General features: G+C 39.5%; 9 protein-coding genes and 5 pseudogenes across 9 annotated transcripts; 12 read left to right on the plus strand and 2 right to left on the minus strand.

Annotated features, from left to right (window-relative positions):
* The first annotated feature begins 1074 nt into the window (after positions 1-1074).
* Positions 1075-2428, plus strand: LOC117625249 (annotated as a pseudogene).
* Positions 2429-10863: 8435 nt separating this feature from the next.
* LOC117626148 (stemmadenine O-acetyltransferase-like) lies at positions 10864-12189 on the plus strand. Its single transcript, XM_034357795.1, has one exon. The coding sequence runs from the start codon at positions 10882-10884 to the stop codon at positions 12187-12189; it is 1308 nt and encodes a 435-aa protein (XP_034213686.1). The 5' UTR covers positions 10864-10881.
* A 1019-nt stretch (positions 12190-13208) lies between these two features.
* Positions 13209-14540, plus strand: LOC117626334 (BAHD acyltransferase At5g47980-like). Its single transcript, XM_034358002.1, has one exon. It carries the CDS (start codon positions 13224-13226, stop codon positions 14538-14540), a length of 1317 nt encoding a protein of 438 aa, XP_034213893.1. The 5' UTR covers positions 13209-13223.
* Positions 14541-15162: 622 nt separating this feature from the next.
* On the plus strand, positions 15163-16150 carry LOC117625250 (annotated as a pseudogene).
* Positions 16151-16694: 544 nt separating this feature from the next.
* On the plus strand, positions 16695-18231 carry LOC117626243 (annotated as a pseudogene).
* Positions 18232-20134: 1903 nt separating this feature from the next.
* Positions 20135-22846, plus strand: LOC117624956 (BAHD acyltransferase At5g47980-like). Its single transcript, XM_034356496.1, has one exon. The coding sequence runs from the start codon at positions 21238-21240 to the stop codon at positions 22657-22659; it is 1422 nt and encodes a 473-aa protein (XP_034212387.1). The 5' UTR covers positions 20135-21237; the 3' UTR covers positions 22660-22846.
* Positions 22847-23760: 914 nt separating this feature from the next.
* On the plus strand, positions 23761-25170 carry LOC117626022 (BAHD acyltransferase BIA1-like). Its single transcript, XM_034357649.1, has one exon. The coding sequence runs from the start codon at positions 23773-23775 to the stop codon at positions 25093-25095; it is 1323 nt and encodes a 440-aa protein (XP_034213540.1). The 5' UTR covers positions 23761-23772; the 3' UTR covers positions 25096-25170.
* A 1421-nt stretch (positions 25171-26591) lies between these two features.
* LOC117626084 (BAHD acyltransferase At5g47980-like) lies at positions 26592-28061 on the plus strand. Its single transcript, XM_034357734.1, has one exon. The coding sequence runs from the start codon at positions 26730-26732 to the stop codon at positions 28059-28061; it is 1332 nt and encodes a 443-aa protein (XP_034213625.1). The 5' UTR covers positions 26592-26729.
* A 517-nt stretch (positions 28062-28578) lies between these two features.
* LOC117626164 (stemmadenine O-acetyltransferase-like) lies at positions 28579-30102 on the plus strand. Its single transcript, XM_034357814.1, has one exon. The coding sequence runs from the start codon at positions 28579-28581 to the stop codon at positions 29941-29943; it is 1365 nt and encodes a 454-aa protein (XP_034213705.1). The 3' UTR covers positions 29944-30102.
* A 1671-nt stretch (positions 30103-31773) lies between these two features.
* LOC117626305 (BAHD acyltransferase At5g47980-like) lies at positions 31774-33206 on the plus strand. Its single transcript, XM_034357974.1, has one exon. The coding sequence runs from the start codon at positions 31863-31865 to the stop codon at positions 33201-33203; it is 1341 nt and encodes a 446-aa protein (XP_034213865.1). The 5' UTR covers positions 31774-31862; the 3' UTR covers positions 33204-33206.
* Positions 33207-34674: 1468 nt separating this feature from the next.
* Positions 34675-38605, minus strand: LOC117625251 (annotated as a pseudogene).
* A 3874-nt stretch (positions 38606-42479) lies between these two features.
* On the plus strand, positions 42480-43960 carry LOC117626336 (stemmadenine O-acetyltransferase-like). Its single transcript, XM_034358005.1, has one exon. It carries the CDS (start codon positions 42480-42482, stop codon positions 43830-43832), a length of 1353 nt encoding a protein of 450 aa, XP_034213896.1. The 3' UTR covers positions 43833-43960.
* A 21496-nt stretch (positions 43961-65456) lies between these two features.
* Positions 65457-66971, plus strand: LOC117626045 (stemmadenine O-acetyltransferase-like). Its single transcript, XM_034357681.1, has one exon. It carries the CDS (start codon positions 65495-65497, stop codon positions 66845-66847), a length of 1353 nt encoding a protein of 450 aa, XP_034213572.1. The 5' UTR covers positions 65457-65494; the 3' UTR covers positions 66848-66971.
* Positions 66972-67467: 496 nt separating this feature from the next.
* LOC117625252 lies at positions 67468-68679 on the minus strand (annotated as a pseudogene).
* Between the last annotated feature and the right edge of the window lie 2415 nt (positions 68680-71094).

Consider the following 71094-nt stretch of genomic DNA (forward strand, 5'->3'; position numbering starts at 1 on the left):
TTTTGTATTTGTAGATATAAATGCATTTGAGGGTAAGGCTTATTACGTCTCCCCTCACTATGTAATCTTTTTATGTTCATTAATGAAATTCACTCGTTTCGTCATGTTTATTATATAAGTTTTGTCCGGTCGACTTTCGAATCCTGAAATGGCCACTGGTTTAGAAGCCAAAAATTTGATTGTGTTGATAGATTCTAGAGATGGAGATGGCATAGAAGCGTCCTTAACTTTCAAAGAAGAAGACATGGCCATAATGGAAAGCAATAATGAGCTGTTTGCATATGCTTCTCTTGATCCGCCTTTGAAAAAGACCCCCTCTTGTGCTTCGCAGATGAATATTCATGTTTTAGTTAGGGACTTATTTTACAAGCTAGGCTTAGAAACCTTTTAGTATATGCATTTAAAAGATCGATAATGCCTGCACCCAAACTAGCGTCCCGGGACGGAGCCTAATAACAGGATTTTCAAGGATACTCGATCTTCCCCTTCTGTGGTCCTCAAAAATATTATTTCTACTATCCAATGCAAGATGTGTTCGCTCTCCTATAAACCTGTGTAAGCTAACTTGACTGTTGCTCACAACTGGAACATACCTCTTACTGGTGATAGTTAGGTGTTGCCCCTTGGTTGGGTGGTTGTTCCTTACTTTCTGGGTTTTTTGCTCAGTTGGTTGTTTGTTTGTTCCCATGTGTCTCCTCGTGGTTGTTTGTACTAGGCTTTTGCCTCTTTTTTGGTTATATATTATCCACCTACCAAAAAAAAAAAAACCTAGCGTCCCTGTAGACATGATGAATGTTCCACATTCAGCCAGTCATTTTCCAAAGAGTACAATTAGACAATTATGATAACGGTCAGATTTTTCTAATATTATTGTTATTAGATAATAATGTCCAGCAAGAAAAGCACATGCTTTGAAGTTGTGCCAATTAGAGTATATATCTAAAACATCAAGGGCCCATTATCAAACAAAATCTAAAAGAGATCCGTAGCGAGCATTAGATAAAAATGCGAAAAAATACAGTTGTATCCAACTTTCATACAGAGGAGCTGCCGTTGACTCTGCATCTTTATATGGAAGGTCTTGTTACGAAAATCTAAGTGTGGAGCAAAAGATGGCTTCAGAGATCAAGGTTGAAATCATCCACAAGGAAACAATTAAGCCATCCTCTCCAACTCCTCACCATCTTGCAAAATCCAAGCTCTCTATTTTTGATCAGATAACTCCTGAAATTTATGTCCCACTACTTCTCTTCTATCCCAGCAACAATAGTGATGATGAGGCTGATCACCATTCTTTGTTTTCTGAAAGATCACACCTTCTAAAAACATCATTATCTGAAGCCCTCAGTCTCACTTCTATGCCTTTGCAGGGGAATTTGAATATAATGTCTCAATCAGCTGCAATGACCATGGGGCTGGATTTATTGAATCCCAAGTCTGCTGTCCCATATCGAAGGTTTTGGACAAACCCGATTTCGGGATCCTGAAACAGTTGATTCCAACTGCAACAGAATCCAAACAAGCTGAGGCTGGCCATCTTCTTCTAGTCCAAGTCAACTTGTTTGAATGTGGCGGAATGACAATTGGGGTCAGCATTTCACATAAGGTCGCCGATGCCTCTACACTGAGCACATTCATCAAAAGCTGGGCTGCAATTGCCCTTGGCTCAGCCGGTACTACTGATCATGTTCTGCTTCCTACAGAGTTCGGTGTTGCATCTAGTCTCTTCCTACCACAAGATTTTTTCAACTCACGCCAACCAACTGTGGAATTCGCTATAGAAAATTGTGTAACAAAGAGATTTGTGTTGGATGCCTCAAAGATTGCTGCTCTCAAGTCCAAAGCTACCAGTGACACCGTGCCAAATCCCACACGAGTTGAAGCAGTGTCGGCACTCATTTGGAAAAGCGCAATGCAAGCATCAAGATCAAACTTGGGTTATATAAAACCATCGGTGTGGTCTCAAGTGGTGAACATGAGGACAAGATCAGGACTGTCCTTGACAGAAAACATGTTGGGGAATTTTGTGTGGTACTTCGCTGCAACGACCATAGAGAGTGAATTAGACTTTAAAAGCTTGGTTGCTAAGTTCAGGAAAGGCATTGAGGAATATAAAGAAAAGTATCCAAATGGAGTTACTGGGGATGATGCATTTCAATTCATCAAAGAGTCTGGGAACCTCTTGCTGAAGGATCATGTAGAAACCTACAGTTGCAGCAGTTGGTGCAGGTTTCCCTTCTACGAAGCCAATTTTGGTTGGGGAAAGCCGTCATGGGTGAGTATCCAAGGTTTCAAATTCAAGAACACAATTATGTTAATGGACATGAGTGATGGCGTAGGCATAGAAGTGTACTTGACTTTTAAAGAAGAAGACATGGCGCTAATTGAAAGCAATGAGGACCTGCTTGCCTATGCTTCTCTGGTTTAATTAGTCTCTCCTCTTGTGCTTCTTAGATGAATGCTATGGCGGATCTCTGACGATAATCACTTATAATAGTTTGTATGCTTGTATTGTTTGTGCTTTCATTGCATTTTCCCCTTTCAATTATGTACTACAAAAAAATATGAATATTGAGATTTGTTTCACCCCCTTGAGCGTGAATTAATCATAACATACCGAACTCGTTAACCAAATCCTAAAAAGCTCATTTGTAACTAATAAATTATTATTAGCTAGGTATGCTTTAATCTCTGGTTGGCATTACACTTTGATTGAATTCAATAGGTTAAAGAAAATAAGAAAAGAATTGCAAGAGGTTAGCCAGATCCAATCACATACTTCTTTAATGCTCTAACCACATACAATAAGCTTTGAGAAAAATTAGACAATAGTACTAGATCTGGACAATACAATAAATGAATGAAGTTGACTTCCAGAAATCAACATTATAATAGGGAGGGTCTTTTTTATGAAACTCAAGTTTGGACTGTTGAGGAAGAGATGGTTTCAGAAATCAAGGTTGAAGTGATTCACGAAAAAACAAAAACAAAAAAACAATCCAACCATCCTCTCATACTCCTCGCCACCTTAGAAATGCCAACATCTATGTTTTTTCACTAGTAAAAAAAGCGGCAACAGTCATCATTACTTGACAATTTGTAGCCTTGACAAAAGGCATTAATCACATTTTTTGACTTTTTTGGTGACTTAAAAGGCATTTAGTCACATTTTTTACTTTTTTTGGTGACTAAAGCCTTTAGTTACCCCCACAACAGTCCCCAAATGTCACTAAATAATTGTAACTGTTGCCACTTTTTTTTTGTAGTGTTTTATATGTTTCAACCTGAAATTTATGTCCCACTAATTATCTTATATCCCAGTACTAGTGATGAGGTCAATATTGATCACCCATTTTCTGTTTGCTGAAAAATTCCTAGCTTCTAAATAAATCATTATCTGAAGCCCTCACTCATTTCTACCTCTTTGCATTGGAATTCGTATATAATGTTTCGATCACCTGCAATGATGATGGGGCTGCGTTTCTTGAAGCCCAAGTCAACTGTCCCATATCAAAGATTTTGGACAAACCAGATGTTGGGTTGCTAGAACAATTGCTTCCAACTGATATAGGATCCACACTATCATCAGAAGCTGGGCTGCAATTGTACTTGGCTCAGCAAGTACTAGTGATCATGTAGAAATTGGTGGTGCATCTTCTCTTTTCCCACCCCAAGATTTGTGTATGACGCCTCAAAGATTACTGCTCTCAAGTAGAAAGCTGCCAGTGCCACGATGCCAAACCAACTCGCGTTGAAGCAGAGTCAGCACTCAATTGGAAATATTTTATTTTTATATCCTATGTTTATTAGAGTATATTTCCGCATGTCTTGTAACGCCCCGACCCCATATTTCCCCGAATTTAACCCTTATTTAATTATTTAATTATTTAAGGGTATTTTAGTCACATTTTTAACCGAAGAGAGTTTGGGACCGTGACTGGTATTTTTGGATAGGTCGTACTGAGACGAGTTCATAGACACGTAGTGGGCTCGAATCGGAATTGTAACGAGAGAGATATGGTCAAAAGAAACCCAGTGGCACAACCGTAAATATTTCGAAATGGGATTTTTTATAAAAAATCTGGTTTTTCTCTCTCTCTCTCTCTCTCTCTCTCCCGCGATCTCTCTCTCTCTCCCGTCGGCTCTCTCTCTCTCTCTCTCTCCTCGCATCTCCGGCCACCGGCCGCGGCTGCGGTCGGGACCGGTGCCAAAAGGACCGGCTCGGCCTCGGCGTCACGACCCAGCCCTCCCCCGAGACCGGCCGCCGCTCCAGCCGCCGGAAAATGGTGATTTTCGCCCGAAACTTCGCCGGCTCCGATCTCCCTCCTCCGGCCGCCATTTCTGGCGATCAAGGTATGGAAATTCATCCTCTCTGCCTGTTCTAGCTGATGGTTGGGTAGGATTAGATCGATTCTTAGCGTAACCAATTCGATTTTCGAATTGAAAAATGGCCGAACTTCGGCCGCCGTGATCGGCCATTTCCGGCCACTTTTTGGGGGTTGTCCAAGAACAAAAGTGACTCCAAATGGGGTGTTTTACCTAGGGAAGGAGTTTGGAGTCTCGGTTCCAAGATTTTTCGACGGACCGTAATCGCTTTGGACACCCGGTCTGCCCGCGCGTGTGGCGGCGCGTGGGCGAGGGGGGCGGCATGTCTCTGGTCAGTTTTGAGGTCCTCGTGCCGTCACGAGCGCGTAGGATTTCGCGGATCTCAATTCGGACGTCGTTTGACTATCGAACGAATATCGCCTATTGGGCGTTATCCGGGTTCGATAGGTTGAGACCGTTGGATGGTCCCGAAATTAATATATGTTAAACTAGGTATTTCTAGGATCGTGGAGGAATTCACGGATCGTGAATCGAAGCCCCGGATGTTCCGATTTAATAATTTAAAGTTTATATTTTATATTAACCGTTAGATCGTGCGATCGTGAGCGATCCGACCGTCCGATCTGAACCAAACTTGTAGGACAAGTGTCCTATACCTTATAGAACCCATAGGAACTTTCGGATCGGAGTTTGGAGGTTGTGGTCCCCGTGGGCCCGTTTGACCAGGGTTAGGGTAGTTTGACCCTTGGTTGACCGTGAGTCTCCCGGAGTAATCTCACCTTCCCAGGGGGATTATCTGGTGCTAGACTATTGTTGAGATTTACACAATATTAGAATTATTATATAGTTTTATATGGTTGTACAAGGGTACAACAGAGTCTAGAATGTCAGTTAGAGTGCTATACGCACTACCTTAGGTACCTCCCCGGATTTTGGATTCACTACAAGCACCACCAAGTGAAATTCAGGTCTCACGTGGCGTAGGTTATCCGGCGTTGAGACAGACCCCATACGTGGCGTTGGTTGTACCGGCGTATGGGGGGGATATTGTGATATTGTGTTGAGGTCGCACGTGGCGTAGGTTATCCGGCGTGTCGACAGGCCCCATACGTGGCGTTGGTTGTACCGGCGTATGGGGAGATATTGTGTTATGATGTTGAGGTCCCGCGTGGCGTAGGTTATCCGGCGTTGGGACAGACCCCATACGTGGCGTTGGTTGTACCGGCGTATGGGGAGTTATGTGATATGACGTGTAGGTCTCTCGTGGCGTAGGTTATCCGGCGTTGAGACAGACCCCATACGTGGCGTTGGTTGTACCGGCGTATGGGGAGATATGTGATAGTATGGCATGGTCGCACGTGGCGTAGGTTATCCGGCGTGTTGACATACCCCATACGTGGCGTTGGTTGTACCGGCGTATGGGGAGATTATGTGAAATACAGAGAAACGAGATGAGGTATCGCTTGAGAGTGGAATTAGGTTTTACAGAAGAACTACGTGTGGCTTGATCCCTCGAGGAGGGTACGTAGGCAGCCTAAGGTTATTAGGTGCAGCCGCAGACTAATTATTAGTCATAATTTGTATTTGAATTGTTTGGTAGTTGGTTGAGAATTATTGGAAGGCCGAAGGCCATCTATATAAATTGCATGAAATTATATTGTGCATGCTGCCAGTTGGTGATATAAATTGTGTTTTTATGCAGGTTGAAATTTTGGGAAATGTCCAATTTATAGGGGAGACTCTGCCGAAATTTCGGCAGAAAGTCTCGGTCTTTAGTAAGTGGGCCCGGCATCGGGGCTATGTCGGGATTTCCAAAGGAGTCGTCTCGGGTTTTGGGAAAATTCGGGGCGGGTCCTTTCATGTCTCATGTGTATTGGATGGTGCACCAGACAGCTGGTGTACCCAAAACATACAAAAATTACTCCACCTCTAGTATATATAGCTAGTAAAGTGGTGTGTTTAATAAGCCACCAAATTGTGGCTGAAAACCTAGCCCATAACATGGGCTCACATGACTCACTTAAAGCCCACCATATTATGGGTACCAATTTGGCCAAAAAATCAACAGCAAGGCATTGAGGAATACAAGGAAAGTCTGAATGGTGTTACTGGTGAGGATGTACTTCAAACCGCTAAAGAGTCTAGTAACATCATGGAAAGGGATGAACCGAATGTGGATTTGGGAAGCCACATCATGGGTGATTACTCGTAGACTCCTAGTGCAGTGAAGAATACAGTTCTGTTCATGGATTTGAGAGATGGGGATGGCATAGAATCGTCCGTGACTTTTTTTAATTTTTTTGAAGGCAGCGTCCATGACTTTGAAAGAAGAAGACATATGGCAATAATTAAAAGCAATGAGGAGCTTCTTGCAATGCTTCTCCGAATTACTGTCATTTAATTAGAAGTAATATATATAGGGTAAGGATCGGGGACACACATTTTTTACATGCATTATCATACACATTTTAGGCTGTTAGATTAAAGCACATTCAATGGTTCAGATTGCATCCCTTATAATAATTAATTGTGATTAATGTCTTTACTCTCATATGTGTCCCAAACGTGCTAATTTTTTTGATTAAAAGCGACAGTAATTTTATTGATAACACAATAAAAAGTACAGAGTAGCCACAAAGTCAAATATGAGCACAACATCTCCAGTGACAAAATACAGAAACAAATTGGTTTGATCTTGAGAGAATTAAGTATGCCAAAAAACCTAAAACCTTCAATTCGACAGGCAAATTTAAGACAAATTGGATTGCAACTAGTAAGCTATAAGACTAAAGTGGAACTTTGCCCAAACTATAGGGGCCAAACACATAATACGACCTAGTATGATAGGACTGGAACTAAAAAAGAGTGAGATAACACTACATTTGTGAATTTTTTGTTGTCTAATTGATTAGGCCAAAGATCTGTACGCCTAGCCCAGAACTGGAGGCCTAGGAAAGACAAAGCAATCTCAGTATCCAAACAATTTGGGCTTTTCATTCAATTGGAATTGAGAGCCCAAAATCAAAAAAACCCCATGTCAAATTTTGGGCAGCAACCATAATCTTTCTCAATATTGGGCCAATTTCCAACACACCCAGCCCATTTCTTTTTCAGAAAAGGGCCATGAGACAAACCATTTAGGGCTTTTTATCCACTAAGAAAAGAGACTAGCCCAGCTTTTTTACCAATTAATCTCTACCTCAGAAGATTGACAAAATCAGAAGATCTTTTCTAAACAACCCCACGTGACTACCTGGCTTTGAAAAGTCAAAATTTACAACTATCACAAAGGAGCTGACAGAGAGTTAATGAAGGCAGGTCTTACAGGAGGGCTTCTCCATTTTTGCAGCCAAAGGAAGAAGATCAAAATTCCTTTTTATATATATAAAGAAACTATGCACCAAAGTAGGTGGCCTTTCCAAGAGATAAGCAAACTACAATTTCAAAAGATAAATAAGGAGCAAGGGAGTTGTTCAAACAGGAAAAGCAAACTGACCGTCATGGTAGATTGTGTTCTTTCTCTCTACAAAGAACAACGGGTAACAAAGAAGAGTTGGTTTTCTTTCAAAAAAAGAGAGCAGGGAAGTGATTACCTTAGAACTGACTGATGATGGTTTATTTGCCATAATAGATAACTTCCCCTTTTTTCTTTGACATTTAAAAATAAAATAAAAAGATCTTGTTTTTTAGAAAATCTGCCACCCATTTTAAAGATTAAAAATCCCACTCCAGCATTTCCTATAAATATGAGAGAAGGTGAACAGATCGAAAGACAGCCAAAAAATCAATCAAAAACAAAAAACTCAGAATGATCACTTGATCCCAAAAACCTTTAAAACATTGAAACAACCAACAACTCATTGAGCCACAAGAAACAAGTCAGCTACAGTCTAGAATCTCTAACTTCAGTTCAGTTTCAAAGAAATAGTCATTCAAAGCGAGATTTCTCTCGTTACAAATTTGGTTCAGCATAAGCCAAATCAAGCAAAGTTCGGCTTTTACAAATATGAAAACCTCAACAAATTTATGGAGAGCCCTGATCAAGCAGAACAGGTACTACAGTACAGTTCCAGCTCAATAATCATCAAATCCAGCCACTTCTGCCCCTTCCAGACTAAAGAGGTTCCAATTCCGCCCGTTCAAAAAGCCTTCTAGGGTTTGAAATAGATTAAAGCTTTGCCAAACTCTAACGTTGGTATCGATTTACAGCAGAAACTTGACAGTCGAAGGTGTTGATAGTCCAGTTCAGCACAGACATACCCAGTCCAGCCCGAATCACAAGCATTTATCCAGGCAGAAATTAAAGTCCAAAAGCTATTTTTGTCTTTTTAGAGTTGGTCTTCCTTTTTGAGTTTTGTAAAGGGCAGTTCTACCTAAAAAAGTTCACTTTCTTATCATTTATTATGGCCAGAACTACCAGTTTTGTACTGTGAAAAATTGTGAAGTTCTCACCAGTCTGAGGCAAGAAAAGAACTTACTTGAGAGATATTCTACATCCAAATTCACAATCATTTGTTTAGAAATCAGTAACTTGGGACGCAAGTTATCTATTTTTAAGAAGTCTGCTAGGATTTTTCATTGCTAGCAGTGACACGCTCGCACACTAAAGAAAGTTGACTTGTTGACCAATTAATGGTTTTCAAGACAATGGGAAACTTTACCCTACCATCACAGGAACAAATCTAAAACGGATGAACACTAATTATTGTTATTATATTAGTATTATGTAGTTGCTTTTCACAAGAGGAAATTAGGTAATTTTACAATTTCAACTTAAAATGATAATTGTCGGTGGCAATATAATAATTGTCACCCAAGGAGATTAGAATATATATTTTTAAGATCAAAAGTCTCTTTATATAATTCAAAAAATACAGATGGATCCAACTTTCAAAAAATGAGGTACAATGTACCGGGCCGGGCTTGGCCCGATTATGCTTCAAGCACGGCATGAGCCCAAGCACGGCCCACTTAACATTTTTTTCTTTCTCAAAAGTCAAAATACAATAATTTGACATCTAATGTCATTGTTTATATGTTTTTTTTAAAAAAATCATAAATATATATTTGATGTCTTTCATTTTAGGAAAATTACTTGGGTCCTTAAGTAATTAAACATATCAACTACAAATTAATTAAACAACATTGGACTTGATATCTAATCAATACATATGACATATACGCTTCTCTTATAATCAAAGCAAGACATTTTTTCACATATAAAATAATAAGTTGTTTAAAGATGAAAAGTTGAAGTAGACTTTGTGGAGTTGGACACTTTTTGCCCTCCCCCATTTCATATTGTTTGGATATTTGATTGATTAATGTTTTCAAATAGTTCATCATTTCTTGCCTCTAATTATATTTTTAATATTTATAATTTGAATTATCTAGTGGAAAAAAAATCAAGTGAAAAAAATTCAAATTAAATAGATTGGTTCTTGGGCCCGAGTATGACACGAGCACAAGCACGGGCACGGCACGAGCACGAGCCCGGCCCTGCCCGTTTCAATATGGACATGGACTTTGGGCAAGGCTGGGATCAATGATTTTACTAAATGTACCGGCATTACACGGCCCGATAAATTAAATGGACCGAACCGGCCTGACACGAAAACATTAAAAGCACAAGTTTAAATGAAATGGGCCGGCCTAGACGGCCCGTTTGACACCTCTATCTGTGGCCATATCTTGATAGTAGATTCTGCCAAGTGTGGAAAATAATGTCATGAATATTAGACCGCAGCATGGCCTGCCTACCTACTTTTGTGGAATTTTGTAGTTTATTATCCAATTGTACTGGGATACAATTAAGACAACTGGACAGTTACAATTAAGACAACTGGACAGTTGAGTTAAGTTCTGGGGCAATAAGGCGGCTGTGCTATATAGGTAGCAGCCCCTAGCAGTTGCTTGGCTATTATGGCTAATCACTACCGAAAATCCATATACTAGCAGTTTTCTTTTAATCTCTTGAGAGGGCCGCATTCTACATTGAAGAATTAAAAGGCCAGCATTCTACATTGAAGAACTACCTACTTTTGTGGAATATTGTAGTTGATTATCCTATTGTACTGGGATACAATTAAGTCAACTGGACCGTTGACTTAATTTCTGGAGCAATTAGGCGGCTGTGCTATATAGGTAGCAGTCTCTAGTGGTGTGTTTGGTTGAAGTAATTATAATTTCTACGGAAATTGTAAATGACGGAATTTTCAATTACATCATTTAAAAATTCCGTTAGTTGCAAATTTTAACATTTGGATGTCATATATGCAGAATTTAAAAAATGACAGAAATTACAATTTCACCTATTTGTAGTATGAAAGGATTGGAACTAAAAAAGAGTGAGATAACACTACATTTGTGAATTTTTTATTGTCTAATTATTGTTATTATATTAGATTCTATAGTTGCTTTTTCCAAGAAGAAATTAGGTAATTTTACAATTTCAACTTAAAATGATAATTGTGTATTTAGTCGACTTCCATTGCATGATGAATCTGAGTCTTTTTAAATGGAGGGGAAACTCAAGTTTAGACCGTGGAGCAAAAGATGGTTTCAGAGATCAAGGTTGAAGTCATTCACAAGGAAACAATTGAACCATCCTCTCCAACTCCTCACCACCTTAAAAAAATCAACCTCTCTGTTTTTGATCAGTTTCAATCAGAAATTTATACCCCACTACTTCTCTTCTACCCCAGTACTAGTGATGAGGGCAACATTGATCACAAATCTTTGTTTGCTGAAAAATCCAAGCTTCTAAAGAGATCATTATCTGAAGCCCTCACTCACTTTTACCCCTTTGCAGGGGAATTCGTATATAATGCCTCGATCACCTGCAATGACCACGGGGCTTTATTTCTGGACGCCCAAGTCAACTGTCCCATATCGAAGATTTTGGAGAAACCCGATTTTCAGGTCCTAAATCAATTTCTTCCAACTGCTATAGAATCCAAACAAGCCGAAGCAGGCTATATTCTACTAGTTCAGGCCAGCTTGTTTGAATGTGGTGGATTGGCAATTGGAGTCAGCATTCTACATAAGGTCGCCGATGCCTCTACCCTCAGCGCATTCATCAAAAGATGGGCTGCAATTGCACTTGGCTCGGCAAGTACTACTGATCATGTAGAATTTGGTGTTGCAGCTTCTCTTTTCCCTCCCATGGATTTCTTCAGCTCACCCCAGTTTTCAATAATACTTTCTAACAAAAACTGTATAACAAAGAGATTTGTATTTGATGCCTCAAAGATTGCTGCTCTCAAGTCCAAAGCTGCCACCACAGTGCCAAACCCCACACGGGTTGAAGTAGTGTCTGCGCTCATTTGGAAATGCATAATACAAGCATCCAGATCAAAATTGGGTGTTATAAAGCCATCTATGTGGTGTCCGGTTGTGAATATGCGCAAGAGATCGCTGCAGGGCTTGGCAGAAAACATATTGGGGAATTTTGTGTGGGGGTTTGCAGCAATGGCAATGGAAAGTGAGGTAAAATTTGAAAGCTTGGTTGTTAAACTCAGGAAAGGCATTGAGCAATACAAGGAAAAGTATCCGAATGGTGTTACTGGTGAGGATATATTTCAAGCCATTAAAGGGTCTGGCAACCTCGCGGAAAGGGATGATTTAGAAACCAATACTTGCAGCAGCTGGTGCAGGCTTCCCTTGTACGAAACCGAATTTGGATGGGGAAAGCCGTCGTGGGTGAGTACTCGTAGTACGTTCAAGAATACAATTATGTTGATGGATTTGAGCGATGGGGAAGGCATAGAAGCGTCGGTGACGTTGAAAGAAGAAGACATGACCATAATTGAAAGCAATGAGGAGCTGCTTGCATACGCTTCTCTAAATCCAACTGTCATTTAATTATTAGTAGCAAAAGATATTCCTGCAATATAATTTAGTTTCCTTGGGTTGTTGTGTTGTAGCCTTTCATTTCTTGTAAGCAATCAAATTAAAAATAAACTTGAGCTTTCTCACTTAAACACTTGCAGTTACATATATTACTCATAGTGCTTCGGATATAAAATTTGAGTATTGAAATGAATGTGAACAAGTAATTTGTAAAGAGTATTTGTGTTCTGCTCCCCTTTCCCCTTTAGAGCTTGGTGATATAGTTGCAAAGTGTTAATGCATAGAAGTTTGGTATTGCAGGATTTCCCATTTGGTACACAGAGCAAAACACTCTTTCTGATGACTTGGTGGGATAAGTCCACCTTTTGATCCGGGCTTACACAGTTTGAATCTCCCTCCTCCATATATTGGCAGTCTACCAAATGAAAAAAAAAAAAAAAAAAAAAATCCTATTTCCACAAACGAGTTTGCCTCCTTCATATTGTCGCTGGTAGTCTCAAGTTTGTTAAAAAAAATCATGGTCTCCCATTATTACAAGATTATGCTTGAGTTTATAATGTTTACATGCATAAGTGCTACTCTAGCTAGTATATAGTATCGATTCATTGGATATAGAGAAATAGATTAATTATGATGATTACGCGAACTTTTGGACACCAACTCATGTGGCATTGTTTCATTTGTTTTCATTCTAGGCCCACTTTGGACTTTATTTGATGATTTGTGTTGATAAAAATAAATTGATATAGCTTGTTTTTCTTGCCAGAAGAATTTAAAAAATAAAAATAGAAATGGGAAAATGATAGTTTATCTTTATCTGTTGTCTTCATGCATATGTCAAGGCCGGCCCTTGAAGGCCAAAACACTTAATGTGCCTTTAGATAATCCAAAAAAAACTTACAGATTGATCCTATGTTTAAATGAGACAGATACAAAACGATGAAGCTTACTTTTTGGAGATGAGCTGCCATTGGGGTGTTCTGCTGACTCTGCCTCTTTATATGGAGGGTCTTAAGTTCTTATGAAACTCAAGCCCGGAACAAGAGATGGCTTCAGAGATCAAGGTTGAAGTAATTCACAAGCACACAGTTAAGCCATCATCTCCAACTCCTCCCCACCTTAGAAGTTTGGGCCTCTCTGGTTTTGATCAGTTTCAACCTGATATTCATATCCCACTAATTCTCTTCTATCCCAGCAGTAGTGATGAGATTGATAATTTTGATCATTCTGAAAAATCCAAGCTTCTAAAGAAATCATTATCTGAAGCCCTCACTCGATTCTACCCCTTTGCAGGAAAATTCGAATATAATGTTTCCATCAGCTGCAATGATCATGGAGCTGCCTTTCTTGAAACGCAAGTCAACTGTCCCATATCAAAGATTTTGGACAAACCTGAATTTTCGAACCTAAATCAATTGCTTCCAACTGCTATAGGAGCCAAACAAGCAGAAGCAGGCTATCTTCTACTAGCTCAGGCCAACTTCTTTGAATGTGGTGGATTGGCAATTGGGGTCAGCATTTCACATAAGGTCGCTGATGCCTCAACATTCAGCACATTCATCAAAAGCTGGGCTCAAATTGCCCTTGGCTCAACCAGCACTACCGATCATGTCGTGCTTCCTGCAGAATTTGGTGTTACAGCTTCTCTATTCCCACCCCAAGATTTCTTCAACTCACCCCAACCCGCCGTGCATTTTCCTAAAGAGAAATGTATAACACGGAGGTTTGTGTTTGATGCCTCAAATATTGCTGCTCTCAAGGCCAAAGCGGCCAGTGCCACAGTGCCAAATCCTACACGAGTTGAAGCAGTGTCAGCACTCATTTGGAAATGCGCAATGGAAGCGTCAAGATCGAATTTGGGTTTTAAAAAGCCATCAGTGTGTTGTCAAGCAATGGACATGAGGAAAAGATCATCAGGGCATGCCTTCGCAGAAAATATATTTGGGAATTTTGTGTGGTGCTTCACAGCAATGGCCTTAGAGAGTGAATTTGACTTCAAAAGTTTGGTTGCTAAACTCAGAAAAAGCCTTGAGGAATATAGAGAAAAGTACCCCAATGGGGTTAGTGGTGATGTTGTATTGCAAACCATCAAAGAGTCTGGTAACCTGGCAAGGGATGATGTCGAAACCTATATGTGTACCAGTTGGTGTCGGTTTCCCTTCTACGAAACCAATTTTGGTTGGGGAAAGCCATCATGGGTGAGCATCCGTAGCATTGAAATCAAGAACATGGTCGCATTGATGGATATGAGTGACGGCGTGGGCATAGAAGCGTCATTGACTTTGAAGAAAGACGACATGGCCATGATTGAAAGTAGTAAGGAGTTGCTTGCATATGCAACCCTGAACCCGACTGTGATTTAGTTAGTCTTTCTTACTTGAATATCTCAACGGTCTATGTTTAATCGTATATGATTAATAAACAAATCATTGTTAATCGTACACATTCCACACTTTGTATCCCACCAATTCTTAAACCGGCCAGTGTCCATCTATAATACGTGAATTTTGTGTGTATTATTGAAATTATTTTGAAAAACACGTGTATTTTTTAATATTTTTTTCCTGATTTTCTCGTATCGATAAGATTAGTTTAGATTATTATCCACGTATAAAAAGGATCCTAGTATATATATAGTATCGCCGCTCGGCTATACTATTTATTAAAAAAAAAAACAAGTAACATCGTGCGTCTATACTATTTAAAAAATAACTAAAATAAAATAAAAAGTATAGTATAGCCGCGTGGCTATACTATTTATAAATAATAAAAAGCCCCAGTCTAGCGCTTGGAGCCCACGTGTGAAAACGAGTATAGCCGTTTGGCTGTACTATTTTCTTTTTAAAAAAAAAAGTAGTACAGCCGCGCGGCTATACTTTTAAAAAAATCCCAATATTTGTAATAAAAAAAGGAACGCCGCAGCTAGGCGTCCACGTGTCAAAATGAGTATAGCCGTGCGGCTATACTATTGACCCCTTTCATGCTATGAAGTGCTCTGTTTCACCTGTTGTGCGTGTTGCTGTTCAATGCAAGGTCGCTTCTGACCTTTCCAAACTTTTTGAAGATCTCAAACGTCTGGCCAAGTCTGATCCTATGGTTGTCTGTTCCATTGAGGAATCTGGAGAGCACATTATTGGTGCTGGTGAACACCATCTTGAGATTTGTTTGAAGGATCTACAGGATGATTTCATGGGAGGAGCTCAGATTATAAAATCTGACCCTGTTGTGTCTTTCCGTGAGACTGTCCTGGAGAAGTCTAGTCGTACTGTGATGAGCAAGTCACCCAACAAGCATAACCGTCTGTATATGGAAGCTCGACCCTTGGAGGAAGGTCTTCCTGGCTATTGATGATGGTCGTATTGGCCCAAGAGATGATCCCAAAATTCGTTCCAAAATCTTGGCTGAGGAGTTCGGTTGGGACAAGGATCTTGCTAAGAAAATCTGGTGTTTTGGCCCTGAGACCACCTGTCCTAATATGGTGGTGGATATGTGTAAGGGGTGTTTTAACGAAATTAAGGACTCTGTTGTTGCTGGTTTCCAGTGGGCTTCAAAGGAAGGTGTATCGGCGGAAGAAAACATGAGGGGTATTTGCTTTGAAGTTTGTGATGTAGTTCTTCATGCTGATGCAATCCACAGAGGAGGTGTTGGTGGCATCTACTGTGTTCTTAACCAGAAACGTGGGCATGTGTTTGAGGAAATGCAGAGGCCTGGTACCCCATTCTACAACATCAAGGCCTACCTCCCTGTCATTGAGTCTTTCGGGTTCTCCGTTCAGTTGAGGGCTGCGACTTCAGGCCAGGCTTTCGGGTTCTCCGTGTGTTTGATCAAGAGGAAAGGCGTGAAGGATCAAATGACCCCGCCATCCGAGTTTGAGGAGATTGCGCTACAATATTTTCGGTCTTTAGCTATTTTAATTTGTTTGGTTTTCGGTTATGACATATATCGTACTTTCTCTTGGGGAATCTTACTTTGAAAATAGTTGGTGCAAATCTCAACAAATCTTACTTTGACTCACATTCCTTTCCTTTCCCTCTTTAACCAGCTTTTTACCTCTCATTTTACTCCTCACCATAAAGACTCAAAAATTTAAGCTTGTAAATTACAATTATTCTTTTATAAATTTCTTTAGTCCGTTTTCTGAAGGAGCACAATGTAATATAAACTTAAGTTGGGTTTATAATTCGGACTAGTCTCTTATACTATGCTAGACTAACAATTAACTCTCACTTGTAATTTAAAGTATCGCTTGTATTAAAAGAAAATACTGGAGTAATCAATTTAACTAACTAATTTAAACTTTAGTTGTACTTCTATTTCTCTTCGAAGTATCCCAGGAGAAAGCAAATTGGACTGCCTCCCTCCTCCCATTAATATTTGTTTTAAACAAATACATAAAAAAAGTGGAGGCGGGTCTCCATGGGCTCTCTGTCAGGCCCGCCAAATAGCGGGCTACAGGCCTTAATATTATTCAACAGAGTTTGCAACTTCCAAGGTACGAAACCATTCAAATTCCCAAACCAAAACTCCAAGTTTCCGCACTTCCAAACTGTAGAGATGGAACGCAAAGATAATCAATCTCCCCAAGGTTTCAGTGACCTCCTTACTTCCGGTATGTTTTCGTCTTCATTTTTGGGCTATTAGATGAGTATAATTAAAATTGAAAATGGTGCAGGTGAGACAGCTCGGATTCTGGTTGAATTCCTGGAGGTGGCAATCACTTCAATCGTTCTCCTCAAAGGAATTTACCCTCCAGGTTTGTTCTAAACCCACTTCTCGTTTTGGTTGCTGAGAAAAAAAACTTGTGGTTTTGACTTCTGTTTTTCTTCATTATCTGGGGAACCCAGAAAGCAAAACCCAGTTCTCAACTGCTTTCACTGATGGTTGGTTTTGGGCAAAGGTGCTTTTGAAAGAAGGAAATATATGAATTTGGTGGTTCATAGCGCTCGTCACCCTCAACTCAGAGATTATATCCATTCTGCTGTCTCGGGACTTCATCCTTTCATCCAAAAGGTTGATCCTTTACTCATTTATTTCCTTTTACTTTTTTCTTTCTTGTTCCTTCAAAAATTTCTCATATATCTCATGTGTTCGAAAATTCAGCCTCGGCGGGTCTGGGCGGCTAGACCTAGCGCCTAGGCGGGTTGGAATTTTTTTTTTTCATTTTTCGTTTTGATTTTTTGAAGAAAGATGCAGTCTTTCTTATTCGTTTAATGTATTTATTCCGGTGATGTTCCATTTTCACTAAAACAGAAGTACATTTTACAAACTAGGGTCTGGTGGAGAGAGTAGCAGTTATTTTCTTTAACAGTGATAACATCCCTGTGGAAAGATTTATGTTTAAGCTCACTGTGAATCAGTCTTATGGCTCAAGGGTGGAAGAAGCTGACCTGGAGTTCTCACTAAGGTCGTTTTTTTATCAAGCTTCCTTTCTCAGAATCCCTTACACGGGTTCTTCCCTAGGGTAAGTTTTATGTTGATTATTTTCCTTCAGTGTTGTAGTTTTCTCTTAGAATACTATTTGATATAATTATTTTTCAATGGTGTAGTTCCGTTTGGTTTTCGCTTTAAAATAGCTACTTTCTATCAAATGCTTTGGTTTATTTGGTTGAGTATTGACCATATGCTTGGGTGGTGGTTGAGCGCATGAACGTGGTTTGGATTTTCATGTCTGTTTTCCTTCAGATATTGCTGCTAGGTGGGTAAGCTTTTCCTTTATAAAAGATTGCAGGTGGGAGATAACCGTGTACTTTCGGTCCCTGCCTCAGGCAAGTACAAGTAAGGATGCAGAGTTATGGATTCCAACAGACACACAGCAATGGCAACAGCCTCCATTAATAACTCCTCTTAAATCGATGAGTAGCGAACCTCTATCTGTGCAGTTATATTTGGAACATCCAGGTTTATCTGAACCAAAGGCTTAAAGGGAATTAAGCACATGAATATCTGCCTTCATTTTACATGACAAATCATGATCACACTGTCCAACAAACGTACTGCTCATGAAGTAAATTCTGCTCGCTTTCTGTATTTTTTTTTTTTTGGGGGTGATAATGTTTGCCTTTGATCTAATTTGTTCTCTCGAGTGAAACTTGTTGGAGGAACAACAATCAATATTATTCTAATAATTTAATTAAACAACAAATAGAATAATGAAATTACATATGGCAGTAAATTAAAAACTGACTGTTCTTGCAGATAGAGGCTTGCAAAATTGCAATGTCGTCCTTAAAACTGAATTTCACCCCTACTCAGTGCTTGTAATTTTGCAGGTGTTTGCTCCACCAGGATATAACTATCTAAATCAAAGTCATAGCAGTAGGGCTTTGATTGACTTTGATTTCTGGCGAAATTTATGTGTTTATCTCTGAGGCTATACATGAATAATGATATGAATGTTCTCTGCGAATTTGATGTAATTGTACAGACCCAAAGCTTATGTTTAAATAGAGTGGTTGATACATGTTCTAACGGGTATTAGAAAAAGACAAACCCAATAAGACAAAAACATTATATGATATTTGAATTTTAAAAATAATTCAAATAAATAATTAATTAATTAACTAATCGGTTTTCATTTAAATCACAGACCCAAAGAGCCCAAAGGTCCAAGGCCCTTTTTTTGATTAATTAAATTAAAAAAAGGGATCCACTTGTCAAAAAACGTATAGCCGCACGGCTATACTATTTTGAAAATAAATAAATATAAGAAACCCGCGTATAGCGGCCCAGCTATACTATTTTTTAAAAAAATAAATAAAAATACTTGCCGATAGCCGCTCGGCTATACTATTTATAAATTTTAAAAAAAGCCTAGCGCCTGGGTGCCGACGTGTGAGAACTAGTATAGCCGGCTATACTATTTTTTAAAACTTAGTGAACCCGCGCGGATATACTATTTTTCTTAAAAAACACTATAGTAAAGTCGGACGGCTATACTATTTATAAATAATAAAAAAGGCCCCGCATAGCTCCTAGGCGCTCACGTGTGAAAACAAGTATAGCCGCCAAATCTTTTAAGTCCAACATAGAGACAAAATCCATGTTACAATTGTCTTCCCAATCCACAGTACAACCCGACCTTTTGATAATTACATTTTTGTGTGTAAATTTTATTATTCTATTGAGGCTTTTGCTATTTTCTCAGCCTGCTTGTTTTGTTTTTTTTGTCTTCGTTTCTATTCTTTTTGCTTGGTTCCCACAGTTGGTCCACATACCTAACTCCTAGTTCCTTGTTTTGACATCTATTTTGCAAGTTTTTAACTTGCAGATGCCTAGGTAAGTGCTCCAGGATTCGTTTTCTAGTGTTCTCTTTGGTTTGTCCGTCTGTCCCTTTTTGTTTGTTTTCTTTAACCTTTTACCTCTTCTTGTTTAGATATCTAGTTGGTTATCACTAGGTTTTTCTTTTCATCGTTTTTTTAGTTTCTTCAACCACTTTTTCTTTTTCTAATTTTGTTGCAGTTTTTTTCTTCCTGTTTTTTCTGATTTTCTTTTTCTCTTGTAGGTTGGTGATTTCGGTTATTGGCATTGCTATTTAAGTGAGCCGATTGAAGAGGTGTCCAAGAGTCCTCTGTTTTTTTTTTTTTCTTTTGTTTCCATGTGTTTGGTTCATACCTCAAATCTTTTTTTAGGATTACGCTATTGCCTTCACCTCTCATATTTGGATTTCTGATGGTTTTGCTATCTTTTGTCTCTGAGGTTGCTTCTGTAAATAGAAGCATCTGCTCCCAAAAAAAAAAAAACAAAAAACAAAAGAAACAAATTCTCTATTTTTTGTGGGTTTTATGAGATTGTGTGGTGTGTGTAAGGAATCAGTCAAAGCCCTAAAACGATACTATGTGACCATTGACTACATAAAGTGTCTTTTTTTTAGGGGTAATTACATTTTTGGTAGCTGGTGTTAAGGTAGAATTTAAATTTGACCACCAAAATGTTAATTTTTCCAATTTCTTCATCACAATTCGCGTTGTCAACAAATCAAGTCCAATGGATTCCAACTGATACCCACCCAATGCACACATAGATTACCGGACCACCCACAGATTCCCAACCCGACACCCATGCCCAAACCATACCAACGCAGGAAGAAATTCTCTGCGTAAGCCATAACATAAACCTCCCATTCTTTCCCAAAGGTGGCGAAGACGCGGGAGAACAATGTTACGACGTCTTCAGTATGCACTATGCGAACCCCAACATAGATGGGTTCCACTCGCCCGAGATTGATGAGATCGAGCGAGTGTGTGGAACAGCCTGCAACAATGGAAGCTATGTCTTCCTCAACACAACCTTTAAGACCCCTTTCTAAGTTAATTAAAGGTCGATTCTTTTTCTTTAAGTTGTTAGTAAATTGAAAGAATGAAAGAACGGGGTTAAATTGAGGGGCAAAATTTGATGAGAGAAATGGAAAGGGGATTAGGGTTGGGACCAGGAGGAGGCAGCATTCATTTCACTAAAGATGATGAGGTGAGAGTGGAGTAATGGCTATGGAGGAAGAGTGAGGGATGTTGGGCTTCTGACACATAAGTATTTTCCAAATTGTTTGCAAGTTTGCAAAAAAATAAAAATAAAAAATCAAGATTCTCAACTATTCACTAGTATAAGGAACTTGTTTAATGCAAATGACCTGCTAATATAGTGGTTTGGAGCAAATGCTTTCTCAGGAAAGGTTTTGGGTTTAAGTCTTAACATTCATGTAGTGTGTGAATTTAGTATGCTATCGTCTTCTCAATAAAAACGGTATATACCACATGTTTTAGCAAATTAACAAATTATTACATGCCGGCAACTCACCCAACAGGAACTAAAGAGATTTAAATACTGAAATCACGTGGATGAATGCAATGAAAAAAATAATGTATAGTGGTACGTGCAATCGGCTCAACCAATGTACAAAAACTGGTCTAATAAACAACTGGATAGCAGACTAGCATTGCTGTTCATTAGACCAGGTCTTCTGTGTTACCAAGTCAATGTCAATGGATTCCACAACTCTATCCTTCTCTTTTTGTGTTCTTTATATATAGAGGGTCTTTGTTACGAAACTCAGGCTTGGAGCAAAAGATGGCTTCAGAGATCAAGGTTAAAGTCATTCACAAGGAAACAATTAAACCATCCTCTCCAACTCCTCACCACCTTAAAAACACCAGCCTCTCTGTTTTTGATCAGATCACATCTGAAGTTTATGTCCCACTACTTCTCTTCTATCCCATCAGTAGTGATGAGGTCAATAATATTGATAAACGTTCTTTGTTTGCTGAAAAATCCAACCATCTAAAAATATCATTATCTGAAATCCTAACTCACTTCTACCCCTGGGCTGGAGAATTCGTATATAATTCTTCAATCAGCTGCAATGACCAGGGAGCTGCATTTGTTGAAGCCAGAGTCAACTGTCCCATATCACAGATTTTGGGCCAACCAGATCTTGTGATACAGAAACAATTGGTTCCAAATGATATAGAATGCAGGACAAAATCAGGCAAAGGCTATCTTCTACTAGTTCAAGCCAACTTCTTTGAATGTGGTGGAGTGGCAATTGGAGTCAGCATTTCACATAAGATCGGTGATGCTTATACACTAAGCAAATTCATTAATAGTTGGGCTGCAATTGCCCTTGACTCCACTACTACTACTGATGTACTGCCTCCTGCACAATTTGGTGCTGCAGCATCTCTTTTGCCACCTCTGGATTTCCTCAATTCACCTCAACCTCCTGTGGAATTTGTCCACGAAAATTGTGTAACAAGGACATTAGTGTTTGAAGCCTCAAATATTGCTGCTCTCAAGTCCAAAGCTGCCAGTGCCACCGTGCCAAACCCAACGCGCGTTGAAGTAGTGTCAGCGCTCATTTGGAAATGCGTAATGGAAGCATCACGATCAAACTTGGGTTTTGTAAGGCCATCCTCGTGGTGTCAATTTGTGAACATGCGGAAAGTTTTGGTTCAGCACTCGGCAGACGACTTGTTGGGAAATTTCTTCGGGCACTTTGTAGCAAAGACAGAGGAAAGTGAAGTAGATCATGATGTTCAAAGCTTGGTTGCTAAAATGAGGAAGAGCTTTGAGGAATTGAAGGTAAATTTTGCTAATGGAATTAGTGGGGAGGATGTGTTGCAGCTCTGCAAAGAGTTAGGGGAGCTCATTGGAAAGGTGGATGTAGACAACTATTGTTCCACCAGTTGGTGCAGGTTTCCCTTCTACAAAGCCAATTTTGGATGGGGAAAGCCATCATGGATGAGTATGCCAGCTGGTGCTGTAGAAATCAAGAACATAATCTCATTGATGGATGTAAGAGATGGGAATGGTATACAAGCACGCTTGAGTTTGAACGCGGAAGACATGGCCGTAGTTGAAAGTAACCGGGAGCTGCTTACATATGCTTCTTTGAACTATGAGGTTCGTCACAATAACTCATACCTAAACTTTGAAGACCCAACAATTTGGTACCCAAACTTATGGAACCCTACAAATGAGACCCTCCATTAATCAAACCATCAATTGGTCTATTAAATTCTGATGTAGCAAACGTGCGTCCCATTTTTTATCCATAATTTATGAATTTTCTTTTTCATTTTTCGTTTTTCTTAGTCCAATTCTCTGATCTATCTATGATTTCCCCTATGTGTGTTTTTTATGTTTATTAATCAAATTCGAATTCGCTTGTACCGTTGACTTTGGCAGGTAAGTTTTGTTGGTGTGAGTCAACGTTCCTATTAGGAACAGAATTTGTTCTTATTAGGAATAGAATTTATATTTTATTGTAATTATCTAATTTGAGTAGAATTGGAAGATTTTGTACACATTCAGAGCAGCTTGCAGATATGTTGACCCATGTCGTGTCAAAGCGCCAATTTGAAGGCTTACTTGACAAGTTGGGCATTACCGATATCTATGCACCAATTTGAGGGGGAGTGTTGGCGTGAGTCAACGTTCCTATTAGGAATAGAATTTATATTTTATTGTAATTATCTAATTTGAGTAGAATTATGAGATTTTGTACATATTTTCTATTTGTAACCACTCTGAATGTAGTATATATATTTCTCCTTGGGAGAAGAATAAACATATCAATTTTAAACCCTAAACAATTAGTACCACTCTTGTGCTTCTAGAATTAAAATGGATGCGATGTTGTTACCTTTGATGAACTCACTCTTTTCTTTTAATTATTGGTCTCAAAATTAGTGTAGAATATTATTTTTGGACAATATGGGGTCAAGTTAACCGTCCACTTGATGATGACTTGCATCAATTGGACAAAATCGAACCTAACCATGGTAGACTTTGGCACTTTGCATAGAATTTATAGTGTGTGGAAGAATAAAGGAATAATTTTTCTCTTTCTTATTAATAATGTCATAAGTGCTCTTAATGTAAATACAAGAGCCTTTCACTATCTAAGAGGCCCACCAAAATAGATTAAGAACTTCTTACAATCAGACGGCCATTAGTAATTAAATTGTTATGGAGTATGTACCATTTGGATAATATAATAAGCTGAATAAAACAAACAAGTTGAATTTCGTCCGGAGGAGCTGTAGTTGTGATGTCTTTATATGGACGGTCTGTGTTGTGAAATTTTCAAGTGTGGAGAAAAATATGACTTCAGAGATCAAGGTTGAAGTCACTCAGGAGGAAATAATTAGACCATCCTCTCCAACTCCTCACCACCTCAGAAGTTCTAACCTTTCTGTTTTTGATCAGCTTACTCCTCAAGTTTATGTCTCCGCACTTCTCTTCTACCCCAGCAATAACGACGATAGCCATTCTTTGGCTGCTGAAAGGTCCAAAATTCTGAAAAGGTCATTATCCGTAGTCCTCACTCGCTTCTATCCCTTTGCAGGAACAATCCAATCTAAGGATGTTTCAATCTGTTGCAACGACCGTGGGGCTAAATTTTTTGAAGCCAGAGTCAACTGTCCCATGTTACAGGTTTTCGATAAACCAGATCTTGGGATGCTAAAACAATTGCATCCAAATGCAATAGAATCCGTGGCAGGCACAGGCCATCTTCTTCTAGTCCAAGCCAACTTTTTTGAATGTGGAGGGATGGCAATTGTAGTCAACATTTCACATAAGCTCATTGATGCTTATACACTTTGCAAATTCATTAACAGCTGGTCTGCAATTTCCCTCTCCTCGGTCAGTACTGATCATGTAGTGCCTCCTGTAGAATTTGGTGCTGCAGCATCTCTTTTCCCACCTCTTGAGTTCCTCAGTTCAACCCGAGCTTCTGTCGGCTTTGTCAAGTACAATTGCATAACGAAGAGATTTTTGTTTGATGCCTCCAAGATTGCTACTCTCAAGCTTAAAGCTGCCAGTGCCACGGTGCCAAATCCAACGCGTGTTGAAGTAGTGTCAGCGCTGATCTGGAAATGTGCCATGGAAGCATCAAGATCAAACTCGGGTGTCATAAGGCCATCCTTTTGGTGTCAATTTGTGAACATGAGGAAGATATTGCCGCAGTCGCCTGCAGAAAACTTATTGGGAAATCTTGTGGGGTACTCTGTAGCAAAGACAGAGGAAAGCGAAGTAGAACATGATCTTGGAAGCTTGGTTTTTAAATTGAGGAGGGGCGTTGAAGAACTTAAGGAAAAATATGGTAACGGAATTAGTAGTGAGGATGTGTTCCAACAGTTCAATGAGTTAGGGAAGCTCATCGGAAAGGTTGACATAGACAACTATTGTTTAACCAGTTGGTGCAGGTTTCCCTTTTATGAAGCTGATTTCGGATGGGGAAAACCATCATGGTTGAGTAATATCCCTAGCACGGCCGAACTCAAGAACATGATTTCATTGGTGGATGTAAGTGACGGCATTGGCATAGAAGCTCGCTTGACTTTGAAAGAAGAAGACATGGCCATGATTGAAAGCAACGAGGAGCTGCTTGCGTATGCTTCTCTGAATCCGTGTGTCGTGTAATTAATTAGTACAGAAAGATCTACCTCTTCTGGTTTAATTTAGAATTAATATGAATGCTATGTTGGAGTTTTTTCATGATCTCTCTAGCTGGTTACTTTCAGTTATTGGTCCAATCAGTTTCAACATGACATTTATATCCCACTAATTCTCTTCTATCCCAGCATGGAACCTCTTCCAATAAAAATTAGGTGAGCCTAGAATTATTGTTGATTAAATATGTGTCCTTATATATGGAGGATCTTTCAGTTATTGTTTCCTTGCTATGTTGGAGTTGCAAGGAAACAATTAAACCATCCTCTCCAACTCCTCACCACCTTAGAATTTCCAACCTCTCTGTTTTTGATCAAGTCACATCCGAAGTTTATGTCCAACTACTTCTCTTCGAGCCCAGCATGGAACCTCTTCCAATAAAAGCGAAATCTTACTAGACGAAGAGCTAGTCGGCCATGTATAACTAATTAGTACCAAAATTAATATGAATTTTATGTTGTTGCCTTTGATGATCTCACTCATTTCTTTGATTATTGGTCTAAAAATTAGTTGTAGAATATTATTCTTGTTCTTGGACGATATGGGGTCAAGTAAACCTTCCACTTGATTATGACTTGTATCCGACAGGATAAAATCCAACCGGACCATCGTAGACTTTGGAACTTTGCATAGAATTTAAAGAGAGTGGAAGAATAAAGGACTAATTTTCTCATTATTATTAATAATTTAATCAGTGCTCTTAATATTAAGAGATATTTAGTGATATACCCATTTCTAGCACTAATATTATAAATAAACCCTACACAATTGAATTCCTATAAACAAACCCAAAAAAAACCCAAAAAATGATAGCTAGCCTTATTGAATTTAATATTGATTATTAAATTACTTTGATGCCCTATTGAGTGCTTTGGGTATTTTTATGAGATTTTGGGGTTGGGCTTGTTTTAAGAAATTGATGGCAGTTTTGTAATTTATAAGAAGTTAAAAGCTTTTTTGTTATATTGTAAATGGGCTTTGGGTGTGTTTCTAAAGTCCATTTTATATAGGGTATTTTTATAATTTGGGCCCCCATATTGGGTATAATAGTGAATCTCCCTAATATTAATTCGAGAGCCCTTCACCATCTAAGAGCTGCCAGCTGAAGCTAAACTGTTGTGAGAAATCTAGCAATAATAACTATGATCATGACCAACTAACAGTCTTAGCCTAAGTCTTGTGATAGCCGTTGATTAGGAAGATTATAATTGTGATGATCAGAACATAACCTGCTTACAGAATTTTTGTTTATACAAATATGAACAATTCACAAATGTTTACATGATCTGCAACCAAACAAATGATCTAGAGGGCCTCAGCAGGAGCAAAGTTAGATGTCTACCAAAACAGAGGAAGAAATTGTTGAGACCATCCCCCCAACTTGATGAGTTGAGAAGTTAAAAGCTCTCTTTTTTCAATCAGACGGCCATTATATTTCTTTAATCCCCTTCTAGTAATTAAATTGTTATGATGTGTATACTATTTGGATAGTATAATAAGCTGAATAAAACAAAGAAGATGAATTTCGTCTCGGAGGAGCTGCAGCTGTGATGTCTCTATAAGGACGGTCTATGTTATGAAACTTTGAAAGTGCGGAGAAAAATATGACTTCAGAAATCAAGGTTGAAGTCAGTCGGGAGGAAACAATTAGACCATCCTCTCCAACTCCTCACCACCTCAGAAGTTCTAACCTTTCTGTTTTTGATCAGCTTACTCCTCAAGTTTATGTCCCACTACTTCTCTTTTATCCCAGCAATAATAGTGATCACCATTCTTCGGCTTCGGCTGCTGAAAGATCCAAGCTTCTAAAAAGGTCATTATCCGAAACCCTCAGTCACTTCTATCCCTTTGCAGGAACAATCCAATCTAATGATGTTTCAATCTGTTGCAATGACCGTGGGGCTACATTTGTTGAAGCCAGAGTCAACTGTCTGATATCAAAGATATTGGAGAAGCCAGATCTTGGGATACAAAAACAGTTGCATCCAAATGAATTAGAATTCATGGCACAATCAGGCACAGGCCATCTTCTACTAGTCCAAGCCAACTTCTTTGAATGTGGTGGGGTGGCAATTGGACTCAACATTTCACATAAGATCATTGATGCTTATACGCTCTGCAAATTCATTAATAGCTGGGCTGCAATTGCCCTTGGCTCAGCCAATACTGACCATGTTGTGCCTCCTGTAGAATTTGGTGCTGCAGCATCTCTTTTCCCACCTCTGGATTTCCTCAATTCACCCCAACCTTCCATTGACTTTGTCAAGGAAAATTGCATAACAAGGAGATATGTGTTTGATGCCTCCAAGATAGCTGCTCTTAAGTCAAAAGCTGCCAGTGCTGCTGTGCCAAACCCAACTCGTGTTGAAGTAGTGTCAGCGCTCATTTGGAAATGCTTAATGGAAGCATCAAGATCAAACTCAGATTTTGTAAGGCCATCTGTGTGGTGTCAATTTGTGAACATGAGGAAGATATTACCGCAGGCCCCGGCGGAAAACTTATTGGGAAATCTTCTGGGGTACTCTGTAGCAAAGACAGAGGAGAGGGAAGTAGAACATGATGTTAAAAGCTTGGTTTCTAAATTGAGGAAGGGCTTGGAAGAATTTAAGGTAAAATATGGTAATGGAATTAGTAGGGAGGATGTGTTCCAACAGTGCATTGAGTTATCGAAGCTCGTTGGAAAGGTTGATATAGACACCTATTGTTCCACCAGTTGGTGCAGATTTCCCTTCTATGAAGCCGATTTTGGATGGGGAAAGCCATCATGGATGAGTATCCCTAGTACTGTAGAAATGAAGAACATGATTTCATTGGTGGATGTAAGTGATGGGATTGGCATAGAAGTGCGCTTGACTTTGAAAGACGAAGATATGGCCATAATCGAAAGCAACCAGGAGATGCGTGCATATGCTTCTCTGAATCCGAGTGTCGTGTAATTAATTAGCATGCAAAAATTAATCTGCGTCTTCTGCATCTCAAATACCATTTCTAAAGTGACGAACTTGTTTAATAAAGGAAATATCGTCATGATCCTCGAAGCTTGCACATGCTTCTCTGTATCTGAGTCAGAGTGTCATCTGTTATTAATTAGTACCAAAAAGTCCTCCTCTTTCTTTTAGAATTCACACCTATGCTATGTTGGAAAATTGATGATCTCTCTTGTTACTTTGAATGGTTGGTCTGATGTCGTTCTTGATGCGGAACGATGGACAATGTATTGCTTTCAACTAAACAGATTTAATTTTCAATTACTACCTCATTATTCTATGTAAATTGTACTAGTTAGCACAGAATATTATTTTTGGACGATATGGGGTCAAGCTAACAATAGTAGACTTTGGTACTTTGCATAGAGTTGCTGTTAAACAAATATGTATACCAGGGAGGGTCTATATATGATTAACCCACATGTGTTTACATGAACCAGGAAGGCATTAGCTGGAGCAAAGTAAGATGGCCACAGAAACCAAGGTACAAATTATCGAGAGGCAAACAATTAAACCATCCTCCGCAACTCCTCCTCACTTGAGAAATTTTAAGCTCTCTTTTTTCGATCAGACAGCAATTGCAATTTACATCCCAATCCTACTCTACTATCCCAATACTAGTTCTACTAGTAAGGTCAGAACTGGTCACCATGACCATGCCGTGGCCATCAATGAAAGATGTCAGCATCTAATTGAATCATTAAGCAAAACTCTCACTCACTTCTACCCTTTAGCAGGAAGGATTATTGAAGGTAAAGCCATGGTCGAATGCAATGATGCAGGAGCTGAGTTTGTCAAAGCGCGAATCAACTGTTCCTTATCGGAGATTTTGGAACACCCCTATGCTCAGATGTTGAAAGAATTCCTTCCAATTGAATATGAATCCAAAGAGGCAAGCACAGGCCGGTTGCTTCTAGTACAAATCAACTGTTTTGAGTGTGGTGGAATGGCAATTGGGTTGACCATTTCACATAGGATTGCTGATGCATCCACACTATCCACTTTCATCAAGTGTTGGGCCACAATAGCCTTTGGATCCAGAGACAGTGATCAGGTACTACTAGTGCTTCCAAAATTTGGTGCTGCATCTATGTTTCCACCAATAGATTTCTCTAACTCCACACAACCACCAGCCAGGGAAGTTATCAAAGTAGAAAACTGCATAACAAAGAGGTTGGTGTTTGATGCATCAAAGATCGCTGCTCTCCAATCTGAATCAACCAGTTCAGTCGTGCCCAAACCTACACGTGTAGAAGCGGTTTCAGCACTCATTTGGAAATGTGCAATGGAAGCGTCATCAAGATCAAAGTTGGGGACTCAAAGACGATCTGTGTTCTGTCAAGATGTGAACTTGCGCAAAAGGGTTGTGCCACCCTTGCCAGAAAACTTGGTTGGGAATGTTGTGGGCTCTTTTACATCAACGGCTGAAGAGGGTACCATAGATCTAAAAGACTTGGTTGCTAAATTGAGGGAAGGGATTGAAGAACTGAAAGAAAAGTATGCTAAAAAACTTGTCTTTGATTCTAATGAGGCATGGCAAGGGATCAAAGATAAGCACACTAAGCTGAAAAATGATGATGAAATGGAGATTTATAGCTGCACAAGTTGGTGTAGGTTTCCTTTCTATGAAGCCGATTTCGGATGGGGAAAGCCATCATGGGTGAGTGTAATTAGCATTGCAATTAAGAATACAATTGTTTTGATGGATAAAGGAGATTGCAATGGAATTGAGGCTTGGTTGACTATGAGCCAAGAAAGCATGGCCTTATTTGAAATTAATTTGGAACTGCTCGGATATGCTTCTGTAAATCCAAGTGTGATCACCACTTAATTGTGTCCTTGAATAAATTGAAAATAAAAAAGGGAAGGAATAACATTGATAGCTTATCTACTGTCTTCAAGCATACGATCTTGTCTATGTACTGTGAAAGTGCAATTGGCCAAATACATCCAGTCCCCATTTGAATCATGTTCTATATACTCAATCATTGGTACGATGCTTTCCCACACTGTTCATCAGTTGAATGAGAGTTTATGAACAAGTTTCCAATTTTTCATTTATAAATAAATTGACACCATTTTTCTTTCCTTATCATGTACCCAACCATTCCATTTGTCTTCATATTAAAGGTCAAGTTTTGTTGATATATATATATATGTATATATAAATTTTAATTATTTATACAAGTGATATTGAGAAAGGGGTAATCGTATTTAGGACATCGGATACACAGATAAATACTCTTAACCACTTAAGTTATATGTTCTAATATTTATATTTATATAGAACTTATACTATGGTTAACTCATGATATATAATATGATTTATAGCTAAAGACAATAGCTTAACGATACTCCCAAGAAACGACTTGATAGTATAATGGTAAACATTCAAATAACCAATAAACTCCGGCCCATTTGGTTGCCGCAATCTTGGATAATGATTTTAACACGTCATTTTAACCTTCTCCCAATGTTGGAAGATATTTCAAGTTTGAATTTCTCATCTTTATTGATCCAAAAAAAACATCCCAGAGTCCCATTTGAAAATCGTCGATACTAAGCTAGGTGCGTGAAATTGTGCTTCAGTTAAATAAATATGAACGAATGACATAATTGATATGAAACGAATGACATAATTGATATTTCATAGACTGAGAATATATTAATTAATAAGTAAATACACGTACACTTTTACTTATAAATTGGTAACATGACATGGCAGTATGTAAGCTCCTGTACCGAGAATCCAATTATCCTTTGGAATTGTGCGTCGGTTAAATTTTATAATTTGCAAGGTTTTTTCTTTTCTTTTTTTTTACAAACTAATGTCCTTTAGTTAGTTTATACATTTTTAATTTTCGACGCCATTGCTTGCTTCATCATGTCCCAAGTTCCCACCCACTCCATTTGTCTTCGTATTAAAAGTCAAGGTAGTTGCTTAAGGATACAATGTTTATTAAATTTTTCTAAATAGAATGCTTAAGGGATAATCTTTTTTATTCATAAAGCTAATAGCAATTATAGGACCTTGTGCATATATCATTATTGGAAGCACGACTTCGCCTAAGCTTCACATATTTTATTTATATGATGAATACCATTCATAACTCCTAAAGATACATACAAATTATAGTGCTTCAAATTCAATAGCTCTTAGATGCTGCCGGCCTTAGCCGGCTATTCGTTGAATTTTTCTTCTTTCATTTTAATAATTGTCGTTTGTGAGATTTAAACTTTTTTTAAATTGTTATAGAATTTAGAAAGATGTAATCTCAAACTAAATTTCTTTTTATTTTATATTGATCTCAATTATGTGGCGGGCTTTTTCTACAGGTACTTTTTGTTCCCTTTGGAAAAGCATTTTGATTTGTTTTTTTTTTTAATAATTCTTTTCACCCCGCACTACCTCTGGCCGGCATCTTTTGTTAACTTTTGAAGTTTTTCAACCCAGTTGCCTAATTTGAGGTGACTTTCACAGCTCTTTTTAAAACCCAAATTTTACTTTACGACTTTTTCATTGCATGGCCTAGTTGACAATTGCATAAGTCACACATATGTTTGAATTATATTACATAAACACAAATACAGACAGACACCTGTCTAGATCATATTACTTAACATTCACACATTTGTCAGGCCAAATTGTTCTTATGAGCAAGCAACATTCATGCAACCCAATTGTTCAATTGTTCTGTGTGTTGTCAGTCTTGTGAATTGTGATTCACCAACGAGAAGTTGAAGCGGATCATGGAGTTTGAAATAATCAAGAGAGAAACCATAAAACCATCCTCTCCAACTCCCCATTATCTTAGAAACTTCAAGCTTTCACTTTTGGATCAACTTGGTCCTGTCGCTTATGAACCCCTGGTCCTCTTCTACCCCAAAAATGGCATTGCAACCCCCGAAAAATCCGTCTGGATCATCAAGAAATCACTGTCCGAAACCTTAACTCGCTTCTACCCGCTTGCCGGAAGAATCAAAGGTAACATCTCCATTGATTGCAATGACCATGGGGTTGACTATGTGGAAGCTCGAGTCAATGGCCTTCTGTCTACCTTTCTCTCAAAACCTGATGCTCAGACACTGAGAAAGCTCCTTCCTGTAGACGCAGAGTCCCCTGAAGCAGGCAGGGGACCTCTGCTTCTTGTTCAGGCCAATGTCTTTGATTGTGGTGGATTGGCAATTGGGGTTTGTATGTCACATAAGTTGGCCGATGCAGCCTCATTGAGCACATTCATTATGGCCTGGTCAGCCACTGCCCTTGGATTTAGTCAAGCTCTACTTCCAGATTTCTCTGCATCGTTCCGATTTCCACCAACTGATCACGCCTCCTCATTCCAGCAGTCTTCAGTGGATGTGAAGGGAGTGAATTGTGTGACAAAGAGGTTTGTTTTTTATGCATCCAAGATTGCAGGTCTCAGGACTAAAGCGGCCAGTGCAATCGTGGATCAGCCTACGCGTGCCGAAGCTGTGACAGCCCTAATCTGGAGATGTGCAGTGGCTGCTGCATCAAGATCATCAAGCTCACTGCAGTCTCCTAATTTGTCTGTCTTGTCCCAATCTGTGGACATCCGCAAAAAGGTCGTGCCGCCGTTGTCAGATGACTCAATTGGGAACCTTGTGGGATACTTTGCTGCACATACAGATGAGACTGAGGTGGAGCTGCAAGGCTTGGTTGCTAAACTGAGGAAAGGAATAAAAGAATTGAACAACAGTTATGCCAAAAGACTTCCAAAAGATCAGGCATTGCAGGTGGTTTGCAAGTCTTTCAAAGACGCAGATGAGTTGATCAAAAGAGATGACACTAATAACTTTTATGTGGGCACAGATTTGTGTAATTATAAGTTATTGTATGGGGTAAGTTTTGGGTGGGGAAAGCCAATCTGGCTTAGTAATGTCCCTGCTGCTTCAAACAATAATGTTGCCTCTTTGGTGAGCACAAGAGAGGATGGTGGCATAGAGGCTTGGGTGACTTTGAGTGAGGAAGACATGGCTGCTTTTGAACAGGATCAGGAACTTCTTGCTTTTGCTTTCATGAATCCAAGTGTCTTAGAAGTAGAACCCATTACAAGGAAGTCTGCTCTGTAAATTTTTCACATGCTGTTGTTTGCTTGTTGAATTATCCAATATTAGAGCTTAGCATTTGGGTCTCTCTGCTGATCTGGGGTTGAATTTTTTGTTCTGTAAGCTTAAGATCAATAATTGTAAAGCTGTTATGAGTTCAGTCAGGATCGAATTTTAGTGGAATTTGACTTCACTGCACAAGATTCCACCCTAAACACTTTATAAGCCCTTGATAAGTTTCTCAACTTTCTAATGTGGCACATTTCACCTTCAATTTTCCAAGCTTTCGGTTCTTTCTCAACCTGTTCGCTTGCGGGGCATGTTAGACAGAATCAATCTCTACATTCAATTTCCAACTCTTGATATTATCTGATTGTGTTTTTCGGATTCTAGCTAAGATTGTTTAGGCGTGTTTTAAATTGTTGATAACTCTGATAGGGATTTACCCTACTGTAGTCCGTTTGTAACGGCTGTGTATCAGTTTGTATTATAAATACAAGGGCTCCATCATGCTGATGTATATCAAGCCAAAACATTCTTGTGTGGTTATTAAGTTGTACAGGTACAACACAAAAATAAAACAAAAAAACGAAACCAGGTGTGTAAAAGGAAATCGAATCCTGTCCCCGACTCCGGCCGACGGCAACCTGCTCTCATATGTTTTGCGTGATCTGTAGGGAATAATAATCATTATGTAACGTTTGTATGCTGCCATTCAATTGAATATGTAACCAACGCAGCTTGATTTCAGCAGCAACGTCGACAAATTGAATGACCCGCGTGTTAAGATTCCGGAAGGGTTGGGATATTGTCGAACTGGATGTGCGTTTCTCCCAATGGCAGTGGTTGTAATTTTCTTAACTATCTCTGGGTGAGTGAAAGCTGATCATAATCCTAGTCATTGGGTGGCGATTCATCAATTCAAGTACTTGGGTAATACCCAACATTTTCATCAAGAATTGGGCCGGTATTGCGAAGCCTTTTAATGCCAACTATTTTTTGAAAAGCTTTATTAGTTTCTTTTGGGTCTCGTTTCTTCTATATATCTTTTTTTTTTTTTTTTTGAAAGACCTTTCTTTTTAAGAGGGGCGATAGCATACTAAACTCACACACACTACACGAATGCTAGAACTCGAACCCAGGACCTTACCTGAGGGAGTAAATACTCTAAACTACTACACTAGTGGGTCCTTTGCTCTATATATCTATCTATATATGCAAAAGGCAGAGAATGGTGAAACATTCAAAATACCAGAAAATGCCCTTGGTTAATGCAAACATTAAGAATTGAAATTATTAATTAAATAAGGATAATATGATAAATTCACACTTTTATATTTTAAAAAAATTAAAATTAAAAGAAAAATAAGATAATTGATCTAATTTTTATGGAACACAACCATCCATTATCTTTTTTAATTCTATAACAAATTAAAATTATTTTTTTTTTAAAAAGCACCTGACAAGTGAGAAGCACGTACGAAAATGCTAGTAATTACAAACGGCTTATTTTGGGTATGAATTTTGTAACAAACAGGCCCGGTTGACGAAGTAAGCTTGAATCAGCAGCAGCACCAAACCCGTCCATGCTCACCCGTCGTTGAAGGAAGGGGTCACTTTCAAATTTAGTCATGACTTCCTCCGACAGCGTAACACGGGCCTATATTCCACCAGCCTCTTTGGTGTCCAGGAAAAGCATTAGGTCATTTATGGGCAGTGGTGCTAAGCCCACCCATGTAGGTCTCCCCCAACCAAAATCAATATCATAGACAGGAAATTGGCACAAACTAGTGTAGGAAGAAGTAACCACCTCCCCTGTGCTAGAACTTTGAGCAAGCCGGTCCATGACCCTCAAGTGCTCACCACCGTGTTGTAGTGTTTTCACGTCCTTGTCAACCTTGCTTAGTGCTTCTCGTACCCGCCTTACCATGCCATAACAAGATTCTTGATCCTCATCATCCCCACTAGAACTTTTACCTAATAAGGGAGCAGTCAAGGCAATACGACAAATATTTCCAAAAGAGTATTGAGGCAACGGCGGTTCAATCCGTGGACGCAAGTTCACAGTATAGATCACTCTGTGCATCTTATTATCATCATCATGATCAGCCTTGGTAGCTCCCACAAATCGCCTCCACATGAAAGCTAACAAGGTCTCAACACGTGATGGGTGTTTCTCACTCTTTTGCAAGTCTCTATATTTTGCTCTGAGGTCCTCTATCGTAGAGGCATCGAAAACAAACCTCTTTGTTACTTTATTCTTTGTGATACCGGCAATCGAATCATAGCCGGTGATCTCCTTGGGTGGGAAGAGTGTGGCCTAAACAAATTGGGGACGCTCTATTTTGGCTTCGTCGGTCTCTCCACGGGCAATAGCAGCCCAAGTTTTGGTGAACACGAGCATATGGACAGTCCATCTGCAAGCTTGTGAGAAATGCATAGACCAATGGCAAAGCCTCTGCAAGCAAACATATAGAGCTGGACACCGAGGGAAAATTCGTTTGCAATATGCTCGTCCAGTGCAAATGGGATAAATTTATTGAGTTCATCAAGGACAAGATGGTTGAGAACATCATGAAGTCGGTAGTTGTTTACTTGAGCTTCAAGGTAGGGGATGCCCTCATCGTTGCATTCTACAAAATGGTCGTGGATTTTCACCCGCCCGGCTGGTGGGTAGAAAAGCCTTAAGACCTCGGCTAAGGACTTCTTAAGGTGTTTTGATGTTTCAGTAATGGCGGGTTGGGTCTCTCTGTTGAATTCATAGAAAAGGACAATAGACGTATAGAATGGGGGAGATATTTGATCAAGAAAAGACAATTTGTAATGGCGAAGCTGGTTTGGGGTTGGAGAAGAGGGTTTGATATGATCTCCTTGGAGATGACTTCAACATTCATTTTCTCTAAATATTTGTTGATGGTTTGGTTTTCACTCCTGTGTGGTGTTGGGTATATATATTCACACAAACAATAGGCTGATACATAAGTGTTTAGACAGTTCAAATTATTGGGCAGTAATTAAGAATTAAATATCTACACTTGCGTTGCGTGGGGGGATTTTAAATAATCCTTATATACATTGTGATTAAAATATTCTCATCTTTATATATTAATTTTTTGATTTTTCAAAACTTGCAAATTTATAATTCAAAACATGTGTCTTGCAGAATATGAATAATCTCAGGTCATCGTTTCCCAGCTAAGCCTGCAATGTCTCAGTGCATGCAACCTCACTCCACATTCATTTAAATAAAAACATTACGTTGCACAACATTCATATAGTTGAGTATTGATTATAAAATCACTTTTCTAAGCAGGTGTTTCTTCAAGAAGCATAATCTGAGGGAGGCACTGGCAGCACCACTCTCCCTCGCTAGCTGCAGAGATTGTATAGCCATTTTTTTAGGGAGATTCACTATTATATCCAATATAGGAGCCCAAATTATAAATTAAAAAAAAAAACCCTATATGAGATGGACTTTAGAAACACACCCAAAATCCATTTACAACATAACAAAAAAGCTTTTAACTTCTTTTAAATTACAAAACTGTCATTGATTTCTTAAAACAAACCCAACCCTAAAATCTCATAAAAAAGCTCAAAACATCAAAGTAATTTAAGAATCAAAATTCAATTCAATAAGTCAGCTGTCATTTTTTGGGGTTTTTTTTTGGGTTTGTTTATAGAAATTAAATAGTATATAATTTATTTATAGTTTTAGTGCTAAAAATGAGTATATGACTAAATATCTCCTCTTTTTTTTTTCTCGAGAAGCAATCTAAATAAACCCGAAACCGACCCAAGTTTCATTGGTTTGATTTGGGTTGGTCTCTTAACTATACTTGGTGGGATATGGCTGTGAAAATTTGCAGCCTGATTAAACCTGGATGGTTTGATGGTTTAAGCTCGAATTTGATCAATATCAAAATCCTAAAGTGATCAAAGACTTTTTGGGATTTTTTTTGTTATCAATGAAATTCATTTATACCATCGAATTTTCTATATTCTTAGTAGGTTTGTACGTAAGATAAATTTAGCGCACATGAGACATACTCAAAATATATCTACACATGGGACATATATATATGTGCGCACAATGGGGTTGCATGCCTAATAATAGAATACAACTTCGAGAATTTTAAATAGAGCCCATGCGTTGCGTGGGGATAATTTCCTCAATAAACTTCACTTTTTGCCAATTTTAAAATTTTATTTATAAAAATATATATTATGTGCTAGTTGTAGTACTTTTGTATGTTTTCATTGAACCTGACCTTGAAAAATGTAATTTTTAATTAACTAATGAATTCAAGAAAACTAATGGATCGATTGAAATCTCTCACATTATTCGCAATTTGAAAAGTTTTCTGGTCGTTTTTCAATCTCAATTTCGTAGCACCACTATCTGGAGCTGTGAAATTTTAAGCTCTCTGTTTTGGATCAGATGGCTTCTGTAGTTCACACCCGATTCCCCCATGACCACCAACCCTTCACTCCAGACCCAATCCCCCCACCTCTCACCCCTTCCCATTCTAACCCGATTCCCCCATGACTACCACACCTCAACCAACCCAGAACCCACCCCCATCCCCCATCCCCCGTCACAGACCCACCACCCATGAACCCAAGGGCGGAACCATAAATTTTTCAACAGGTGGACTAGCAAAAGTTATTAGTTTAGAATTTAATGATTATTTTTTTTGGTAATTACAATTTCTAGAGTCTTTCAAGAAATAAAAGTAAACATTAAATCATATAAACCAAGCTAGTTCATAGCTCCATAGACTAATTTTCAATAAGTTTTAACATAAACCAAATAGGGTTTAACACCACAGTGGATTGAACATCTAAGGCTTTTTACCTAGATTGACCTTAGGTTCCTTTATGCATTCATATCATACATGAAAAGTTGTTTTATGTAAAAATATTGACGAAGTATGAAAAATGGGTTTTCGGAATAATCATTTTCTCAAGATAATTTTTGGCGGCTTTTATTCCTTATACATCAAATAAGAAAACTTGATTTTATGGGATTTTAGTATGAAGTATATATTGACTTAATGAGCCATCATTTTTAGCCTAAATCGTATTTTGCTCTAAAACCGATTTTTCATATTTTGATTTGGTGGGAATTTGATTTTCTAGTAATTTTATTTGAATCTAAATGGGGGTACTTCCTTATTTACACTGTAAACTTAAGTAAATTGAGTAATATAAAAATAAATAAAAGTAAAATAAGATAATCTGTACAACGCCACTGACTAGGCTAGTATTGAAAATAAGTTAACTATATAGGTTTTATATTATTTTTTTTCTTAAAAAACCACACTGGGCTACAACCCATTGTAGCCCTTAGTGTGGTTCCGCCCTTGCATGAACCCATAACCCCCGCAACCACCCGTTTTCTTCTCCCCCATTCCCATGACCATCGCCTCAAGCCACCCTTCCTCGCATCCCTAGTCCCCATAGAAAGCATCCACACAACCCCAACCTTTCAAATCAATATCCTAACTCCAAATTCACAACCACCAAATTATTCCAAATTAAAACAAATTAAAAAAACAAACCTAATTGGTTTCTGAAAACCACAAATTTGACCACAACAATCTTGTGCGTGGTCTCTCTCTCTCTCTCTCTCTCTCCTATTTGAGATCCCTCCATCCCCCATCACAGACCCACCTATCACATCCCCGGATCGGCTCCTCTGTAGCACAATATTGTCCGCTTTGGGCCTCCTCTCTACCCTCACGGTTTTGTTTCTAGGAACTACTGAGCAACTTCCTAGTGGGTCATCCATCCTGGGATTACTCTAGCCCCAACTCGCTTAACTTCGGAGTTCCCATGACTTCGAAGCCAGTGAGCTCCCAAAAGGCCTCGTGCTAGATGGAGGTGGGCATGTACATATAAGGCACATCACCCCCTCTCCGTTCGTCAATGTGGGATGTTACACTACCACCCTTCGAACCCAGAACCCATAACCGCAGCAACCACCCATTTTCTTCACCATTATTCCCCCATGACCACCACCGCAAGCCACCCTCCCTTTTCTCCATCTCTTCCTCTCTCTTCTCTCCCCCCCTTTCTTTCTCCCTTTCCCATTTGAGCTCTCCCCCAACACCCCCCCCCCCGGGGGCCTTTGTAATCTGTATCTTTAACTACAAAAAAAGGAAAAAAGATTAAGTGGGTGGGCCTCTCTGTTTATTAAAATAGTTTATATGTATATATATATATTATTTCAAGATTTAAAGTGACCAATTTGCCCTTATATTTAGCGGCAAATTGGATGAAATGTTGAGATTTAGATGGTAGGGGGGGAATTGACAATAAAATTTAGTTCAATTCTTTAATTTTCTAAAAAAAAAGTCATGAGGTAAATTGATAATTAGGTACAAATTCAAGGGGTATTTCGGCAGTTTAGAGTACAGTTTTCAAATTGTGTTTATATTTTTTTACAAGAAATATATACCCTGTTGAGCACGATTTTGAAACTATGCTTGCTCACATCTGTCAAATCACTCTATCTAACAATTCAGTCACTTGTCAAAATAAGAGCACAAATGCTTGGCATTCGTGCTCTATACACCAACTACTTTAAAGTGGCTGCACCATGGCCTTCTTCATAGGGCACAATTATCCATGCTATTTGACATAAAAGAGCACAAATGGAATTTGTTATTTTAGCCTAGGCCAAGGAAATCGCCTTAGGCCTTCTTCATAGGGCACAATTATCGAAAGATATATATATATATATGTTAGTTTTTTTTTATTTTTATCAAACAACACAATATCCATAAAATTCACTAAAAATAACACTCAAGTCCACACATAAATGCCGAAAATCATAGCATTTTATCTTTCATGATGGGGAGTGGGATGCATGAATTGAGTTATTCTTGAATAAGTATTTTATGTTTTGAGATTGATTATTAAGCTTGAATGACATTTAGTACTTATATTTTTGATAGAATATTCTGGCTTAATAAGAATTAGTAGTACAATTTATCTGTATTGTATTATTTAGAATTTTTTTTAATTAAAATAAATTAATGTTTGAAAGGCTTACACCTCAATGCTTCAAGACTTACGCCTCGCATAGAGGACTAAAAACGCCTCGCCTCTACGCTTGACCTTTTAAAACATTGGTCCTTACTAAAGGGTAAAAGTGAGTGAGAGAGAGCTTTGGCTACTGTCTGAATGAGATGATGACATCTTTCATTCATGGCCATGGCTTGGTCATGATGGCTAGTATTGACCTTACTAAGGATGTGTGTTAGTTGTAACTGATAATGATTGCAGTCAATGTTTAACATCTCCTGGAAGTTTGAATAATACTGGTTATGGTGAGCCACCTTACCTGTATGTAAGGTGGTATTTTGATTCTCATTTTATAAAGTCACACCTGTCATGCTTGCCTAATTATATTTTGGTCTCAGTAGAACAAAAATCATGAATGGAAGAAAAAGATTACTTGACCATTGCTCCTTAACAAAACACTAGGTAATGGCTGGAGTTGGGAAAGATTATAATCAATTTACTTCTCAAGTGTTATCCAAGTGCTTTTTGAAAGATCATAATCAAGTTGAAACTAAGTTTTCGATGAAGCTATTTCAAGCACATTCTTGTCATTTTGAGCTGTAACATGTACTGTTATTAGATCTATATGGTTGAGTTGTATTATAATCAGTGTCCAATCTTTTGGTTGTAGCCATGAACTATGGTCGTGAAGGAAAAAATATTACAATACCCACTATGACTTAATTTTCGGTATTTGATCTGATATAAAAGAAGCAACATTTAGTATTTGATGAGTCAATATCAAAATGCAAAATAATGACATCTTTAACTTAGGATAAAGGTTAAAATTAGGATAAACGTTGTATTCAATCACTATGCATAAAAGTTAAAATAATGATATTGAAGTAAGTGCTGATAACATAAGAAATCGTGTTAAAACTTGGAAAAGGTTTTATGGTATAGTCAGTGATATATTAAGTCAGAGAGGATTCAATTGGGATGCAACAAAGAAGATGATCAGTGTAGATGAAGACAATGTTTGGGATGAGTACGAGAAGGTAATTTATAATGCAATTATATCTTTTTGTATGACTATAATTGTGGTAAATAAATGGTTAACTTTGATTTTCTGCTTGATAGTCTCATAAAGATGCTAGAACTTTTCGATTTAAAGTGATTGCAAACTGGGATGATATAGTGGATTTATGTGGTAGAGATAGAGCTACTGGAGAGGGATGATTAGCTTCATTTTTTTAATTATGTGATTTATGCTTTTTTAAATTAGACAAGCTACCGTTGCAATTCTTTACATTAGTAACAATTGAGGTATGTGCTGTTAGACAATTTTCATATTGCACAAGTCTTTCTAATTATATATATAATAATAATGTGTTGAACTATGCTAATTATTCCTATCCAGATTTTATATACAAGACTATTGTAAAAAAGAATGTTGTTACTTCTAAGTAAATTCTAATTCTGTGATGACTATCCAAACAGGTGAAATTGTAATTTCTATCATTTCTTAAATTCCGCATATATGACATCCAAATGCTGAAATTTGCAACTGACGGAATTTTTAAATGATGTAATTGGCAATTCTGTCATTTACAATTTCCATGAAAATTATAATTACTTCATCCAAACACACCACGAGGGACTGCTACCTATATAGCACAGCCGCCTAATTGCTTCAGATTAACTCAACTGTCCAGTTGACTTAATTGTATCCCAGTACAATAGGATAATCAACTACAAAATTCCACAAAAGTAGGTAGTTCTTCAATGTAGAATGCTGGCCTTTTCCAACGCAGTTCTTCAATGTAGAATGCTGCCCTCTCTCAAGAGATTAAAAGAAAACTGCTAGTATATGGATTTTCGGAAGTGATTAGCCATAATAGCCAAGCAACTGCTAGGGACTGCTACCTATATAACACAGCAGCCTAATTGCCCCAGAACTTAACTCAACTGTCCAGTTGTCTTAATTGTATCCCAGTACAATTGGATAATAAACTACAAAATTCCACAAAAGTAGGTAGGCAGGCCATGCCACGGTCTAATATTCATGACATTATTTTCCACACTTGGCAGAATCTACTATCAAGATATGGCCACAGAGCATCAAGTTTGAAATCTTTGAGAGGCAGCCAGTAGTGGGGGCTTTCGCCTACAAAGTAGTTCTAGTTATATTCAATTCAATGTAGAACCCGATCCATTATAAGGTAGACCAGCCCCATTGTTCCAGTTCACAGTTTGTGCTTCCATCACTTGAAATCAAGGTTGAGTAAAATGGCCACAGAAATCAAGGTTGAAATCATCCAGAGGCAAACAGTTCAACCATCCTCCCCAACTCCTCATCACCTTAGAAATTATAAGCTCTCTATTTTGGATCAGATGGCCGTTCAAACCTACATCCCAATCCTTTTCTTCTATCCCAATGCTGCTGACGCTACTAGCAACAATGTCATGGCCACCAATGAAAGATGTCAGCATCTAATGCAATCCTTAGCTAAAACTCTCACTCACTTCTATCCTTTGGCTGGAAGAATCAAAGGTGACGCTGTGATTGAATGTAACGATGATGGAGCTGAGTTTGTGGAATCCCGAGTCAAGTGTTCCTTATCGGAGATTTTCGAACACCCAGATGCCGAGATGTTAAGACGATTCCTACCAGTTGAACCCGAGTCTAGAGAAGCGGGCACCGGCACGTTGCTTCTTGTTCAAGTCAACTTGTTTGAGTGTGGTGGAATGGCAATTGGGTTTAGCATTTCTCATAAGTTCGGTGATGCCACAACATTAAGCACATTCATCAATTGTTGGACTGCAGCTGCCCATGATCAGTCAAATATGTTAATGCTTCCCAAATTTGGTGCTGCATCTCTGTTTTCTCCACTAAATTTCTCTAACTCAGAGCCACTGCCATCCGTGGAAGTCGATAAGGAAAAGTTCATAACAAGGAGGTTTGTGTTCGAGGCCTCAAAGATTGCTGCTCTCCAATCTAAGGTAACCAGCACAGTTGTGCCCAAACCAACAAGAGTAGAAGCAGCTTCAGCACTCATTTGGAAATGCAAAATTGAAGCATCATCCCGATCATCATCAAACACGTTGGGGACTAGCCTAATAAGGCCATCAGTCTTCTCTCACTCTGTGAACGTGCGTAAAATGGCAGTGCCACCCTTGCCAGAAAACTTGGTTGGGAATCTAGTAGATTTTTCGACAACCAACTATTCTCACTCTGGAGAGAATTCCACTGTGATAGATTTGAAAGGCTTGGTTGCAAAAATCAGGGGAGCACTTGAAGAAAGAAAAGAACGTTATGCTGCAGTAGACAAGTTTGATTCTAACGAAGCATGGCAAAAAATGAAATCGTACCTAAACCTGATGAAAATGGATGACATAGACAAGTTTATCTGCTCAAGTTGGTGTAGGTTTCCATTTTATGAAGCCGATTTCGGGTGGGGAAAGCCATCATGGGTGAGCTGCGTTGCTGTTGCAATTAACAATGTAACTATTTTGATGGACAAAAGAGATGGAAACGGAATAGAAGCTTGGGTGAGTCTGAGCCATGAGAACATGGCCTTATTTGAAAGCAACAAGGAGCTGCTTGCATATGCTTCTCTGGACCCTAGGGTCACCAACTGAGTACTGATAAGAGAGCGGGCCATTAGGACAGCCCTCCTCTGCGATCGTTGCGATATCAATAAAATTGTAAGCCAGCTTTTGATAGCTTGCTTATTTTCTAGCTCAATAAAACAGTATAATTGTTGGAAACTTGGAGTCAAATGAATGTTCGATCTAAGAGTTCAAGACACAGTGTATAAGTGTCAAAAAAATTTAGGCTAAACTGTTAAGGCATTTTGTAGAACAAATGAGTCATCATTTCCTATCCAATTATTATTTTTTAAATGTAAAAATAATAATAATAATTTTTTTTTTGATTAAAAACACACACACACTGATACTCTACAATGAACCCCAACCTACCCTAGAAACCCTCTGTCTAATAAGCGGAAGAAGAAATTTTTTTTTTTTCTTGGAGAACCCCTTTATAGATAAATTCATCACTAAAATTTAAGATTTTGAGCTATCTCTTCTTCCTTTTCTTTCTATGTCTTTTAAGATTTCCAGATAATTATTTCCTACGAATCATTTTTAATTTCCAAATAAAAATCTCCATAATCACATCAACACATAATGAAGTTAGAAACAATAATAACAAATCAACTTTTTAGTATAATAATTTAATTAAAGGATCAAGGAACAATAAAACCTGGATTTGTGTGCTTGCTTGCTTAATGAAATGAACATATTTTTGAGTTAGGGACTTAGACCAGCCCGTTTGACCCCAAAAAAAAAAAAAAAAGACTTGGACATTGGCCTACTTTTCTTTATTTTATTTTTTTAGTTTTTTGTTGCTACAACTACATGCCCATCACTTTATGCTTAGTGTGCTGCATCAGTATCTAGCCTACCACTTTTTATTGGCCTTTTTATTGTAGCACCCCTTGAAACTTCGATCAAATCTCACTTTACCCATCCCAAAGTTAAAATGACCCACTAAACCTCTTTGACCATGGTTTAGTGTTCCATTTTACCCCTCATCGTTATCCTCATTAATAACTCTGTTAGTTTTAATGACGTGCATGACTATTTTAGTCTTTTTACAATAAGTGCTGATGTGTCATATAAAGAGCTCACTTTTTTTTTTCCTTAAGTGGAATAAAAAAAAATTTGGTCGAAAAAGTGGAATAAAATAATGTAATTCCTTTTTTTTCTTTTTTTCTTTTTTTTCCCTTTCGTTCTCTTCCCCCATCTGGTTCTCTTTCATTTTCTCTCTACCCTTCAGCGATTTCTCTAGCTATATTTCCTTTTATATCTATCCTGCACAATCCATGAAAAAAAAAATGGATATGTGAATTTCAATATTGAATATGAAATCAAAGAATTATGTTTTCAAAGTTGAAGGCTGATCTTTGGGTGTCCAAACACTCCCCTTCTCTCACACAAGCACCTTATATATAACAACCGACTCAAATCACCCAAAAACTCATCAAATTCAATCCCCATCCTCAACAATAACAAAATCTTTCAGTTCTTCACACCCAAACCCAAAAACCCATAAACTCAATTCACCAATTTCCCTCATAAACAACACCCAAAAATAATGAAAAAAAATCTGATTTTGGCCCTTTTGATCTGCCTCCTGTTTGCTTTGTCAAATGGGTATGGAGGAACCAAGGTCAGAGGTAGGCGACAGATCAAAAACGTGAAGACAAACAAGGAGGTTCAAGAGTCGGGGAGGTTTTCAATGGCGCAAGACAACCGGAGCTAGCGAAAGAGCCACTAGAGCAAGAGCAACGTCGACGAAGAGATTCAGTTCTTGGAGGTGGTGGAGGCGCATAGGCGAATGGTTTCTGGGATCAAGTACTATCTCAAGGTCTCTGCCGTGAAGGTGGTGAAGCTCGGAACAGAGAAAGAAAAAGGGAGAGATAAAGAGAGATAGGGAGGAGTTGTTGGGGAGGGGGTCGGGTACAGAGAAAGAGAAGGGGAGGAGAAAGAAGTAATAATTTTCTAAACTTTTTTTTTTTTTGTATTTGTTATGTTTATTAAAATAAAATATTTTATTAATTTTTACAAATGGCATATAATAGTGGGTACTATTTGTGCCACATCAGTGTTTTAATAGAACTTTTTAACAGAGTTAACAATGAAGGCTAAAATGGAACTCGAAACCATGGTCAAGGAGGTTAAGTGGGTCATTTTAACTTTAGGTAGGTAAAATGAGATTTGACCGAAGTTTCAGGAGGCACTACAGTAAATAAGCCCTTTTTACTTTTTAAGTTTTTTGCTGCAGCAAAGGCTGCTTTCTCCACTACCTTTCTGGCTTTTCGTCGAGCATCTTGTGTGCATTTGTGGTTGCCGAGCTTCTCTCCATGGGGTTGTCTCAAACCTCCACAGGATGCTCATTTGTGGTTGCCGAGCTTCTCTCCATGGGGTTGTCTCAAACCTCCACAGGCTGTCCACAGCCACATTTTCGGCCATCTCATGGGGTCATGTGACCCCTTTTGTCCTTGAATGGATCTGCCCCTGAATGGTTGTACTCTATACAATTCAGTGTAGCCAGTTCAATTGTAGTACTTTTGTATGTTTTCAAAATGTAGGTTGTGCCAAACATATAGAATTTTGAATGAGCATGCCTAGGCATTTCAAATGTATATACCACTACGTTTTACTATTTGCACGACGAAGGAAAATTCGTTGCGCAAAATGCACTAAAGCGACGGAAAAAATTATTCGTCGCACAAAAACTCTTAGCGCGACAGAAAACTTATTGGTCGCCCAAAGTGAGGAAGAAAAACGCGGGTTTTTTTTTTGCAACCAAACACTTGTGCGACGACAAAAATCGTCACGAAAGATGACCTAGCGCGACGGTTGGACGTTTCATCGCATAAAGGTGGACAGAAAACAGTGGGTTTTGTTATTTGGGGGCAAAAACTTGTGCGACGACAATTGTTGTTGCGAAAGACAACTTAGAGCGACAACAAGATTTATCGTCGCATAAGAAAAACGCGTGATATTTTTTTTGGCCCAAAATACTGGCATGGGATATTTTTTTGGCGCCAAAGCCTTGTGCGATGGAAATATAGTTCGTCATGTAAAGTTTGATGTCGTTACATTCTTGCGCGACGAATGTTTGTGCAATAAATCAAATCTTGCATTAAGCAAAAGTGTGATGTTGACACGTGATTGCGCTACGAAAAATTTATTTTGTGTGACGTTTTGCACGACGAAATTTTTTTTTTTTTTTTTTTTGCGACGGCAGTTTGAGCGACAAAACCATGTGTTCGTCGCGCAAAGTCTTTCTTCTTCATATCTGAATTTTGCTATTGCAGAGGCAGAATGCAAAAACATAAAAGCATTATGTCTCTCTCTTCGCACCTCTCTGCCGCTGCCTCTATTGGGAATTCAGTATGTTTATTGGATAAGTATTTTTTTTCGTTAGTTTAAAAGTATTAATGTAAATTCATACTAACGCTATTAATTTCGTTCTCGTTAGGGATATTTGTAATTAAAGATTGGTGGAGAACGATTGAGAATGTATTTTATTCGTTTTATGTATTAAAAAATGTTAAATTAATTACATGATGTTAAACCTAGTTTGTTATGTTTATATTTTTTTTTTGTGAAGTTATATTTATATTATGTTGTTAAATTGTGCGTAATGTAGCACAATGTGTTGTGATGTACGAAGTTAATTGAAATTAACTTCGTACTTTTATTTTTATTTTTAGTAACACTTAGTTTCCCGTTCGAGATTAGTTGGATTTCGTGCATGGATGCATAAAGCATGACTGCGGTCCAATTAATTCTTGAATTGTCCCATTATTTGGACAGTTTGGGAATACATAGTCATATCACATAATGTACGGCTACATGATTAGGTTTCGATTATGGAGATTTCGGTATTATCTCTGTACGTTCTTCGAGTGGTACGTAGGTACGGTACACCTCAAGAACTATATCGAGATGCTGCCTAAATTCATCCACTTCGAAATCTAATCTCATGTAGCCGTACATTACGTGACATGACTATGCATTCTTGAATGGGATAGCGTCCTTACCGGAGGCATAAGGTGACATTATGACTTCATATGAAGTTGTTGTGATTGTTATGTTGTGATTTTGGTTCCAGGAATTATGAGCAGGAGGTGGATACAGAATTCGAATAGATGCACAGAGGAATACTTGGATGGAATCGAGGATTTTATTGAGTTTGCACGTACACACAACCCGGGTGCAACTAGAATCCGTTGTCCTTGTAAGAGGTGTAACAACATGTTGTGAGAGACAATTGAAAATGTTGGATTTCATTTAGTAAGAAATGGAATGATTGAGACATATAGAATTTGGAACCTTCACGGGGAACAATTAGACCATGCTTCGTCTTCAAATGCCACAAGAGTGGACAATGTTGAACCTATTTTGGATCCTAATGATCAAGTCATGGATATTATACACTATGTTTTTCTATTTGCATCGACCAACATCAATCAGCAAGGGGAAGATGAAGTGCATACACCGATAGACAGTGCAGAGTTTGAATAATATGAAAAACTTTTAAAAAATGCCAACCAAGACTTATACCCGGGGTACGAGAGCTTTTCCGTTCTGACAGCCATTGTGGAGCTAATGCACGGAAAAATAAGGTATCGTATGTCGAACTTGTGTTTCGATTACTTTTTGGGAGTTTTCAAGAGAATGCTTCCGACGGACAATTGTTTGCCGAAAGACCATAAACATGCGCAAAAGGTGTTGAATGGTCTTGGATTGGGTTATTAAAAAATTCATGTCTGCGAAAACCATTGCATGTTATTCTACAAAAAGCATGAAACATTAGATACATGCCTTATATGCAATGAGTCGAGGTTCAAAATGACATCTCAGAATAGAACGACTAAGATCCCACAAAAAGTCATGCATTATTTGCCCCTAAAACCTAGGTTGCAGCGATTGTATATGTCGACGCATACTACCACAGACATGAGATGGCATAAGGAAAAATGGATAGACAACGATGTGATGCGGCATCCTGCAGATGGGGAGGCATGGAAAGAGTTCGATCGAACATTCCTTGAGTTTACTACTGATCCCCGAAATGTTAGATTGGGACTTGCCACTGATGGATTCAATCCGTATGGGGTTCTAAACCAATACCACAGCACTTGGCCGATTTTCGTATTCCCATATAATTTGCCACCTTGGAAATGCATGAAAAAAGAATACATGATGATGACTGTTTTGATAACTGAGCATCCTGGCAGGTCAATCGATGTTTACTTAAGGCCGCTGGTTGATGAACTGAAGGATTTATGGACAAACGGTGTGCGCACGTACGATAAATCAACTGGGAAGATGTTTACTTTGCGGGCAACAGTTATGTGGACTGTAAATGATTTTTTCGCATATGCAATGGTTTCTGGGTGGAGCACAAAGAGTTAAATGGCATGTCCTGTATGCAAGGAAGATGTAACTTCTGGTTGGCACGCTGGAAAAATTTGTTACCTTGGTCATCGGAGATGGCTGCCATGGGACCACGAGTGATAGAGAGTTCAACGGGAACACAAAGCGTCACTTCAGACCTAAAGAATGGTCCGGTGATGAGATCTTGGAACAGTTTAACCGTTTGGATTTTGCTCCGTTCGGGAAAACAGTTAGTCGAACCAGACCTTCTACACATATGAACTGGACGCACAAGCCTATGTTTTTTGAGCTCCCATATTGGTCGAAACTAAAATTGAGGCACAATCTAAACGTGATGTATGTTGAGAAAAATGTATTCTTCACATTGGTGGGCACGATTCTAGATATCGAGGGCAAGACAAAGGACACGATCAAAGCTCATCTTAATTTGGAAAGAATGGGCATACAAAGGGGTTTATGGATGAATAGGGACAGTGATAAAGCTAGAAGGGATCTTGCATTTTTTTTCTATGAAACCGAATGACAAAAAAGAGTTTCTAAAGTTTGTATCGTCTATAAAGTTTTCCAATGGGTATGCTTCTAATTTCACACGTTGCGTGAATGTTGACGAGGGTAAATTTACTGGACTTAAGAGCCATGACTATTATGTGTTTATACAACGCCTACTTCCTGTGGGTATTTGACACCTATTACCGGAAGATGTAGTGAAGCCAATCTTGTTGTTGTCCAGATTTTTTTCCCAACTAACAGCAAAAACATTGTGAAAGACAGACATGTTTCAGTTGCGCCATGACATTGTCCAAGTCCTATGCAAGTTTGAGGATGATATTCCCTCCAGCTTTCTTCACAAGTATGATGCCCTTGATGGTTCACTTGCCAGAAGAGGCATTGCTTGCTGGTCTTGTCAACTATCACTGAATGTATCCAATAGAAAGATATATAATCCTTATCATTTGTGTATGCATCATTATCACACGCTTGCTAATTTGTATAATATCATTTTATTTTGGCAGGCTTCTTCGAGAGCTAAAAAAAGTGTACGCAACAGGGCGAAGCCCGAAAGATCAATTATAGAGGCTTGGGTTCAATATGAGTCGCTTACTTTCTGTGGAATGTATTTAAAAGATGTGGAGACAGCTTTCAATCGTCCTCAGAGCAATAATGACGGGGGTATGAGAAATGAAAAACCTTCTGTTTTTGCCCAAAGCGCACGACCTTTTGGAGATACTGGACGAGGAGAGTCATTTTCTAGAAATGACATGGAGGTAGCGCATTGGTTCGTACTGAACAATTGTGATGACATAATGGCATACTTAGATGAGCATGAAGAGATGATGAAGCGAGAACATCCATCACGTTTGTATGCCAACAAACACCGTGAATTGTTTCCACAATGGTTTTTGGATTCTGTAAGTTATAAGTGTTTTGTATTTGACAAATATATATTGTAGTATTTAATTTTGTCAAACTAACATGTGAATGGTTTTGTATAATATTAGGTGAATAAGTTGAAATCATCGAATTCCCCCACTTACAGTGATGAGTTATATAACTTGGCTTTCGGCTTGATTCAAGCTGAATTGTTCTTGGGTTGTAATGTTAACGGCGTCAAATTTTTGGGGATTGCACGAGATGACAAGTTGTGTACGCAAAACAATGGTGTCCATGTCCCAGGTGGAGGCGAAAGTACGGACATTGATTTCTATGGAAAACTCACAACTGTCGTGCAATTGCTTTACAAAGATCGATACCAAGTGATCATGCTTAAGTGTCGATGGTTTGATACCAACCCAAATAGGCCGAGAAGTGTTAAAATCGACCATGGCTTACTATCTGTGAACATTAATTGAACTTGGTATGATGACGACCCTTACATTTTGGCAAACATGGTAACACAAATTGTGTATCTAGATGACCCTAAAGCTGGGAGCGGTTGGAAAGTTGTTTAGAAGATGGATCATAGGAACGTGTATGCTATACTAGAACTAGAGCCAACTGACAACGACGACGACAACGTGGCTGACCAACGTTTAGAATCTTCAATCGAAAATGATGCGGAAATACTTCAAGATACAAATGTTATACAAGAACCTTTTCAAATACAAGGAGTGTCTTCAATCGAAATATTGATTCAGTCAATTACAATTGACCTCGGTGATCTTCTGCGATACGATGTTGCAGTGGGCTCGAGCAACGACGATGATGTAGTTATAGAGGAGGAGGAGGAGGATTGGGAGACCGAAAGTGATGACAGCGACGATAACGAAAGTTATTATAGTTCTGATGATGAATAATGAATTTTTTTATAATTTTATTATTTTAGTGTACAGATTTTGTGTAATGAGCTATACAAGAAAATGAGAAATGAAATAAATTTAGTTATAAAACATTGGTAAATAAATATATCCAAACCCTTTTGATAATTATTTTGAAAATTATTTTGACAAAACATTTTAAAAAAATGAAAATGAGAAACAATCTGACCTAAGGGGGTTGTATCCAATTCTAACTTTTATTGACTTTTCATGAGTTTATGAAAATTTATCACTTCACTTTATAAAGTATGTAAAAGTCATTAAAAAAAGTATTTAAAAGTTATAATTGGATACACCTCCCTAAATATGTATTTGGCCGCAAATACAATGCTCTTTACAAAAGAAAAAGGACAAGTGAGTTAGCTCAACGCAACAAAAATCGCGTGAGACATTGTTAAAGAAATTGAGATATACAAGAAAATGAAAAATGAAACTAAATTTAGTTATAAAACATTGGTAAATAAATATATCCAAACCCTTTTGATACAAAGTTTGAAAATTATTTTTACAAAATGTTTTTAAAAAAATGAAAATGAGACACAATTTGACCTAAATATACAAATGGGCCAAATACTTGCGCGACGAATCTCAACTCCTCACGCATAGTTTGCGCGACGCCGAAGTTACTCGTCGCGATACTTGAAATTATGCACGACCAAATACATTTGTCGTCGCGTAAAGTTACAATTTTGCCCGACAACCTATACATTCGTCGCGTCAAGTCATTTTGCGCGACGAATGTATAGTACTCGTCGCGCCAATACATTTATTTTACCTAAATATAATATATACTCTGATATATATATATATATATATATTGTAATGACCCAAAACTAAAATTCATATTTAATTAGTAATTTATTATGAGGAAAGACAATTTTGCCATTGGAATATTTTATTAAGGAAAAGTTGACTTTTTGACCGAAAAGGAATTTGACAATTCCACTTACGCCGTTGCGTAAAGCGCGACGAAACGAGTCGGTAGACACAGAGTGGGCTCGAATCGGACCTTTAACGAAGAAATTACGGTTAAAATACCATGAGGGGCAAAACGGTAATTTGGAAAAAAAAATCAGATTTTTATCCCTTCTCTCTCTCTTCTCCCTCAGTTTTCCTCTCTCTCTCTCTCTCTCTCTCTCTCTCTCTCTCTCTCTCCTCTCCCGCTGTTCGCTACCCGCTGCCTTCCAGGAATAGCCGTCGCCGCCATAGAGCTCCACCGGCCACGAGACCGGTCTTGTTTGAACCGCCACCGCCTCCTCTTCCTTCTCCGACCATTCTCAGCCAGTGAAAAGACCACCGCTGGCCAAAAATCGCGAAAAACCGACCGGTTTTGTCAAAATTTCAACCCGTTCGTTCTCCTTCAATTCTTTTCCAAATTTGTCGAGTAAGGCATCCGGGGCCAGGCAGACCTGCAGGAGGGACCTTCAAGAGGTCCAGTTAGCTCAGACCAGAAGCAGTAGACGTGCACAGGAATCCACCACCGGGCCGTTTCCTATCTTCCGTGCCCCTTCTTAATGTAGGATTTTTGTTCTGTAAAAAGATTGACTCCTTTGTAAATTCTTAGTAACTGCTTTGATATCTGACCGTAGATTGAGAACAGAGTTGTTGGATTGTTTGTTACGTATACTGGCAGTTGGTTGTAAAATATACATGCTCGTTTTGACAGGTGAAAGTTTATGTTTGAACAAATTACAGGGGAGACTCTGCCGAAATTTCGGTAGAAGTCGAGACTTTAAGTTTGTAACTAGAAAGGTAAATAGGTCATTTGTGCCCGACCTCTGCCAAGTGTCGGACACGCACAGGGTCCTTCTCGAATTCCAAAGCTGAATTTGGATCGGGTCCTGTCAACTTGGTATCAGAGCATTAGGTTTCACTTCCTGCTGACTCCGCACTTTGTGCATTCTAGTCTTACTGAACAATTGTTTCTTGTGACAGTTTGAGTATGGGCCCTAAACGTGGTGGCTTCCGTAGAGGGACCAGACAGTCGTCCCGAGTTAGGGAACAGAATCCCCCTCCCGAACAAGAGGACTTTCCCATTTCTGCACCGGTACCAGAACCGGTAGAGCAGTCTTTTGTTGGAGGCCCATCAGGGCCACACCTCCCATGCCCACTATGCTGGGAGATCCAAATTTTCAGCATACTTTGGAGTTGTTGACCCAGGCCCTATCCAGGACTGGGCAGTCCAGAGATCCCTCCCTAGGATATGCTGACCAAGCAAAGAGGATTGGGGCCACATATTTTGATGGTGATGGCGACCCAGCAGTGGCTGAAGAGTGGATAGAGAGGATGGAGCGGATCATGGAGGTGATGGCCGTTCCACAGAACCGTAGGGTAACTCTGGCCACTTTCTTGTTGACAGCCAGTACTACCCACAGGCCTATCAGAATTTGAAAATGGAGGAATTTTTGCAACTAGAACAGGGGACAATGACCATACTTGAGTACGAGAAAAAGTTCAATGAATTGTCTAACTACTGTGTTCCACTAGTTGAGGATGAGAATAAGAAATGTCAGTTGTTTACTAGAGGGTTGAAGGCCTCCATTAGAGATATTGTGATCAGCCAGCGGTTGACTAATTTTGGGGATTTGGTGATGTCTGCTTCGCTGATAGAGAGCAGCCAGATGATGGTCAGAGCACAAGGTGAACCTCAGAGGAGACAGTTTGATATGGGTGGTCCAATCAGGGGTCATCCAAGAGAGGCAGCTACAGCTTTAGGTCATCTAGTGGCCGCAGTTATGGAGGTTTTCGACCTGGAGTCAGTTCTAGTGGAGGATCCAACCAGAGTGGCAATTCTGGGAACCATTCCAGGGGTAGTACAGCTACAGGTTCTAGGAGACAGCTACAGTCAGCATCTGGTAGGAGGAGGAATCCGCAGTGTGCTGAGTGTGGTAGGTATCATACCGGGACTTGCCGACAGCGTACCACCGAATGTTTCCATTGTGGTTAGTCTGGACATTTTATGAGGGAGTGCCCGGTATTGCTTCAGGGTAGAGAGGCGACAGTCGCATCGCCAAAGGGGATAGGCACTCAGGGCAGATCGCAGTTTATAGGGGCCTCGTCCAGTGGTGGGGCCCAGACCAGTGTTGCCAGCCGTGGTGGTAGTCAGCAACAGGGACGGGGTGGACGCGCCAGAGCCACAGGCAGAGTTTTGATGTCCCAGCAGCAAGCACAGGGGCTACGCACTGTATTTTACCAGTTTTTGGAATCCCTGCTAGAGTTTTGATTGACCCTGGGGCTACGCACTCATTTGTCACACCTAGTTTTGCCCACAATGCTAATGTAAGACTTTCAGCCCTACGGGACGAACTAGCGATCTCTGTACCTGCAGGAGAGATTTTTCATGTAGGTACGATGTATTGAGATAGTACAGTGTCGGTAGGAGATGTATGTTTGGAAGCAGATTTGATTCCTTTAGAAATGGTTGGCTTGGATGTCATTTTAGGCATGGATTGGTTAGCCAAGCATCATGCCTCAGTGGATTGTTTCAAGAAAGAGGTTGTATTTCGTAGTCCTGGACGACCTGAAGTGACATTTTATGGTGAGCGCAGAGTGCTTCCATCTTACCTCATTTAAGCTATGACGGCAAAACGGTTGCTCAGAAAAGGGTGCTCAGGATATTTAGCCCATGTGATCGATACCAGAGATCAGGGGCTGAAATTGGAAGATATTCCAGTGGTACAGGAATTTCCGAATGTATTTCCCGAGGATCTTCCTGGGTTACCTCCTCATCGGAAGATCGAGTTCACCATTGAGCTCGTTCCAGGAACGAATCCTATATCTCAAGCACCATACAGAATGGCACCAGCAGAGTTGAAGGATTTAAAGATTCAGTTGCAGGAGCTAGTAGACAAGGGCTTCAACCGACCTAGTTTTTCCCCTTGGGGTGCTCCAATGCTGTTTGTTAAGAAGAAGGATGGCACCATGAGGTTATGCGTTGACTACAGACAGCTGAACAAAGTCACGGTGCGGAATAGGTATCCTTTACCTCGCATTGATGATTTATTTGACCAACTGAAGGGTGCCAAGGTATTTTCCAAGATTGATTTGAGATCTGGGTATCATCAGTTGCGGATTAGAGAATAGGATGTGCCTAAGACAGCTTTCCGAACGAGGTATGGGCACTATGAGTTCCTAGTGATGCCATTTGGGTTGACAAATGCGCCAGCTGCGTTTATGGATCTCATGAACAGAGTGTTCCGACGTTACTTGGATCGCTTTGTGATTGTATTCATAGACAACATTCTGGTGTATTCTAAGAGTCAGAAGGCGCACATGAAGCATTTGGAAATTGTGCTGAACACTCTGAGGAGGAGAAATCTTTTTGCCAAATTCAGTAAGTGTCAATTCTGGCTAGACAGAGTTATTTTCTTGGGGCATGTGATCTCTGCAGATGGTTCTTATGTTGATCCCTAGAAGATTGAGGCAGTGGTGAACTGGCCACAACCAACCAGTGTTACTGAGGTACGGAGTTTTCTTGGGTTAGCCGGGTATTATCGTCGCTTCGTGGAAGGTTTTTCTACTATAGCGGCGCCTCTCACTCGTCTGACAAGAAAAGGAGTTAAGTTTGAATGGTCAGATGAGTGTGAGAAGAGCTTTAACGAACTCAAAACCAGGTTAACCACCGCTTCGGTTTTGACACTTCCAGATGATAGTGGGAATTTTGTTATCTACAGTGATGCATCCCAACAGGGACTTGGTTGTGTGCTAATGCAGCATGGTCGGGTGATTGCTTATGCTTCTAGGCAACTAAAGAAGCATGAGTTGAATTATCCTGTTCATGATTTGGAATTAGCTGCAGTGGTTTTTGCCTTGAAGATTTGGCGGCACTACCTTTATGGGGAAACATGTCAGATTTTTACGGATCACAAGAGCTTAAAGTATTTGTTCACTCAGAAGGAGTTGAATCTGAGGCAAAGAAGATGGCTAGAGTTGATTAAGGACTACGATTGTACTATTGAGCACTATCCGGGAAGAGCTAATGTTGTAGCTGATGCACTCAGCAGGAAATCCTCAGGATCAGTAGCTTATCTCCGAGGGAGATATGTGCCATTGATGGTAGAAATGAGGAAGCTCAGAGTTGAGCTGGGTGTGGATGAGCAAGGAGCAGTGTTAGCTACTCTCCATGTGAGACATGTGCTAGTGGAACGAATACTCGCCGCTCAATCACAGGATCCTTTGATTTGCACGCTATGAGTAGAGGTGGAGAATGGTGACAGAACTGACTGTTCAGTGAGAAATGATGGAGCTTTAATGGTGGGTACCAGGTTATATGTCCCTAATGATGAAGCTCTAAAGAGGGAAATTCTTGAGGAGGCCCATGGTTCAGCTTTTGCAATGCACCCTGGAAGTACTAAAATGTATCATACTTTGAGAAAGCACTACTGGTGGCCTTTTATGAAGAAAGAAATAGCAGAATATGTCAGGAAGTGCTTAATTTGTCAGCAAGTGAAAGCGGAACGGCAGAAACCATCAGGGCGGTTGCAACCACTTCCAATTCCTGAATGGAAGTGGGAACATCTTACCATGGATTTCGTATTCAAGCTTCCTCGAACACAGAATAAGCATGATGGAGTTTGGGTAATCGTGGATCGACTCACTAAATCCGCCCACTTCTTACAGGTGAGGGCAAACTACACGCTAAATAAGTTGGCTAAGATCTTCATAGATGAGACAGTGAGACTTCATGGGGTGCCAGTATCTATTATTTCAGATAGAGATCCACGGTTTACCTCCTGTTTTTGGGCGAAGTTAAATGAAGCTTTCGGAACCCAGTTGCGGTTTAGTACTGCCTTTCACCCCCAGACAAATGGTCAGTCTGAGAGGACAATTCAGACTTTAGAAGATATGTTGAGAGCTTGTGCACTGCAGTTTCGAGGTGACTGGGATGAGAAGTTGCCACTTAGGGAGTTTGCCTATAATAACAGCTACCAGGCGAGTATCAAGATATCCTCATTTGATGCCTTATATGGGAAACAGTGTAGAACTCCATTCTATTGAGATGAAGTAGGTGAGCACAGATTGGAAGTGTCAGATGATGTTGAACGGACGAAGGAACATGTGAAAATAATTAGAGAACGACTCAAGACGGCCCAGGACCGACAAAAGAACTATGCAGACAATAAAAGGAAAGACTTGCAGTTTGAGGTTGGTGATTGGGTATTTCTGAAGTTATCGCCTTGGAAGGGCGTAGTGAGATTTGGGAGGCGAGGAAAACTAAGTCCTCGCTATATTGGGCCATATGAGATCGTGGAACGTGTAGGCCCAGTAGCTTACAGGCTTGCTTTGCCTTCAGATCTTTCCCGGTTGCACGATGTATTCCATGCCTCGATGCTCCGGAAATACATTTCTGATCCTTCTCATGTTTTGGAAGAACAACCAATAGAATTACAAGAAGATTTGACTTATGTCGAGCAACCAGTTCAGATTTTGGATTGGATGATGCAAGTATTGCGTTCGAGGGAGATCCCACTTGTGAAGGTCTTATGGAGAAGTCATAATGTGGAAGAGGCCACATGGGAACCCGAGGACCAAATGCGGGAACAGTACCCTTACCTCTTCGAGTAACAGGTACGTAAATTTGGAGGACGAAATTTTTTTTAAGGGGGGTAGATTGTAATGACCTAAAACTAAAATTCATATTTAATTAGTAATTTATTATGAGGAAAGACAATTTTGCCATTAGAATATTTTATTAAGGAAAAGTTGACTTTTTGACCGAAAAGGAATTTGACAATTCCACTTACGCCGTTGCGTAGAGCGCGACGAAACGAGTCCGTAGACACAGAGTGGGCTCAAATCGGAGCTTTAACGAAGAAATTACGGTTAAAATACCATGAGGGGCAAAACGGTAATTTGGAAAAAAAAAATCAGATTTTTATCCCTTCTCCCTCAGTTTTCCTCTCTCTCTCTCTCCTCTCCCGCTGTTCGCTGCCCGCCGCCTTCCAGGAATAGCCGTCGCGCCACAGAGCTCCACCAGCCACGGGACCGGTCTTGTTCGAACCGCCACCACCTCCTCTTCCTTCTCCGACCATTATCAGCCTGTGAAACGACCGGCACTGGCCGAAAATCGCAAAAAACCGACCGATTTTGTCAAAATTTCAACCCGCTCGTTCTCCTTCAATTCTTCTCCAAATTTGTCAAGTAAGGCACCCGGGTCCAGGCAGACCCGCAAGAGGGACCTTCAGGAGGTCCAGTTAGCTCGGACCAGCAGCAGTAGACGTGCACAGAAATCCACTACTGGGCCGTTTCCTATCTTCCGCGCCTCTTCTTAATGTAGGATTTTTGTTCTGTAAAAAGATTAACTCCTTTGTAAATTCTTAGTAACTGCTCTGATATCTGACCGTAGATTGAGAACAGAACTGTTGGATTGTTTGTTACGTATACTGGCAGTTGGTTGTAAAATATACATGCTCGTTTTGACAGGTGAAAGTTTGGGTTTGAACAAATTACAGGGGAGACTCTGCCGAAATTTCGGTAGAAGTCAAGACTTTAAGTTTGTAACTAGAAGGGTAAATAGGTCATTTGTGCTCGACCTCTGCCAAGTGTCAGACACGCACAAGGTCCGGCTCGAATTCCAAAGCAGAATTTGGATCGGGTCCTGTCATATATATATATGTATGTATATATATTTGAAATTGACGATCGAATTAGGTCATTGTATTCATATAGGGTCAAGGAGTGTAGCTATAAAACATCATCAAAATTGGAGTTAAAATAACCGTTAAATTTGTGACTTTTCATTTATAACCGTCGAAAAGTTTTGTCCATTTACTTGATGTCTGAATGTTCGTTTTTTTCGATTTTTGGCGTCTATGATCTCGACGTATAAACAAACAAGTTTGACGGTTAGATTATTGAAACTAGTTTCGTAGAATGCGTATGCCATCAAAACAATATATTCACCAACAATTAAGAGTTTATTTATACTTTCGTTGAATATAACATAAGATTATGTGGTATCCACTAGTGTAAATATCTTAAATTGACGATTGAATTATGTCATTGTATTCATATAGGGTCAAGAAGTGTAGCTGTAAAAAATCATCAAAATCGGAGTTAAAATACCCGTTAAATCGTGACTTTTCATTTATAACCGTCGAAAAGTTGTCATGTTACTTGATTTCTGAATGTTTGTTTTTTCCAATTTTTGGCGTCTATGATCTCGAAGTATAAACAAATAAGTTTGACGGTTAGATTATTGAAACTAGTTCCATAGAATGCGTATGCCATCAAAACAATATATTCACCAATAATTAAGAATTTATTTATACTTTCGTTAAATATAACATAAGATCATGTGGTATCCACTAGTGTAAATATCTTAAATTGACGATTGAATTAGGTCATTGTATTCATATAGGGTCAAGAAGTTTAGCTGTAAAAAATTGTTAAAATCGGAGTTAAAATAACCGTTAAATCTTTACTTTTCATTTATAACCGTAAAAAAGTTTTGTCCCGTTACTTGATCTCTGATTGTTTGTTTTTTCTGATTTTTGGCGTATATGATCTTGAAGTATAAAAAAACAAGTTTGCCGGTTGAATCATTGAAACTAGTTTAGGGTTTAGGGTTTGCGTGACGAATAAAAGGGTCTTCTTCGCGCTTGTACAAACCCTAAACCCCAAATTTTGGTGTAATCACAACCTTGCGCGAGAGAAGAGTGCTTATTTCATCGCACAAAGTGTACAGAACACAACTTTGTGTGACGGTTCTGTTTATTCGTCGCGCAATATCAGTCAGACCTTTCACTTTTTCTCTCTCCCCCCTAAACCCTAAACCTTAAATTTTGGCGGAATAACAACCTTGGGCGACGGAAGAGTGCTTATTTCTTCGCGCAAAATGTGCAGAACACAACATTGCGCAACAGTTCTGTTTGTTTGTCACGCAATATCAGTCAAACCTTTCACTTTCTCTCTCTCCCCGTAAACCCTAAACCTCAAACCCCAAATTTTGGCGGAATATCAACCTTGCGCGACGGAAGAGTGCTTATTTCGTCGCGCAAAGTATACAACCTTGCGCGACGGTTCTGTTTATTCGTCGCGCAATATCAGTCAGACCTTTCACTTTCTCTCTATCCCCTCTAAACCCTAAATCCCAAAATTTTGGCAGAATAACAACCTTGCGCGACGAAAGAGCGCTTATTTCGTCGCGCAAAGTGTACATAACACAACCTTGCTCGATTGTTCTATTTATTTGTCGCGCAATATCAGTCAGACCTTTCACTTTCTCTCTCTCCCCCCTAACCCCAAAATTCTGGCGGAATAAGAACCTTGCGCAATGCTTTGTTTTGTTCATCACGCAAGATTGATCAGACTCTTCACTCCCTCTCTATCCTTTCTAAACCCGAAACCCCAAATATTCTGGCAGAATAACAACCTTGCGCGACGGTTTGGTGTACTCGTCGTGCAAGGTGACAAAAATTTTGGCAGACAAATAACCTTGCGCGACGGTTTGGTTTATTCGTCGCGCAATGTAATGAAAATTTGGGTAGAAAATCGACCTTATGCGATGTCATCATTTTTTTTCGGTCGCGAAGGTTGATTAAACATACCTTGCGCGATGCCTTGTTTTATTTGTCGCGCAAGATCGATTAAATTTTCAAAAAAAAACACGATAGCCTCCTTTCTTCCTCACTTTCTCTCTCTCCACCGTCACCTCAGCCCACTGCTCCGCCGGAAAAAGGACCGGGCCGCCGCAACCTTCGAATCCCAGACCTTCCCTGCCGTCATCGTCGAACCTGCAGCCGAAAATTGCTCGGTTTCCACAGATTATTCGCCGGCGTCGTTCCCTCTCCTCCAACCACCAAATCTGACACCTGAGGCGTGGTTTCTGGACCATTTTTCATGCTCTAGCTGATGGTTGGGTAGGATTTGATTAATTGTCGCAATAGCTTGCTAGAATTTAAAACCTAAGTTTTGGCCGATTTTTGAATTTCAATTCCGACCACTTCTGGCCATTTTTTGGGGTAGGTCCGAGAACAAAAGTGGCTCCAATTGATGTTTTGAACCTAGGGTAGGAACCTTGGCCCTTAATTTTTAGAATTTTTCGGACATTGTTATCGCTTTGGACACCCACGTCCTGCTGGCGCATGTGGTGGCACGTGGGATACTGTAGCAGTGGGGCATTGGGTCCCAGTACAATCCCCTAGTTGTCATGAGCTCTTAGGTGTGCTTGGATTTGAATTTGGTTACCGTTTGATTCTCGAATGAATTTGGTCTATTGTGCGATTTTCGGGTTTGATATGTTCAGATCGTTGTATCGAACTCAGACTCATGTATGTTGTACCTTGTATTTCTAGGATTGTGTAGGATTCGACGGATCGTGGATCGGAGTCCCGGATACTCCGAAATCTCAAACCCTAGGTCAATCGTTTTTAATTAATTAGTTAAAATTATTAAAGAAATTGTATGTGCTTACAATTATATATTCATAAATTCGATTAATTTGTATGTGTATTGAGTGCACAAAGTCGGTAGTTCTTCAATGTTTAGATGTCAAACCTGATTAGAAGTTGTAAGGCGGTGACGAGTGCACAAAGTTCGCTTTACCCGGCTCAGTCGTCATCTGCTACCACTACTCCAGCACTGATAGACCACTTGCCAGTTGGTCCCGGGGGATCCCAGGCGCCTGCATCATCGGCTTTATTAGTGGCATAGCTTGTTAGCGCTAGGCGGCGTCACCTGCCCTCCAGCACCGCCGACACCACATCGACTGACTCTACTGGTGCGTCACAGCCAGGTATAGATTTCCTTCAACTCCAGTTTGTGTGTGCGTGCGTGTGTGTGTGTGTGTGTGTGTGTGTGTATTTTATAGTTAAATTTGTTATGTATTTAACATTACTGTCATATTTCTTTGCAGCTAAGAAGAACACCCGAGGGCCGTGTCTGCAGTTGAAGACGTGTGTGTGTGTGTATTTTATAGTTAAATTTGTTATGTATTTAACATTACTGTCATATTTCTTTGCAGCTAAGAAGAACACCCGAGGGCCGTGTCTGCAGTTGAAGACGGCGAAGGTCACCCGGGTGACCAACAGTCGTATCAACATCAGATACGACGAGCGTCATCGGGCTGCACCGACGACGGAGTTGCATAGCTCCTTGGCCCACGATATTGATGATGTCGTTCGGACCCATTCCCGATGCAATGGAAGTCTTGGAAGGTCATGCCTGACGAGATCAGACGGAGGTTCGCGGCCAGTTGTCGGTATGTATCCTACCTTTTAATTCTTTTTCTTTCAAACTTTATATATTTATATTACTTAATGTATGTAATTAATTTATTGCAGACGAACTACAACTTAGAGGACCTCGACTTCGAGCCGTTGGCGTACGTCAACAGACTCTTCGCTGAAGGGTACAAGTAGTGGAAGAGCAACTTGCACCACCATTTTGAGGCGTTTGATGCCCCGCAAGTCGCTCTTCAGGAGGGTTGCCCGAAGGAGCTTGAAGGGTGGGAGGATAGTCGGGCGTGGCTCAATTCGGACGTCGTTTGACTATCGAACGGATTTTGGCATATGGTGCGTTATCCGGTTCGATAGGTTCTGACCGTTGGATCTTTTTCCAATTAAAATATGTTGTTCTAGGTATTCCTAGGACTGTGTAGGACTTCACGGATCATGAATCGGAGCCCTGATGTTCCGATTCAATAATTCAAAGTTTGTGGGTTAGCGATAACCGTACAATCGTGAGCAATTCCTAAACCTGTAATTGGACCTTAGGATACCTCCTTCAACGTACATGTACTGGGAATTTGGGGATTTAAGTATTTAATTTGTGATTTCCGCTTTGAAGTAATTTTATATTAATTAAGGGTTCGTATCTCGAAATAGGTGCTCCGACTGCACGTACTCAGCAGGCAGGACCCTCTAGCGGTTAGGCAGCGTGGGAATACTTGTGAGTGGACTTTGTTTTCAATCATATGCATGGTTTTATTGATGAAAGATTTATGCAATGTTTTTAATGGTTTATTGAATATATTATATTCATGGGTTGAATTTGATGTTTGTATAGCGATTTGGCAATATATTGTGGGTTTGGCATATTTGGGTATCGAGAGTATGTTTTATATGGATTTTGGGGAAGTTATATATATATTGTCTATAGGTGGGATACTTGGGTTATTGAGGTGAGTTGTGGAAGAACTTGAATATGAGGGGTTGTTGAGAGAAGTTGTATGATTACACTATGTAAGTACCTTTCCCAGTTATTAGACTTCCCACACGTGGCGTTTGATGTTTCGGCGTATGGGAAGACTTTGTATATTGCTTGGGATCATCACACATGGCGTTGGATGTTCCGGTGTGTGATGATCCAGTATGCGTGCGTAGGACTTAGTATTGGAGCTATACATGGCGTTGGATGTTCCGGTGTGTGAGCTATGGAGTAGGACTTACTTCGTCCCCCGGTTGGACCGCTCATCCCTAGACGTAGGATAGCACCTGAAAATCCTGCGGGGTAGTCAAACGATCCCCCGGTTGGATTGTTTCCCCGGTACCTAGGTAATGTGATGAGTATATTGTATATATATATATATATATAGTTGTGAGAGTAAAGAAATTAGAGTTTATCAGTGGGTTGGCAAGAGCAGCAAGATTGTGAGAATGTGGTTCATGGATGAAGCGATTTGTGTTTTTAAAGAATTTTAAATGAAATATGTTTTTGAGTAATTAATTAATGAATTATAAGCCTGCATATCTTGAGCATTTTTACTCGGTGGGGTTACTATGTTGTTTTAAATGCAAATCTTGTTTTTGTCCACTCACATGTTTTCTGTTTTGCGCCCCCCAGCCAGTAGTCGCTCCAGAAAGTGTGCAAGTGGTGTATGAGGCTCGAACTGTGAACTTCCCTAGTTAGGATTTGAGTAATTTCTTCTACTCAACTGTTGTTGAAACTAAATTCAGTAGATGCTCTGTTATCGCCCATGTTAGACTTCACTTGTAAGGCCGGAGGCCATTTAGTATGTTTTGTTGTTTGATGAAAGTATGCTGCTGGTTGAGATTATTTTTTTGTATGTTGCAGGTTGAAATTTTTGTTGGGTTTGCTAAATTTACAGGGGAGATTCTGCTAAAATTTTGGTAGAGAGTCTCGGTTTTTAGTAAGTGGGCCGGGCATTGGGATGATGTCGGAACAAAGACGGGGTCCGCTTCGGTTTTCGAGAAAGTCCAGGGCAGGTCCTGTCATGTGAATCATGTCTTAACCCAAAGCTACGTAAATCTGTGAATTGTGACGTGACATAGCCTAAGAGTTTCCTTTTCACAATGTCAAAATAGGTATCATATTCGAATCCCGCCCTCTCAAGAGATTAAAAGAAAACTGCTAGCATATGGATTTTCGGTGGTGATTAGCCATAATAGCCAAGCAACTGCTAGGGACTGCTACCTATATAGCACAGCCGCCTAATTGCTCCAGAAATTAACTCAGCTGTCCAGTTGACTTAATTGTATCCCAGTACAATTGGATAATCAACTACAAACCCAAAAGTAGGTAGTTCTTCAATGTAGAACGCTGGCCTTTTCAAACGAAGTTCTTCAATGTAGAATGCTGTCCTCTCAAGAGATAAAAAGAAAACTGCTAGCATATGGATTTTCGGTAGTGATTAGCCATAATAGCCAAGCAACTGCTGGGGACTGCTACCTATATAGCACAGCTTCCTAATTGCTCCAGAAATTAACTCAACTGTCCAGTTGACTTAATTGTATCCCAGTACAATTGGATAATCAACTACAAAATTCCACAAAAGTAGGTAGTTCTTCAATGTTTAAGGCAGGCCATGCCGCGGTCTAATATTCATGACATTATTATCCACACTTAACAGAATCTACTATCAAGATATGGCCACAGAGCATCAAGGTTGAAATCTTTGAGAGGCAGCCAGTAGTGGGGCTTTTGCCTACAAAGTAGTTCTAGTTAGATTCAATTCAATGTAGAACCCGATCCATTATAAGGTAGACCAGCCCCATTGTTCCAATTCACAGTTTGTGCTTGCATCACTTGAAATCAAGGTTGAGCAAAATGGCCACAGAAATCAAGGTTGAAATCATCCAAAGGCAAACAGTTAAACCATCCTCCCCAACTCCTCATCACCTTAGAAATTATAAGCTCTCTATTTTGGATCAGATGGCCCATCAAACCTACATCCCAATCCTTCTCTTCTATCCCAATGCTGCTGATGCTACTAGCAACAATGTCATGGCCACCAATGAAAGATGTCAGTATCTAATGCAATCCTTAGCTAAAACTCTCACTCACTTCTACCCTTTGGCAGGAAGAATCAAAGGTGACGCTGCGATTGAATGTAACGATGATGGAGCTGAGTTTGTGGAAGCCCGAGTCAAGTGTTCCTTATCGGAGATTTTCGAACACCCAGATGCCGAGATGTTAAGACAATTCCTACCAGTTGAACCCGAGTCCAGAGAAGCGGGCACCGGCACGTTGCTTCGTGTTCAAGTCAACTTGTTTGAGTGTGGTGGAATGTCAATTGGGTTTAGCATTTCTCATAAGTTTGGAGATGCCACAACATTAAGCACATTCATCAATTGTTGGACTGCAGCTGCCCATGATCAGTCAAATATGTTAATGCTTCCCAAATTTGGTGCGGCATCTCTGTTTTCTCCATTAAATTTCACTAACTCAGAGCCACAGCCATCTGTGGAAGTCGATAAGGAAAAGTTCATAACAAGGAGGTTTGTGTTTGATGCCTCAAAGATTGCTGCTCTCCAATCTAAGGTAACCAGCTCAGTTGTGCCCAAACCAACAAGAGTAGAAGCAGTTTCAGCACTCATTTGGAAATGCAAAATTGAAGCATCATCCAGATCATCATCAAACATGTCGGGGACTAGCCTAATAAGGCCATCAGTCTTCTGTCACACTGTGAACATGCGTAAAATGGCCGTGCCACCCTTACCAGAAAACTTGGTTGGGAATCTAGTAGATTATTCGACAACCAACTATTCTCACTCTGGAGAGAATACTACTGTGATAGATTTGAAAGGCTTGGTGGCAAAAATCAGGGGAGGACTTGAAGAAAGAAAAGAACTTTCTGCTGCAGGAGTAGTATTTGATTCTAACGAAGCATGGAAAAAAGTGATATTGTACATAAACCTGATGAAAAATGATGACATAGACAAGTTTATGTGCTCAAGTTGGTGTAGGTTTCCATTTTATGAAGCCGATTTCGGGTGGGGAAAGCCATCATGGGTGAGCTACGTTGCTGTTGGACTTAACAATGTAACGGTTTTGATGGACAAAAGAGATGACAATGGAATAGAAGCATGGGTGACTCTGAACCAAGAGAATATGGCCTTATTTGAAAGCAACAAGGAGCTGCTTGAATATGCTTCTCTGAACCCTAGGGTCACCAACTAAGTACTGATAAGAGAGCTGGTCATTAGTACGGTCCTCCTCTGCCATGGTTGTGATATCAATAAAATGGTAGGCTAGCTTTTGATAGCTTGCTTATTTTCTAGGTCAATAAAACAGTAGAATTGTTGGAAACTTGGAGTCAAATGAATGTTCGATCTAAGAGTTGAACAAGTTTGAATGGTTGGTATGTTTTCAAACTGTAGGCTGTGCCAAACATATACAATTTAGGATGAGCATACCTAGGTGGAGGCAGTGCCTAGCATTTTCTTTTCTTTTTTTTTGAGAAGTTACGCGCTTTCTTTTTTTACCTTTCTACAATAGTCACTAGTCATGAGAAGTTACGCATTTTCTTTTACGCACTTTTTTTTTTTTTTTTTTTTGGGGGACAAAACGCACTTTCTTTGTTCATTTGGCATCAAACCTTTTTCTTCTCTTTTGTTCTGTGAGAAAAATTTATTGATAAAACAATTACAAGGATGCAAAAGCTTCAAGAAGCAACTTAAATTGCAAAACAATACACATAAAGAAAAATCAAAAAATTAAAGTGGCTTTTAGCTCTAAGGGCTTTTCTTATTTTATAGCAAGCCTTACAGGTTTTAATGCCAACTATTTTTTCATAAGCTTCAGAAGCAAACCGAACAAATTGAACCTGACCCGAGCTTCATTAGTTTGGTTTGGGTTGGTTTCTTAATAACACTTGCTCGATTTCAAGTGTGAAATGTTACAACCTGGTTGAATCGGGCTGGTTGATGAATTAAGCACAAACTTGCAGAACCGGCCCGACCCGTACCCACCCTTCGTCAGAGGAAGGTGTCACTTTCAAATTTAGTCATGACTTCCTTGGCAAGGCTAACGTATGCCTCTACTCCGCCAGGCTCCTTGCTGTCGAGGAAAACTATTATGTCCTTCACAGGCAGTGGTGGTAAGCTCACCCATATAGGTCTTGCCCAACCAAAATCATTATCATAGAGAGGAAATTGGCACAAACTACTGTGGTAAGAAGTAACCACCTCCCCTTTGCTAGCACTTGGAGCAAGCCGGCCAATCAAACTCAGCTGCTCATCACCATGTTGTAGTCTTTTCACGAAGTCCTTGTCAATCTTGCTTATTGCTTCTCGTACCCGCCTTACCATGCCATAAGAAGATTCTTGATCACCATCATCATCATCCCCACTACTTAAGAAGGGAGCAGTCAAGGAATTACCATAAATATTTCCAAAAGAATATGGAGACAACGGTGGATCAATCAGTGGACGCAAGTCCACAGAGTGGATCAGGCTGTGCAACTTATTCTCATCAGCACGATCATCCTTGGTAGCTTCCACAAATCGCCTCCACATGAAAGCCGATAAGGCCTCGACAGGCGACGGTTGTTTCTCATTGTTTTGCAAGCCTGTATATTTTGCTCTGAGATCCTCTATCGTGGAGGCATCGAACACAAACCTCTTTGTTACTTTCTTTGCCGCGATACCAGCGCCCCAATTATAGCCGGTGATCCCCTTGGGAGGGAAGAGTGTGGCGGAAACAAATTGGGGACGCTGTATTTCGACTTCATCACGGGCAATGGCAGCCCAAGTTTTGGTGAACATGAGCATGCATAGCAAATCAGCAAGCTTGTGGGAAGTGCATAGACCAATGGCAAAGCCTCCTTCAAACATATTGAGCTGGACTCCGAGGGAAATTTCATTTGCAATATGCTTATCTTGCGCTAATGGGATAAATTTATTGAGTTCATCAGGGAGCGGATTGCTGAGAAAATCACAAAGCCGGCAGTTGGTTACTTGTGTTGATGTGTAACCCTTAAGCTGAATGCCTTGGATCCGGGATGTTACCATGTTTGTCCTGTCTAGCTCTCTTCCATAAGGTAGATCGATCAATTTCTACCCCAGGCATGGTTTCCTCCAATTCATCCTCCAATCCAGCATATCCTTTTCGAGACAATCGATGATTGCACTCAAGTTTCTCCCTAATCTGTGCATGTTGAGAATGAACGGACTCAAAATCTTTGGATAACCTTGAAGCTACAAAGGCATCCCATTGTGCTTTCTCTATGAATTTATATGTTTCAGGGGGTTGGCTTAATTTCTCCCTGTCATTGGTGTATGGAAGGATATAATGCCTCGTTAGTGTAGACTTGAAATCCTTCCATTTCTTGGCAGCAGAAGCTAACACAGAGTTCTTGCCCCTTGACCTACCACAAAAGCCATGTCAACTGCTTCCCAAATCTGCTCCTTTATATCCTTGGGGATTTGAGACCATTTCATGTCCACAAGTGGAACTCTGGAGCGTGCCAACACACCAATGTAGGACTGCATCTCACTATGTGCTTGGCCAATTCCTTTTCCCCTTTTATTGTACTCAACAATTGGCCTCAGTTTCTGAAGTTTTCTCTTCACAACACGAGGCATTGTGCTCATACCTCGACCAGACTTTGAATCATCAGAGATTGTTGTCTGGCTGGTTGGTTCTGTCTCAGCAGATGATGAAGCAAACTTCATCTTCTTCGAAGACTTCTCTTGAGGAGCTACCATTCCAAGCTCCTTACCTCCATTTTTCTTGGAGCCGGAATCCTTACTTTGGTGTTGAGAAACCATTTTAACAGACAAAACTGCAAGTGAAAATATTTCAGGAAAAGATTAAGAACACAAACGACGGTTATTAATAAAATACGACGTATGATATGATTTTAAACGACGCAATGAAATAATCTCAGACGTAATAAATGTTTAAAACCATTATTTATATAACGTCGTGGTATTTATGTTCACACGACGTCAATAGTAATATACCGTCGTCTATATAAGGATCCAAAACCCTTCTTTCTTTCTCTGTGAATGTTTGATTGCAGATCCAAAACCCTAAAATACCACGTCGTGGTATTAACATTCACACGACGTAAAACAATAAGATATACTGTCGTCTATATTAGATACCAACCCTACTTTCTTTTTCTTTATATTTTATCAAATTAGGGAAAAACAAAAACCATTGTTCAGAGAAATCAAACCTGCAATTAAACAAGCAAATAAAAAAAAGACTATAATTTTAAAAATAACTTTGTCAATTTTCAGACGACGCTAGAACGACTGACGAACCGTCGTGGTCTACATATTTAACCACGTAAATAAGAAGCTACCGTCGTCTTATTTAGTTGAGGTAGTTGTCTTCAAAGTTGGAAACTTTCCTCTTTGTCTGTATATTTTATCAAACTTGGAAAGAAGTAAAATGATTTTGGCCAGAAAAAAGGTAAAAAGATTTTTCAAACAAAAAACGTATGAGCATGCAAAACAGCAACCAAAATAGTGAAAATGAAAGCTTACCTTTTGCGTGCAATGAAAGCAAGATCAAGGAAGACGATGTTTAAGTTCAGAGACGACGAAGAAGACGAGAGGAAGACGATGAGATACTCTGACAGTGCTCTGACAAGGAAAAAAAACGAAAAGTTTTCTCTGGGAGATTGAAATTTTTAATCGGGTTTGGAAACAGTGCATGTGTAAGTCAGGTAGACGAAAAGTTGCTTACATATAAAACCATTTCAAAAAAATAATACGGCGGTTACATATAACTACGACGTATAAATTACAAAATACGACGGTACATTTAACTTCGGACGTGGTAAATAAATACGACAGTAGTGTTGTAGGTACCGTCGTAGTAAACTCAAAAATTAAAGTACATAAGTAATAACTCGCGTCATGGTAGATTATTTAACACGTCGTTTTTATTAATGTACCGACGTGGATTTCTGTAATATACGTCGGTCATACCGACGTTGATTTTACAATTTAAACGGCGGTTTTTTTGTAAGGACCGCCGTTGGTTTTAAAAATTTATTCTATAAATTTGTCGCTTTCATTCATTTTCGGTTTACATTTAGGGTTCCAAGTTCTTCCTCTCTCAGAGACACTGTCTCTCACATCTCAAAGATAATAATTTGAATGTCTTTCTCAAAGAGAAATTGAGCTTACTCGCATCAAATCTATGTCCACAAGAAGAAGCTTGTCAACTAGCCTTCTCACTTCCTTGATCAAGCCTGATAGGACACTTAGTACTTCTGAATACTCCTTGCCTCCACTCGCTGTCGAAGGAAAGTTCGCTTATCAGGGAAATCTAAAGATCAGATGTGCCTGATCCTCTTCCTTTATCCGTAGAGCTTCAGAAAAAGAAGATGGGTTTCAAGAATGCGATAAAGAATAGCAATCGAATCAGTAGTTGCTGGGAGATATGATGAAGACATTGTCAATGCTTTG

Source organism: Prunus dulcis, chromosome 4 (genome assembly GCF_902201215.1).
Source record: "Prunus dulcis chromosome 4, ALMONDv2, whole genome shotgun sequence".
Lineage (NCBI taxonomy): Eukaryota > Viridiplantae > Streptophyta > Magnoliopsida > Rosales > Rosaceae > Prunus > Prunus dulcis.

Coding starts and splice junctions, on each gene's coding strand:
- LOC117626164 (XM_034357814.1), top strand. CDS start 28,579: ATGGCCACAGAAACCAAGGTACAAATTATCGAGAGGCAAACAATTAAA.
- LOC117626022 (XM_034357649.1), top strand. CDS start 23,773: ATGACTTCAGAGATCAAGGTTGAAGTCACTCAGGAGGAAATAATTAGA.
- LOC117624956 (XM_034356496.1), top strand. CDS start 21,238: ATGGCTTCAGAGATCAAGGTTAAAGTCATTCACAAGGAAACAATTAAA.
- LOC117626148 (XM_034357795.1), top strand. CDS start 10,882: ATGGTTTCAGAGATCAAGGTTGAAGTCATTCACAAGGAAACAATTGAA.
- LOC117626334 (XM_034358002.1), top strand. CDS start 13,224: ATGGCTTCAGAGATCAAGGTTGAAGTAATTCACAAGCACACAGTTAAG.
- LOC117626084 (XM_034357734.1), top strand. CDS start 26,730: ATGACTTCAGAAATCAAGGTTGAAGTCAGTCGGGAGGAAACAATTAGA.
- LOC117626336 (XM_034358005.1), top strand. CDS start 42,480: ATGGCCACAGAAATCAAGGTTGAAATCATCCAGAGGCAAACAGTTCAA.
- LOC117626305 (XM_034357974.1), top strand. CDS start 31,863: ATGGAGTTTGAAATAATCAAGAGAGAAACCATAAAACCATCCTCTCCA.
- LOC117626045 (XM_034357681.1), top strand. CDS start 65,495: ATGGCCACAGAAATCAAGGTTGAAATCATCCAAAGGCAAACAGTTAAA.